The sequence below is a fragment of the Odocoileus virginianus genome, chromosome 1 (genome assembly GCF_023699985.2).
Source record: "Odocoileus virginianus isolate 20LAN1187 ecotype Illinois chromosome 1, Ovbor_1.2, whole genome shotgun sequence".
NCBI lineage: Eukaryota > Metazoa > Chordata > Mammalia > Artiodactyla > Cervidae > Odocoileus > Odocoileus virginianus.
In genome coordinates, this window is record NC_069674.1 from 103,813,836 (window position 1) to 103,880,396 (window position 66,561).

Sequence of the window (66,561 nt, forward strand, 5' to 3'; positions counted from 1 at the left end):
TTATGCTTGAAACTAACACAATTGTAAATTACACATATTTCGATAAAATTTTTTCTTAAGAAAAGATGACTTGGGTTGCTTTGTGAAGAATGAATAGGGAAGGGTATATGAAAGTATTAAAAAAGAAAATCAAACCTATGAATGTGTTTCCAAAATCATAATTCTAATGCAGGTATACTTTCGGGTCTGCTTTTTTCATTCCACATCACAAGGATATAATCATATCATTAAAAGTCATAAGAAACAACTTTTAAGTGAGCTCATGAAATGCTTGGGGCTTCCCCAGTGGCTCAGATGGTAAAGAATCTGCCTGCAATGTGGGAGACCTGGGTTCAATCCCTGAGTCGGGATGATTTCCTGAAGGAGGACACGGCAACCCACTCCAGTATTCTTGCTTGGGAAATCCCACGGACAGAGGAGCCTGGCAGGCTACAGTTTATGAGGTCGTAAAGAGTTGGACATGACTTAGTGATTAAACAACATGAAACTCTTGTCTGTGTCTTACCTTAGTTTATTTCACCATTCTCCTATTTTTGTTTTTGTTCAGTTGCTAAGTAGTGTCCAATCCTATTATTGGGAATTTAACTTATTTCCCATGTTCTCTATTTTACGTGTGGTGACTATAGTTAGTTTTATTTGATCTTTGGCTGCATTTCCCACCTTATTAGGATCCATTCCTATATGGGGAATGAAACTATAGGATCAGAAGATATGAGTGCTGGATTATTCTAATTTCAACTTGGTGGTGCTGGGAACTACAGTCCCCAGAATTCCTTTACCTGCACACTTGGAGGTAGAATTGGCCAAGAGAGGAACTCAGGGTGGGGTTTGGCAGCAGCTTTGCTTCCTCTTTGGAGGTCTTTGTCCTCAGAAGCTGAGCTGCCTGGTGAGTTCCAGGTTGTCCTCACTCTTCTCTTGGCATCAGTCCTTTTTCCTGACGTCTGGCCCTGTGGATGGACAGGGGTCCTAGATTGGCTGCCCAAATCCTGGCTGTGGGTCCCCAAGATAGTGGCCTCCCAGAGATCTCCCAACAGGTCCGAATCCCTGTTTGAATGTCCACAAGTGTCTCGGATCTGCTCCACCGTGTTCACCCCCTCTGTGGACTGGTTAGTGTCTCTGTCAGGGCTTCACTCCCCCAGCTTTCCCCATGGTTGTGGAAGGTCTCTGCATGTGATCAGTCCCACACTCTGTAGCACTCATCGTTCTGACTAGTCCAGTATATGAGTATCCTGACGGTTCTTGTTACACGTCACTGGATTGTGTTCCTGAAAACTCATAACCAGTTATAGGCTCACCAGAAGTCTATGAAAATGCCCATCGAATTGCCATCTCAACAGCATTGCTATTTGGGGTTACTTTTAATTTTATGGGGATAGTTGATATCTAGTTTTAGTTTTCTTCTCTTTGATTAGTAATGATGTAGACCTTTCGGTGTATGTGGTAGTTTCTGCAATACTTTGATACTTCCTCTTTTCTATTCTACTGGGCACAGTTTCCTGTTTGTAAAGACGTTCAAACATTTTGAGGACAGTTAGTAGCTACTTTATTCATCAGTTCAGTTCTGTTCAGTGACTCAGTCGTGTCTGACTGTTTGCAATCCCATGGGCTGCAGCTCGCCAGGCTCCCCTGTCCATCACCAACTTTATTCATACTTCTCCCCTTTTATCCATCCTGACATTCCCTGCCTAAATTCCTTCGTATTATAGGTTATAGGTTGTTGTTGGTGGTGGTATGTGTGTGTGTATGTTCTAGTTTACATCATAGTTCAGTATGGTCAAATTATAAGTCAGTACATAAAAGTGAATCAGTTAGGGCTTATAGATGAAAAACAACAGGGAATCTCCGAGCAGTCCAGTGGTTAAGGCTTCGTCTTCCAATGCGGTGGGTGTGGGTTCGAGCCTTGGTCAGGGAACTAAGATCCCACATGCTTCATGGCGAAAACAAAACAAAGCAAAACATAAAACAGAAGCAATGTTTTAACAAATTCAGTAAAGACTTTAAATTGGTCCACATGAAAAAAAATCTTAAAAAAAGAAAAAGACATCAAATGTACTAGAATAAAGGGAAATGGGAACTTGTGGAACTTATGCAAATCTGTAGTAGCCTAGGCCTCATTTCAGTGATCAGAGTGCTGTTGCAAGAATGAGTAAATTCCACCCATGTCAGTTTCACTAACACTCTAGTCAAGATTTAAATTCCCAGAACTGAGCCTGAAATTGGCCTAGCCTACATGGAGTGCTGGCCTCTAGTTTCATATGGTTACTAAGCGAAAGGATCTGGGTGAAAGAGCATCCAAAACCCCTTTCTTATCCATAGAGGGAGGGAAGGCACTTGAATTTACCATTTTACCAGCAGTATTTCCACAGCAGAGGGAGTCATTTCCCAAGGGAGACTGAAGTATTGTTAAGAAGCACCCCAGTGCTTCTTGAATATTGGGTGGCCAGTGTCTGAATATCCATAGGCAAAATCTAACAGTCTTTAGTGAATTTTCACTGATACTAATTATAGACTGAACGTATTTTGGAATCTCATAATTACTTTTTACAATTAATTTATTTTTAATTGGAGGATAATTGCTTTACAATATTGTGTTGGTTCCTGCCATACATCAACATGAATCAGCCATAGGTACACGTATGTCCCCTCCCTCTTAAACCTCCCTCCCACCTCCCTCCCTATCTCACCCCTCTAGGTTATCACAGAGCACTGGGTCTGAGCTCCCTACACCATACAGCAAGTTCCCACTGGCTATCTGTTTTACATATGGTAATGTATATGCTTACATGCTACTCTCTCTACTCATCCCCCCTCTCCTTTTTGCACTGTGTCTACAAGTCTGTTCTCTCTGTGTCTCCAATGCGGCCAGTACCATCTAGAAAGATTCCATATTATGTATTAATATACAATATTTGTTTTTCTCTTTCTGACTCACTTCATTCTGTATAATAGGCTCTAGGTTCATCCACCTCATTAGAACTGACTCAAATATGTTCCTTTTTATGGCTGAGTAATATTCCACTGTCATTTCTTTTTGGCTACAAGTATTCTACAAATCATTGTTTATAAACCTATCTTGGAAATACATAAGTGAATTTCCCTTTTAAAACTGTATAATATTATCTGAGCTTTATGACTTTCAACAACCACTAGTAGATCAAGACTTTTGATTGGGATGTATTACAGGTATTTGTCATCCCATATAGGAAAGCTTTATTGCTTAAAAAACTATACAATCCTGGAGCAGCAATTTTTTTTTTTCCATTTATTTTTATTAGTTGGAGGCTAATTACTTTACATCATTACAGTAGTTTTTGTTATACATTGAAATGAATTAGCCATAGATTTACATGTATTCCCCATCCCAGTCCCCCCTCCCACCTCCCTCTCCACCCGATCCCTCTGGGTCTTCCCAGTGCACCAGGCCCTAGCACTTGTCTCATGTACCCAACCTGGGCTGGTGATCTGTTTCACCCTAGATAATATACATGTTTCAATGCTGTTCTCTTGAAACATCCCACCCTCGCCTTCTCCCAGAGTCCACAAGTCTGTTCTATACATCTGAGTCTCTTTTTCTGTTTTGCATATAGGGTTATCGTTACCATCTTTCTAAATTCCATATATATGTGTTAGTATACTGTAATGGTCTTTATCTTTCTGGCTTACTTCGCTCTGTATAATGGGCTCCAGTTTCATCCATCTCATTAGAACTGATTCAAATGAATTCTTTTTAATGGCTGAGTAATATTCCATGGTGTATATGTACCACAGCTTCCTCATCCATTCGTCTGGAGCAGCAATTTTTAAGATGGGTGAAACGTTTTCTAAAAGGACAATGTCATTAAAACAATGTTTTACTAAAAAATAGAAGAGTTTAATAGAAAGCCTACCACTAATTTTCAGAATCTTTTATATATGCTTTTTAAAAACTATCCATATCTTCTTTTCTGATTATATATTTTGTGGTTATATATATTAAATCTCGACTAGAGTGGTTATATATATATATATATTTCGTGGTTACTATTACTCAGTTAAAATACCAGTACATATCATCAAGGAATTGTGGAGCTGACTGCTTTCCCATTTCCTATTTTGGCAACTACCCTCCAGTAAGACTAAGCAGTGATACCTAGTTTTCTGAATTGTTGGTTGAAAGTACTTGTTTGGCAGCTAACTGGGCATTGTAAACAGGAAAGCCAGTATGAAAAGAAATTAAAACCTGAATTTACAAGGAAGTTAGGACTAAAAAATAAGAAACAGGGCTTGCCCAGTTGTCTGTGCCGTGGTTAAGAATCCTCTTTGCAATTCAAGGGACAGCAGCTTGATCCCTGGTCCAGGAAGATTCCACATGCTGGGGGGGCAACCAAGTCTGCGCTCCACAGCTACTGAAGTCTGCCTGCCCTGGAGTCCGTGCTCCAAGACAAGAGCGGCCACCACAGTGAGCCTCTGCTTGCCTCTAGAGGAGCCCCGCTCACCGCCACGAGGGAAGACCCTCGCCCCGCAGGGAAGACCCGGCACAGCCACAGAGAAAGTAAACAACCAAATAGATCGTGATTTTTTTTAAAAAATGGACAAAGAATATGGGCAGGCCATTCAGAAGAAAATAAAGCAAATGGCTAGTAAACATGTAATGAATCACTTCCTAGTAATCAGAAAAATGCAAATTAAAATTTTAAAATATAAGGACACAAGAAAGTGTTCCCACAACATAAGGGATGAGAACCAGAATCTCATAAAGCCCTGGGCACCCGGACGACTTCTCATCTGCCCTAGCTGCTCTTTGGTCTCTGGTGTCCACTTTTCTGGACTTCTCTGGCTTTTTCCGTCTCTTTCTTTGTAACAGCCTTTTCTGCTTCTATCCATACTAGCCCTTTCTCGCTTACTATACTCTAGAAAATCATTGCCTGTGTTATCATCTCTGTCCTCAGTAATCGGCTTCTAATACCCATCTGCCCTTTGAACCACAGGAAATCATGTTTAGCTGGACTCTTGACTACTTAGGGGCTTCCCAAGAGGCTCAATGGGTAAAGAATCCACCTGCAATGCTGCAGACGCAGATTTGATCCCTAGGTCAGGAAGACCCCCTGGAGGAGGAAATGGCAACCCCATCCAGTATTCTTGCCTTGGAAACCCCATGGAAAGAGGAGCCTGGCAGGCTACAGGCCATGGGGTCGTAAAAGAGTCAGATACAACTGAAGCGACTGAGCACCCGCGCCTGCATAACCACTTAGATATACACTACATTTTTCAATCTCCTTGCTGCCACCTGTGGATTTCTGACTTTCTTTTGACCAGAAATAGTTAAGTAGAAGCTCGAGGTCAAACTCTTAACAGGAGTGTGCCTCCCCGCCCCCCCCCTCCCCCCGCCGCAGGGCTTAAGAGCCAGGAAGCTGCTCTGTGACCAGAGGGGATGTCAAGTCAAGATGCACAACCGTCTTATGGGCCCCGCTGTCCCACTCAGAACTCCAGTGTGGAGAGAAAGTTCCATCTCTTCCACTCTGGGTCTGTCTGTCACAGAGGCTCACACGGCATTGCAGATAAAATGTACCGTTCAAGACTGGACCTTTACAAGGGTGGGTGGGAAGATTTCGCTTTCTCATAGTCGTCCCCAACCTTTAGAACAGCTTATATTTGGCACTCAAAATATATTGGTTAAATGCTGTTATTAGCTGAATTGTGTCCCCCCAAAATTAGTATGTTGAAGTCCTAGCCCTCAAGTGCTGCAGAAAGTGGCTGTGTTTGAAAACAAGAGTCTTTAAAGAGACTGTTAACGTTAAATGAGGTCATTAGGGTGAGCTTTGATCCAAATGACTGATGGTCATTCTAAAAGGCCATTTGGACACTAGCCCAGTGGAAAGACCATATAAAGACGTAGAGAGAGAACAGCCATCTGTACTACCTACAAGCCAAGGAGACAAGCCTCAGAAAAAACCGACCCCACTGACACCTTGATTTCAGAATTCTAGCCTCCAGAATTTTAAGAAAACATATTTTTGTTGTTTAAGACACCCAGTCTGTGGTTCTTATGGCAGCCCCAGCCAACAAATACAAATATTTAAATAATAGAGAGATTTTCATAAAAGCTTTCTTTTTTTTTTTTTAAATAAGAGAAGACCTGGGGCACTAATCAAGGTTAGCAAAAGACAGGTAGATAGAAAACTTTTCTTTCACTCAAGGACGATTTCAATGTGTGCTAGAATCACTTAAATAAAAAGTAAAAAGAGACCATTAGAACTAAAAAGTAAAGTTCAATAATTTCAAGTTTGCCAAAGATTGGAGTCACTCGTGGACTCAGCAATTGATCAGAAATCTAATTACCACTGAGATATTTAGAGGAAAAAAATCTTTCTTTATTTTAAAATCCTCAAGAACATTGCAAGTTGCACCACTCATATTATTCAGGGTAAAAATGACTGCTCTAAATAGAATTTTCTTATGTAGCAGAGGAGCAAATCCTCATTCAAGTGACAGTAATCGTAGCACTTCAAGATGTGTTGGGACCAAAAAGAGTCACTCTTCAGATTTGCTTTAGAGTTTAATGAGCTAAAAATCCACGACTGTACTCAAGTTAGAAGACAGACTTTTATAAAGTAGGTGTTTGTTAAGAACTTTCACTTAAAGCAGTAAAAACCTAAAGAGTAAACAAAAACATATTTTACTGGAAAGTTACAGGGAGTCTGTCAGAATAAACAGGCGGAAACTAAAGGTGGCTTCTGGTGACCAAGGTCTTCACCGTTACTCTTTCGTGGTGTGTGTGTCCCTCTCTGGACTCTCCTGCTCTCTCATCTCTGTTCCTTTATTCAGCTTTATTCCCACTCCTGTCCCCTTCCTCCTATCTTGCTCTCTGGGGTCAAAGGTGGAAGTGGTAGTGGTAAGGCATGTTGCATATACAGAGCAGACATATCCTCCATCTACAGGAGCAGGGGACCTTGATTCTTGGAGAACTGGAGATGATCTGTGTTTGGGCTAACACCCGCAAAAGGTTATGTTATCATGTTCACTTAAAAAATCCACATGTATGAATTCTCATCCTTGACATTTTTCTTTGTTAGAAAAATCACACACTTCTGGTAGCTGAATATAAATACTTAAAAAAAATTGCATCATTGTCTTCCTATTTTTTTTTTCAACAAACTGTGATTTGAAACAAAATGAACATGAGCTGGGCATTCTAAAAGATGTTGCTTACAAATTAATCATTTTATCATAAACCAAAGAAATATTAAATTGAAGAAAAATGAATTGAGCTTGCAGTTCTGTTAACTTAGATCAAAAACAGAAGGTGAGATAATTAGGGAGTTAGGGATGGATACGTACACACTGCTATATTTAAAACGAATAACCAACAAGGACTTACTGTATAGCACCGGGAACTCTGCTCCATGTTATGTGGCAGCCTGGATGGGAGGGGAGTTTGGGGGAGAATGGATCCATGTGTATGTATGGCTGAGTCCCTCTGCTGTTCACCTAATACTGTCACAACATTGTTAATCAGATATACTCCAATAGAAAATAAAAAGTTTAAAAAAGATATAACCAGAAGAGGGTAAAATCTTACTGACTGTTCTGAGAGTGTTTAAAAAAAGCAAAGAAGGCGGGAGAAGGCAGTCTACATTTACAATGCCTGCAGGCAACACATGGGAAAAATACTGTCTTCATTTTAGAAAAGAAAAAGTGAAGTCCTATTTAGATTCCACTTAAGAATCTATACTTAAGAATTTTACTCAAGGCAATTTTAATTGTATTTATGAGGTGGTTTTATTTTTTAAAATCATCTCATTGTGCATTTTTATGTAATACTGAGTGTGAACTTCTAGACAGTTTCAAGAGTTTATAAGACTTAAGAGACACTGTATTTTTATAACTTCACTGACAAGGCTAATGAAATTTCATACCGATTTATTTGCTCTTTTTTTTTTTTTAGCTTTAATTGTTTAAAGCTAAAGACATTTTACCTTTAAAAAAAAATCACACACTTCATTAGGGGATGATGATGATTAGGGTATGATTTTCTAGAGAACAAAGTCAACTGAAGTTGATAAAGCTCTGTTTTCACGTAGTGTTCCCTGTGACCTCCAGTTAATTTCTGGGATTTAAAGTCTCTGCTGTTGGTGGTGTAGTTGCTAAGTCAGGTCCGACTCTTGCAACCCCATGGACTGTAGTCCACCAAGCTCCTCTGTCCATGGGATTCTCCAGGCAAAAATACTGGAGTGGGTTGCCATTTCCTTCTGCAGGGAATTTTCCCGACCCAGGAGTAGAACCTGGGTCTCCTGCATAGCAGGTGGATTCTTTACCAACTGAGCCACCAAGAAAGCCCTAGGGTACCTGAGCTGAACCTTTATTGATTGGTACTGAAATAAGGCAGACCACTGGCAGTGGGGAATGAGAAGCAAAGTTCTTTCATGTGTGTGTGTCCTCAGCTGCTCAGTCGTGTCTGACTCTTTGCAGCCCTGTGGACTGTAGCCCGCCAGGTCCCTTTGCCCATGGAATTTTCCAGGCAAGACTACTGGAGTGGGGTGCCACTTCCTACTCCAATAGATCTTCCCAACCCAAAGATAGATGTCATGTCTCCTGGGTCTCCTGCACTGGCAGGTGGGTCTTTACACTAATGCCACATTGGAAGTCCTGCACACATATACACATCTTAAACAACAGTTGTCAATAAAGAGAAGAACCAGTTTTCAAAGTAGGTGTATTTCTATCCCACATGTTTAGAGTACTCTTTCTGAAGAAGCTGATGATGAAGAATTGATGCTTTCAAGAATATAGAGTTCATGACATTATTTGAGTCTCTCTCTGACATCTATCACACTATAGCATATTTTCAGTTGGCCCATCTGCTGGGGGTTATAAATTTACAAATACTTTTAAGAATGGCTCATTGTTTGGCAGTTTATAGCTCATTCCCCTTGGAAACTAGGAGGACACATGTAAGAGGCAGGTTGGTACCCAGGCAGAATAGAGCTGACGAAGAGGATTCACACTGGATGTAGAGCCCTGCTCCACCAAGGTGCTCGGGAGGGAGATGGGGCAGCGCTCTCATTTGCAGAGATTGTTGGGATCAAGGTTAATCCACAACCTTAGGAAACGGAGCAGACCAGACATGAGTCATTCACACAATACCATCAAGAAATCTACCAGACATGATTCTTTCAGTCGCAAGTAATAGAAACCTCACTCCAGACTGGTTTGAACAAAACCCAGATGAATTAGCTCATAAACTGGACAGTCCCAGGAGAGTGTAGGTGTGACTTATGCGGAAACTTACATGATATAACCATAATCCGGTTCGCTCCACCTTTTGGTTTGGCTTGGTTCTTCTCTGATATGTAGGATTTTTTTTTAAATTTTTTTGGATGTGGACCATTTTTCAAATGTCTTTATTGAATTTGTTACAATATTCCTTCTCTCATATTTTTTGGCTGTAAGGCATGTAGGCTCTTAGCTCCCCAACCAGGGATTGAACTCATGCCCCCTGCATTAGAAGGCCAAGTCTTAACCACTAGACCACCAGGAAAGTCTCTGATGTGTTGGATTTAAGACACATCCTACCTTTATGGTTGTGAGACAGCTTCCTGAAGCATTGCCATCCTTCAGTCCAAATGAAATGGGACCCACCTCTCTCCCCCACCCCAGCTCATAGGACCCTGTACTCTAGGGAGTTCTTCTCTGGATCTCCTTCAGCCATGCCCTTCCCTATGGGGCAAAGAGCCTCAGCAGCCAAAGGCACACACTCCCCTAGAAGCTTCTCACATCTCTCTAGATCACACTCTGGGTACCACGGACCCAAGGATTCCCTGCCCCAAATCTGCAAGCTAGCTCTCAGTCCTGAGTGGAACTCTGCTTTAGTCCATCCCCCTGGAGGTGAGCGAAGCTGACAACTTGCACATCTTTAGGCTCGAGAGCAAGCTGCTTGCAGATGACGCATATGGAATTTAGATGAGCAGGGTGGGCTTCTCTTGCATGTCTTATGAGGCTCCTGGCACAGAATTGAGGCAAGAGTAAGAAGAGAAGGAGTTAGACCATGGTGTACAGATCTTTTCATCCAACTGTGTTTCAGAGCAGAAATCTGAAGAGTCTGAGGATTTGAACCTTGCCTTCAAGGTCATTATGAAAGTATATTTGTCCAAGAGTCAAAGTGTTAGTCACTCAGTCATGTCCAACTCTTTGCGACCCCAGGGACTGTAGCTCACCAGACTCCTCTGTCTGTGGGATCTCCCAGGCAAGAGTACTGGAGTGGGTTGCCATTCCTTCTTCGGGAGATCTTCCTGACCCAGGGATCGAACCTGGGTCTCCTGCACTGTGAGCGGATTCTTTACTGCTGAGTCACTGGGAAAGCCCAAAATAAAATTATAGTAACTCACATATTGGGCTTCCCTGGTGGCTCAGCTGGTAAAGAATCTGCCTGCAATGCAGGTTACCCTGGTTCAGTTCCTGGGTGGGGAAGATCCCCTGGAGAAGGATAGGCTACCCACTCCAGTATTCATGGACTTCCCTGGTGGCTCAAATGGTAAAGAATCTGCCTGCAATACAGGGGACCTGGATTCAATCCCTGGGTTGGGAAGATGCTCTGGAGGGGGGCATGGCAACTGACTCCAGTATTCTTGCCTGGAGAATCCCCATGGACAGAGGAGCCTGGCAGACTACAGGCGATGGTGTTGCAAAGATTCGGACATGACTGAGCGACTCAGCACAAACACACAACTCGTATATTATGGGGACTAATCAAATATATGATTTATATGGAAGAAAGTAAGATAGACTTTACTGATGTCCTAATTCATATCATACTGACTCATATCAAACTTGAGCCTAGAAAAATATTTGGAAAGCTCTCTTGTCCATCTTTTCTTTACAGAGGAGGAGAACTTTTCAGATAATTAACTGCCTTACACAGGCATTTCAAAGGCAAGTACTAGATAATGGGAATATCCTGAAAGATCTGAAAATCACCACTTCTTTGTCTACATATAAAATTGGCTTGAGATGGGTTAACTTAAAATTTCTATCAATAACTGGGAAATGTTAATAGTTGTTTTCGAAAATAGAAAAAATTCCACTGGAGAAAATGTTTACTTCTCAGGAGCTCTCAACAATGGGACAAGGCCTTGGAGATCAGTTGGCTTAAAACCCAATGTGATGCAAGAATCCTTTTTTATTGCCTTGAAAATTATTGCAAGGTTAGGCACTTTTGAAACATCATTAACAAGAAGAAAATGGCTTAGAAATACTGGATGTAAGTCAACAGGAGCAGCAGCAATACCACAGAAAGCAAAAGAGATAGGCCAGTACTGGAATGCTGGGACTCCCAGTCTAGATTCTGCTGCTTGGCACTTACTCAACTTTCTTACCAATTATTTCTCACATTATATCAACATGAGGCACATATCAACTTTTGAAATGCCTGGAAATCTTTTAATAACTTAGCCCCAGGCAACTTTTAAAACTCATGCTTCTAGAAACTACACTGAAAATCACATTAGAGCTCAATGATGTTTTCATTCTCCGGATTATGTATTTTCACCAGCAAGAGGGACGCAATAACTTCAGTGTCATGGTTAGTGGATTGCAAGAAGCATGGGATGATGATAGAGCAGAACAATCCCAGATGGATGGGTTGAAAAATCATCTTCCTCATCTTATCGTTGAGGAACCTGAGGCCCAGATCCCTTGGCTGGTTAGTAGCAACCCCAAGGTTGGGTAAATGAGTGGCTCAAGGACATCACTGAAGACCTGGGTTCTTTCCAGTTGCCAGGTCTGCCTCCTTCAAGGTATTCACTTTTTTCACCTGCTTATCTCAATGATTGGAGAGTAGATGGAGAAGCTCTGGGAATCACAGCTAGATATAATATTACCCAACTGAAAATGAGGAAGGTGTCTTTAAGAGTAAGAAAGCCTTTCTTAGAGGAGTCCAGCAGATATCTCATTTCTGATTGGTCAGAAGTGGGTCATGTGTCCTTCCTAAACAATGGCAAGTAAAATGAGAGTGCCGTTCAGCCATTAAGATTTACCTTCTTGGGCTGGAATAGGGCCAGCCTCTTACCAGTACGTGGTCACATGGAGGAGGGTAGCTATTTGAACAAAACCTGGGTCATTTTAGCACATGTGTGCAGAGAAATAAATATTGAGTAGGCAACCAAAAAAATCTTTTAAAACCTATTAGGCACCCCAAGCCTCAAGCAACAGCTGAAGATCACTGGAAATGATTTATTTTAGAACCTGCAGAGCATTTCTTCGCTGTCTCTTGCTCTGTTGTACCTAAAGTTTTCCTCTTCGGACTTCACTAGTGGTCCCGTGGTTAAGTATCCACCTGCCGATGTAGGAGACGGGAGTTCGATCCCTGGTCTGGGAGGATCCCACATGCCACGGGGCAGCTCAGCCCGAGCGCCGTGGCTACTGAACCTACGCACCTAGAGCACATGCTCTGCAACGAGAGGAGCCACCGCAGGGAGAAGCCCACACACCACAACAGAGGCGTCCCACGCCACGCAACTAGAGGAAGCCCAACCGAAGCAGTGAAGACCCAGGACAGCCAAAAATAACCAAATAGTTCTTTTTCTTCCCTCCTGTCTGCCTCACCACTTTCTCCTTCCCTACATTTTCCCTAAACTGGTTGTGAACTAAAATTAGTGTATACCACTTTCAGGGTCTACCGTATGCAAAGCATCATACTAATATAACAATCTTTGGGGAGTGTTTATTACAAACACTATACATCATATTCCTTAAGTCAGTTTAATTATTTTATAATATTAATGAAATTGCTATTTGATTCCAAAACTTGTTTTTTGCTTTCTTTCTTTTTTTTTTTTTCCACCCTGGTAATCACAGATCTTCCAAGAGAAAAGATTTACACCGAGTTGCAGCCACCAAAAGACTCAGTGGGTAAAGAATCTGCTTGTAATGCAGGAGATACAGGAGACCTCAGTCCCTGTGTCGGGAAGATCCCTGGAGGAGGAAATGGCAGCCCACTCCAGTTTTCTTGCCTGGAGAACCCCATGGACAGAGGAGCCTGGTGGGCTCCAGCCCAACGGGCCACAAAGAGTCAGACTCGACGGAACACACAGCACACGTGGAGCCACCAAGATACATGATATCCACAGCAGTGCGTGGAGTTTTTCCTTACGTGTTCACTGTATCTCGAAACGCTAGTGAATGTATTATTTTCTCCACTAGTCATTTCATTCTATAATCAGAGTTACATTCTCCACTAGTAGGGAGGTCTCATTTCCTTAAAATCCTTTCAAATTACAGTTCCCTGTCTTGACAACCATATCGGTACTGTTGTACTAACTGACAAGGGTCATTGCTTTGTGTTCCAAACCCTGCTATAAAAATTGAAATGAATATTATTCTTCAGCTCTGAAGGAATATAATGTAAATCATCAAGCATTATGACATAAATGTATATAAGTAGTGACTATAAAAAAATAAGGCTAACTATTATTTAACATAACAAACCTTCATTAAAGATAAGCCGGTTCTTTCACTGGGCTGAAAGACACAGGAAAGTACCTAGATTTTTCAGGAAACAAAAACCTAGCTGAAGTCTACACTGAAATATTGACTATTTCTGTGGCTTTTTGAAAGCTGTTCCTAAATCTTACTTTTCTTTTCTCTACAGTAGAAAAAATAAAAATACAAAGAATCTCTCTCTCTCTCTCTTTAGTTGCTAAGTGGTGTCCAACTCTTGCGACCCCATGGACTGTAGCCTGCCAGGCTCCTCTGTCCGTGGAATTCTCTAGGCCAGAATACTGGAGTGGGTTGCCATTTCCTTCTCCAGACAAAGGATAGTGTCGGCCTATAACTTATTGTCCAGCTGGGACACTTTCTGCATGTTTCTCGCAGAAATTCTTTCAGGTCCTTTTATGGGGGAAGTTTTGCTTGAAGTTTAATACATACGTAGAAAAGTGTACATATCATAAGTGGATTTTTAAAAACAGAATATATCTATGAAATAGATTTATTATGAGACAAGCAGATTAAAAAATCTATAAAATCAGTACCCAGACTAAGGAATAGAGTATAACCAACATTTAAGCTCAGGTATTTTCTTTTTTTTCAAATGTACTTGGCACAGCACCTGGGATCAAACTGGGGCTCCAGCAGTGAGGGTGTCAAATCCTAAGCTCTGGACTACCGGTGAATTCCCTAAGCTGAAATATTTTTGAGAATGAAAGGTGGCATTATTTTTCAACAGCCAGTTGAGGTGTATTGATATGCAATAAACTGTGCATATTTAAATTTACAGTTTGTGATCCTTTCAGCAGCACATACACTAAAATTGGAACAATACAGAGAGGATTAGCATGAGCCCTGTGCAGGCATGACACGAATTTGTGGAGCACTCCATATTTTAAAAATAATAAAATAATAATAATAAAACAAATGTACAGTTTGATGAGTTTTGGCATATACCTGTAAAACTACTCACCATAAAATAACAAAAATATTCACCATCTCAAAAAGTTCCCTTGTATCTCTTTGTAACTTCTCCTTTCACCCCTACCTTCCCTATCTTCAGACAACCACTCATCTGGTTTCTGTCACATTTGTATTTTATAGAATTTTATATTGACAGAATCTTAGTAGAAAAACTTTTAGTTTTTCACCACTGAACATTTTAGCTATGGGCTTGTTATATATGGCCTTTATTATGTTGAATATGTTTCCTCTATAAACTGTTTGTTGAGAGTTTTATCATGAATGGATGTTGGATTTTGTCAACTGTCTTTTCTGCATCTATTGAGATGATCATATGCTTTTAAAATTCATTTTGTTAATGTGTTGTTTCACGAATCATACATTACATTCTTTTTCGTTGGATTTTTTTCCACATAGTGATTCTTAAACATTGTACCTTATGTATCAACATTTTTTTCATATGGATTTCTGAGTAATATTCCATTGTATGGCTAAATCATGATTGTTTATTCATTCTCCTATTGTTGGATGTTTGGGTTTCCAGTTTGGAGTTATCATAAATAAAGCTGCTATGAACATTCATGCAAAAGTTTTGGTACAAACATATGTATTCATTCTTACATAAGCATCTACATGTGGAATGGCTGGGTGATATGGTAGATGCATTTCAGTTTTTAAGAAACTATTGGGAATCCCCTAGAGGTCCAGTGGTAAGGAGAGTTTTCCAGGTTGTGCTAGTGGTAAAGAACCTGGCTGCCAATGCAGGAGACTTAAGAGATGCTGGTTTGATCCCTGAGTCAGGAAGACGCCCTGGAGGAGTGCATGGCAGCCCACTCCAGTATTCTTGCCAGAATCCCATGGACAGAGGAGCCTGAGGGCTACAGTCGCAGAGAGTCAGACAGAACTGAAGCGACTACCCACACACCACACCGGTGGTTAAGACTTCGAGGTCTCAAAAGTGATGGTTTAGTCATTCAGCCGTGTCTAACTCTTGCAATTCCATGGACTTTAGCCTGTGAGGCTTCTCTGTGCACGGGATTCTCCAGGCAACAATACTGGAGTGAGTTTCCATTCCCTTCTCCAGGGGATCTTCCTGACCCAGGGATAGAACCTGGGTCTCCTGCATATCAGGAGGATTTTTTCCTGACCGAGCTACAGGGGAATGCCCCCATGATTTCAATACCATAGTTCAATCTCTGGTTGGGGAACTAAGACCCTGCAAGCCGTGTGGTGTGGCCAAAAACAAACAAACTGTTAAATGTTGTCTGAAGTGGCGGCACTATGTAACATTCTTTATTGGGCTTCGGTGGTGGCTCAAATGGTGAAGAATCTGCCTGCAGTGCAGGACATCTGGGTTTGATCCCTGGGTCAGGAAGACCTGCTGAAGAAGGGAATGGCTTCCCCACTCCAGTATTCTTGCCTGGGAAATGCCATGGAAAGAGGAGCCTGGTGGGCTACAGTCCCAAGGGTTGCAGAGAGTCAGATGGACATGACTGAGTGACTTACACTTTCATGTCACATAGCACTGTATTAAAATTATACTTTCCCCATATGCTCACCAACAATTGTTATGATCAATGTTTGTTACGTTAGCCATTCTAGTGACTGTGTATCTTATTTTGGTTTTAATTTGCATTTTCCTAATGACTAATGATGTTGCACATGTTTTCATGAGCTTATCTGAGCGGCACTATTTTTAATTACACTAAGAAAACAAGCATAAAGTAAAAATGTCCCAGGCAAACAGGGACATATGATGGCCTAAACAAAGGTAAATGAAGGTCTGCTTTGTGGATGCTGAAACATCCTTATACCCCTGGAATAAAGCCCACTTGAACATGGTGTATGTGATACAACATATATGACAAGCCCATAGCTAAGATGTGCAATGGTGAAAAACTGAAAGATCTTCTACTAAGATTTGAAACTTTTGCCACTTTTATTCAACATAGTACCAGAAGTCCAAGCCACAGCAGTTAGTCAAAAAAAAAAAAAGAAAGAAAAAAAGGCAGAATTGTCTCTATTTGCAGATGACATGATGTTATATAAAGAAAACTCTAAAGACTCTATCAAAAACTGTTAGAAATAATAAATGCATTCAGTAAAGTTTCAGGATACAAAATAAATATTAAAAAATCAGTTACATGTTTATACACTAGTAACAAACTATAAGAAAGAGAAATTAAGAAGACAATTCCATTTCTAATTGCATCAAAAAGAATAAAATAGTTGATATGTAACAGAAACAAACACAATAATGTAAATCAATTATCCTCCAATTATAAAAAGAAATAAATTTAATTTTAAAAAAGAATAAAATACATAGGAATAAATTTAACAATAGAGGTGGAAGACCTATACACTGAAAATTATGACATTGATGAAAGAAACTTAAGAAGACATGAATTAGTGGAAAGATATTTTGTGTTCATTGACTGGAAGAATTAATACTGTTAAAAATATCCATACTACCCAAAATACTGAATCTAGACTCAGTGCAACCCTTGTCAAAATTCCAATGGTATCTTTCACGGCAGTAGAACAAACAATCCTAAAATTTGTATGGAACCACAAAAGACCATGAGTAGTCAAAGCAATCTTGAGAAAGAAAAACAAAGCTGGAGGCACCAGGCTCTCTGATTTCAAACTATATTACAAATCCACAGTAATCAAAGCTGTATGGTATTGGCATGAAGACAGACACATAATCCCATCAAACAGGATAGAGAGAGCCCAGAAAATAACCCATACACATAGGGTGAATTAATTTACAAGAAAGGAGCCAAGAATATACAATGAGGAAAAGACAGTCTCTTCAATAAGTGGTATTGGGAAAATTCAACAGGCTGTATACAAAAGAATAAAACTGGACACTTATCTTAAACCATATTCAAAAATCAACTCAAGATGGATTAAAGACTTGAATGCAAGATTTGAACCATAAAATTTCTAGAAGAAAACATAGGCAGAAAGCTCCTTGATATCAGTCTTGGTAATGATTTTTTTTTTATTTGACACAAAAAACAAAGATAACAAAAGCAAAAGTAAGTGAGACTACATGAAAAGAAAAAGCTTCTGAACAGCAAAGGAAACCATTAACAAAGTGAAAAGGCAACCTGTGGAATGAGAGAAAATATTCACAAATCATAGGTCTGATAAAGTGTTAGTATTCAAAAAATATAAAAAACTCTTACAACTTTATAGCAAAAAAACAAAAATTATAGTCATGTGGTCACCATTTTGCTATATATATACATATATATATACACATATATATCAAATAATTATATAGAATGTCTAAAACTATGTTACATGTTAATTAAATGTCAAAAAACCGGGGGAGTGGAGGAAGGAAGAATGAAGGAGAGAAAGGGAGAGTGATGTAGGGAAAGAAGAAAAAAAGCCCTTCATTGGTAATGCTTTGTTAACATAAAGTTGCATAAAATTTTATTTTGTTATTATATAAGCTAATAATAATAATTCAAGTTGATTTTTTTTTCCAAAGAAAAAATACGGTAAATGTTACATTCTTGATTAAGGGATCCCAGATTCAAAATTTTTATAAAAGTTAGCAGACTGCTATGTTTAAAATTTACACACACACACACATACAGTATATATCAAATGGTTTAGATAGTGTATAGGGCTCCCCTGGTGGCTTAGTGGTAAGGAATCTGCCTGCCAAACAGGAGATGCAGGTTTAACCCCTGAGAAGGTCCCCTGGAGAAGGAAATGGCAACCCACTCCAGCATTCTTACCTGGGAAATCCCATGCACAGAGGAGCCTGGTGGGCTACAGTCCATGGGGTCACAAAGAGCTGGACACAACGTAATGACTAAGCACCAACAACACAGAATATACGAAATAGTAAAGTGTACCATCTCATAATGCTGTACTTGAAACTCAAAGCTGGAAGCTCAATTTCATAGAACATCGTAAATAGCTCTTCTTCCTGAAACAATTCTAGTCTTTCTTTTCTCCACAGTTCAACAAGCCAGGATGTGTAAGATTACAGAATGCTGAGTACTCTTTGGAGAAAGTCTGCCAGTCACCTTTGAGACAACTAAAGAGACTAAAAGATACTTAATTACGCATTTTGAAGTATGGATTTTTTGTTTTTTCTGTCCTCTTCTTCTAAAAGACAAAACAAATATTGGATTTTTAAAAAATCATTTGTCCCCTTACTTAAAAAAAAAATTGAAGTAGAGTTGATTTACCATGTTATGTTAGTTTCAGGTGTATAGCAAAGTGGTTCAGTTATATACACATATACATATATATTCTTTTTCAGATTCTTTCCCATTACAGGTTATAATATACATACTTATATATACATTATAGGTTATAATATATAATAGGTTATAAGATACTGAATATAGTTCCCAGTGCTAATAGAGTAGGTCCTTGCTGCTACCTATTTTATATATGATAGTGAGTATCTGTTTTTAAAAATCTCGTTAAACTCACATTTCTCAACATAAAAGATTGATACAAGATTAGAAAAAAAGCATTCTAGCTGTGAAGACTGAGACGAGCCACAGTCCTTATTTGTTGTTTTCTTTTTTAATGAAAATGTTAGAAGAATTTTCAAGTAAGAAGAATCAAGTCAAGAAGATTTTGGAACAAAAAAGGGAGATATACGTGATAATATATCTTTATTACTGACTAAAAAAATACATAGACTTAGGAAAAATATTGGCAACTGCTGAGGTTTATGTATATTAAACTGATTTTTTTTCTATTGTAATTATGTTTTAAGATTAAATAACCTGTCTATTGGCTAGAGCATGAAGTTTAGAGCATGCAAGCAAACATGAAAACATCCTATTAGCTAGAATCTGTATCTATACTGAATGATGTCTGGGGCATTATGTCATATTTTTATATGCTGCACTGTTATTGCAATTATTATGAACAACCTATAATGCTTTGTACAGAATAGGGCCTCAAATGTTGTTAGGATTAAACATTGGGCACAAAACTATTGCCCAAAATGGAACCTGTTTCACTAAGGTTTTAGTACATGATTTCCAGATGACTAGAAGACTGTCTTTAATATAATCTTTTGAAATTTAGGATTTTTACCATGATGAACAAAGTAAACATTTGAGCTGTAAGTCAGTGGAAGTGTTTGAACCAACTAAAAGGGTAAAAAAAGCATACCAATCCTTCACTTCAAAACCAAGCATGGATTTTTCTGGTTTACTCTTGTATAGCTGAAAAAGCATTTTCCTCCAGAATTGTTCAGTTTCACTGAGAAGGATGTCTTTTCTATTTAATGGCAAAATAACTTCTTTTTTGCACGATTTTAGAAAAATGGAAAGAAATTTTTTGCGTTATTATCTCACTGAGAAGCAGCTTTTTATGAGACAAAAACTGTGTCCTTCCAAGCCTACTTCCACATCTTAAACCCATTATGATCTTGGACAATTCATTTTGCTGTGGCTGGCTTGTTTAAGGGGCTTCCCTGGTAACCCAGACACAATGCAAGTGCAATTCAGGAGACGCAGGTTTGATCCCTAGCTTGGGAAGATCCCCTGGAGCAGGGAATGGCTACCCACTCTAATATTCTTGCCTGGGGAATCCCATGGACAGAAGAGCCTTGCTTGTTTAAATACCTTATTTATAAAACAGAGGCACTAGTACCTGTCTAGTTCAAAATACCCATTTAGAAAACAAGAAAAACACCATTTTCTTGAATTAATTTGTCTTGATCACAAATAATTTGGGGTCTAGATTAAAATTAGGGGGTCACATGAGGGGAGGAGAGGGAGGCTTAAGAGGGAGGTGATATATGTATAATTATGGCTGATTTGTGTTGTGTTACAGAAAACAACAAAACACTGTAAAGAAATTTTCCTCCAACTAAAAAAAAATTGAAATTAGGACCAGGTGTCCTGAATATAAAATCTGAATGCCTCTTCCAAGCATACCACCCAATCTCATGAGGTTAAGACAGAGAAAGTTGAATAATCAGTGTGAAATTTCAGTTAGCAGCTTGTATCAAAATGCTCATTTTTGATATCTCTGCAGATTATATCTTTCTAAGGTGAAAACCATGGGTTTCCCTGGTGACTCATTTGGTTAAGAATCCACCTGCAAGCAGGAGACCCTGGGTCTTTGGTCCCTGGGTCAGGAAGATCCCCTGGAGAAGGGAATGGCAACGCACTCCAGTATTCTTGTCTGGAAAATTCCATGGACCGAGGAGCCTGGTGAGCTACAGTCCATGGGGTCGCAAAGAGTCAGACATGAGTGAGCAACTAGCATTTTCACTCTTTAAGGTAAACCAAAGTTCTGATGTGGAATGGAGACTCTCTCTCTCTAAATCTAAATCCCTCTCCTCCTTTATAAAATTACTTTGCTTCCTCTCTTCACAGCTGATGTTTTCTGGAGTCACCTTGATTCAGCATCATCTACGCAACTCAAGTTGGTGATGGACAGGGAAGCCTGGCGTGCTGCAGTCCCTGGGGCTGCCAAGAGTCAGACACGACTGAGTGACTGAACTGAACGGCACTGCCCTGATGCAGCTCAAGAGCTTTCAGAAACTCAACAAGGCTAAGATGTCTTCCTAGTAAAAATCAAACAGGCTGGTACAAGCTGGAGAATGAGGCTTTTGTCCAGATTGATGCCAGGCGAATGGAAGAGCCTTGGGAAGAATTAATCAGATTCAGTTTTGATTTATATGCTGTTTACTCTGAGTCCCAATATGGATATGAACCCAGAAATACAAATTAAAATCATATAAAACTTTAGCACTTCATGCGCCACCACTACTTCCGAATGTTTGCATCCTTTCAAAACAGTCACCATAGAAAATTCAAAGTGTTTTTGACAACTGCTGAAATTGATTTGAATTTTTCTTTTCAAATTGCTATCCTACCATAATCAATTTCAGCCCCTCCCTTCCCTCCCTGCCTTTTCATTTTTCCAACTTTTTCATAGCCTATCCTTGACTTGAACCAAAAATGGATTTTCTGAAGCAATCAGTTACCTGTTCTTATCACATATGGGTATGAATGCCTGTCTGCTATTTCAAAAACAAATTCTTTGTTCCCATCTCTCATCCATCCTTAAAATATGATGGCTTGCCACCACTGAGGATGTTTTTCATATGTTCTACAGGTTCTTAAAGACATTTCAAATAACATCAGAAGTGAAACACGTGAATAATTTCAAATAGTGAATATCCTCAAGGGAGAAAATTAATTTTGGTTAATTTTAGTGTTAAAAGATGAGACAGATTAAATTATAGCTATACTTTATATATATATATGTACACACACATATACACACTGCATGTTCATGTACCTCATCTTGAAATCTCTTGTATATATTTAAAAGGAAAGTTAAAATTGAAAGGCAGCAAGAGAAGAAAACCAGCAGGTAAAATGCCACAGGAGGAAACACCTGCTGGGAAAGCATAAATGTAAAAAAGATCTGACAGCCCTCCTTCATAATTTCACCCCGGAAAGCAGTAATATTTAGAAACAAAATGTTGTGGAGAATCAGTAACATTTCACATTTTATTTTAACACATTTAAAGGCTCTGGTTCCATTGTCAAGTTGTCAGGAATCTAAAAGCCTTTAAGAAAACCTTCTGTTTTTCCAATAAATCAATTTCAATGTGCACTTTACTCCATTATTTTACTCATTTAAATTAATGAACTTTTAGGAATAAGTTTTTAAACTCTATAAGAATTTTTTGTCTTACTGATAAACATGTGAAGATTACATTTACATTTTATCTAGGTATTTCATTTTTTTACACACTACTGAAAATCCAGTAATCATAAATGCACCATAAATGCACTTTTACTCCTGAAGCACACACATAGGGTCTCTTTAATAATTCAAAGAGCTTTCTATAATGATGAAGTCATACTGACGAACTCAATAGGAAAATTCTAATACTATTAAACATAATTTAAATAATTCACTGTAGAAACCAGGCCTAATAGAGCAAGAAAAGTAAATTCTAAGTGCTCAAAATATTTTGCTTTTTCTTACACCAATGCATATTTCGTAAATCACAGTGACACTTCTCCTCTCTTTTGATGGAGTACATGACAGCTATTCACATACTGGAGCAGGTGCAAAAGATAAAAGCCTTCCTATTAAAGTCAAGAACGCCAGCACTCCGTGTGCTGTGATGGGCAGGTCTCCATCATTTTTGCATAAGATGTCTCCTGGGAAAACTATCACCAGAGCATGACTACACTATCAACTTACTCTCATCTCAGATTATTATTCTTCAAAGACAGCCAGCTGAGTTGCACTTTACTTTTTTAGATTCCCTGATAGGTGATGAAATGAAAATGCCAAACAAAGCACAGAGAACAGGGTTATTCATATTTTCACTTAACACCAAACAACTCCAAAGTCCTTAACCCTTTAAATATAGTATTGTTAAAAAATATATAGTATTGTTCAATTTGGAATTATGATATATTGATAATTATTCAATCTGACTATATAAAGTAAGTGATTGAGAAAAAACTACTAAAAATATTTAGCAAATCATTTTTATAAATATAGAATTATAGTGAATTTTTTAAATGAATTAATTAGGAACTGTCATGAAAAAATTAATTGAAAAAGTCTATTAAAATAAAATAAGTATGGCTTAATATTTTATTATTTTCTTTGGTATTTACTTATAGAAGCCCTCTTTTATTTTTTTTATTTATTTTTTTTTAGATGCCCTCTTTTAGATGACTGATAATCAAGAGCCACACTCAGATTATATAACTAAAATATGATTTTTTTTCACAATTTATTAGAGATGAAATGACATTCTACAGAAGATGATATAGCCTATACTGAGTTATTTTGAACTAAGAACCTAAATTGGAATTATCTTGGTGAAACAAAACAAAACAAAAAAGAAACTCTCTCCAAATATTAATTAATGAGATTTTGAAAGATTTGAAAATGGTCATATGTATAACACAAAATGAATGTATTTTTAACATTCTGAAAGCTAGCATGCTATTGAGATATTAATTCCTCTAATAAAAAAGATATATTTAAATCTGGCAATGGTAATTATATAAATAGTCAATATATGTTGCTGTTGCTAAGTCACTTCAGTCATGTCCAACTCTGTGCGACCCCAAGGACGGCAGCCCACCAGGCTCCCCCGTCCCTGGGATTCTCCGGGCAAGAATACTGGAGTGGGTTGCCATTTCCTTCTCCAATGCATGAAAGTGAAAAGTGAAAGTTAAGTCAGTCAGTCATGTCTGACTTTTAGCCAACCCATGGACTGCAGCCTACCAGGCTCCTCCGTCCATGGGATTTTCCAGGCAAGAGTACTGGAGTGGGGTGCCATTGCCTTCTGCCAATGCATGCATGCATGCTAACTAAGTCGCTTCAGTCGGGTCCAACTCTGTGTGACCCTATGGACAGCAGCCCATAGGGTTGCTCCTCTGTCCACAGGATTCTCTAGGCAAGAATACCGGAGTGGGTTGCCATTTCCTTCTCCATCCAGTATGTATACATAACAGCAAAATATTATTCAGTCATGAGAGAGAAGGAAATCCTGCCATTTGTGACAACATAGATGAGCCCGGAAGATATTATCCTACATAAAACAAGCCAGGCAAAGACAAACATTATATTGTGTTATCTCACTTGCAAGCAGAATCTTAAAAAAAAGGTCGAACTCATAGAAACAGAGTAGAATAGTGGTTACCAGAGGCTGGGGGTAGAGGAAACAGGGAGACCCTCAAGAAATGATACAACCCTTCAGTCATAAGATGAATAAATTCTGCAGGTATAATGTACAGTATGGTGACTGTAGTTAGTAATGCTGTACCTTACACTTGAAATTAAAGCATAGTCTTAAACTTTCCCATCACATATACATGTTCACAGATCCATAGGCGAAGTGATGGATGTAGGAATTAACTTGGTTATGGTACTCATTTCACAATATATACGCATATCAATCATCATGCTGTACTGTTTTATATATGTGATTTGCTTTTTCACCACACCATGTGGCTTGTGGGACCTTGGTTCCCCAACCAGGGACTGAACCTGGGCCCTCATCAGTGAAAGTGCAGAGTCTTAACCGCTGGACCAGCAGGGAATTCCCTATATATGTAAGTTTATTTGTCGACTGTACCTCAGCAAAGCTTTAACAAAGTGAGGACAAACATCAGGGAGCAAGCAAAAGCAGAAAGAGAGAGGAGCAAGATTAGGTTTGTTACCGCATGAGGAAAAAGACAGGAGGTTCGCATATGCTGGGCTTCCCTAGTAGCTCAGCTGGTAAAGAATCTGCCTGCAAGGCAAGAGGCCTCGGTTTGATCCCTGGGTCAGGAAGATCCCCTGAAGAAGGGAAAGGCTACCCACTCCAATATTCTTGGGCTTCCTGGTGACTCAGCTGGTAAAGAATCTGTCCACAAAGAGGTAGACCTGGGTTCGATCCCTGGGGTGTAAAGATGCCCTGGAGAAGGGAATGGCCACCCACTCCAGTATTCTGGAGAATTCCGTGGACTGTAGAATCCTTGGGGTCACAAAGAGCCGAACGCGACTCAGTGACTTTCACTTCTCAGATTTTGGTGGAACAAAGAGTTACTTATTTCTGCATTGCTGTTACAGTTCACTGCATGCTCAGCTGCTTCAGTGGTGTCCAACTCTTCGCGACCACAGGAACTGTAACCCACCAGGCTCCCCTGTCCAAGGGATTCTCCAGGCAAGAATACTGGAGTTGTAGCATGCCCTCCTCCAGGGGATCTTCCCAACCTAGGTATCAAACCCCCCAGCGATTGCAGATGGACTCTCTCTGCCTAGCATAGAAATCAATCTTTGATCCAATGAAAGATCTGTTTTGCTGGAGTTACAGCCACTTCAACTTAAATTTGTTTTTCCCTAGCTCAAGTTATTCCAGCCTTGATAGCTTCGAGAAGCGCTTCTAAATATATACAGAATCATTTTATTCCCTCTATTATGATAATTGTTTCCTTCACAATTCTTTATATCATACCCAGTTTGACTAGAAGCCATGTTAGTTTACATGAAAGTACTACAAGTAGCAAAAATATCAAATATAAGTTCATGCCTCCTTTTTTCCAAATTCTGCCTAATAAGTAAAGTTTTAAAAAAATGTTGGTGAAACACACTTAATGAATGTTTCAGAACATTACTGAATTTTAGGGAAGAAACTAGTATTGAAACAAGACTGGCATAATTTTGTTCTATTAAAAAAATCCTCTAGTATTTTTCCTACATTGTTAAGAGTCATTATCTCTTTTTTAAAAAAAACACATGTCATTTTGTATTTGGGTATAGCCAATTAACAGTGTTGTAATAGTTTCAGGTGAGCAGTGAAGGGACTCAGCCATACATACACATGTATCCATTCTCCCAAACTACCACCCCCATCCAAGCTGCCACATAACATTGAGCACAGTTCCATGTGTTAGACAGTAGGTCCTTGTTGGTTATCCACTTTAAATATAGCAGAGTGCACATGTCCACCCCAAACTCCCTAATTATCCCCTCCCTGCATCTTTCCCCTGGCAATCACATCATCTCTTTTATTTTTAAACCATCTATAGCATTAAAAATATATTATCACTGATATATATTCATCAACACAGATTCTAACAATATCGATCATTACTTAAAATTTACTACTGTAGGGAAGATCTGAATAGTGGAGCATTTTTGTAATAATAAATGTAAGCAAGACCAGAATCTTTATTGTCTGGTCATCACAGCAACGTCAGACACAAACACAGGTGCTGCGTGCACAGTCATATTTGACTCTTTGCGATCCCATGAACCATAGCCCACCAGGCTCCTTTGTCCATGAATTTTCCCAGCAAGGATACTGGAGTGGATTGTCATTTCCTCCTCCAGGAGGTCTTGACCCAGGGATGGAACTCACATCTTCTGCATTGCAGGTGGATTCTTTATTGCTGAGCCACTGGGGAAGTCCATATAAACAGAGTGTAGCTACTAATCTTTCTGCCATGCATAAATTTATATGTCAGGTGCTTGTACATTCTATATTTATTCCATGTTATACACAAAGGGAAGAATATTAAGATTATAAAGCTAGTTAGGAAGATTATTCAAAAGTTAAAAAAAATTTTTTTAAACTAACCATAAAATCTTGTTTCAAGAGTTTTCTCAACCCTTAGAGTCACAAATTACTTCACAAGTCATAATGTAAAAGTAATGAAATACTCTACAAAAGTGTTCAATAGAATTTAAACTTTTAACTTAAGGGAATTTGGAAGTTCAATCATTCTCATGAAGGCTGTAAGGAAGATTAAAATCCTAAAGGAAGCCTGAAAGAAAAAGGACACAATCATTACTGGAAATGTAATACAATGTTAACTCTCAGGTTTCACGTTAGACTAGAAAGCTTAAGTTAAAGGCCATTACACCAATTTTCATAGAAATGTAATGTTCTCCAGCTCATGGTCCTTCCCTTGAAAAGCTGTGTGTGGGTAATGGTGATTATCAACTCAAATTAGTCACACACACCAGGGTAAATTGGAAATGAAAAGCTTCTTCAATTACTCAAACTAACATAAGTGATTTATTTCCTTCTGCTGACATGAAAGGAAAAGGGCTGAATGTTCGTGAAGGATAGCATTTATCCACCCTACTCCAAGGTCAGGGAGCTCACTCAGCACAAATATTCCCAGAAAAGGTTCAACTTGGCAGAAAAGAAACCATCCATTCCAAAAGGTTACCACGTCAGCTAGACTTTTCATCTGCGGCGATAAAAACCCTGTCCAGTCCATTATTGAAGGCGGCAGCTGCTCTATAGACTGATAGCCTCCAAAAGAGAATAGCTTCTCATAAGCCCCAGTGCAGCTCCCCCACTTCAGACTATTTCATCTCCTCTGACACCATTCTTCCTCACAACCCATGGCTTTGCTTGTCCATCTCAAATGCCTAATCCCAAGTATTTCTCTACATTTTACATAGCCTGAAAGACAGCTGACTGGAGGAGGAACTGGCAGCCCACTCCAGTATTCCTGTCTGGAAAGCCCCATGGACAGAGGAGGCAGGCTACAGTCCATGGGGCTGCAGGGTTGGACACAACTGAGTGACTAAACAACAACCAAGTCAGCTGAAAACCTGACCCTCTCAGTCACGTCTAACACAACCCAAACTCCTCTCAACGACCTAAGCTGCTGCTGCTGCTAAGTCGCTTCAGCTGTGTCCTCCTCTTTGCAACCTCATGGACTGTAGCCAGCCAGGCTCCTGGGTCCATGGGATTTTTCAGGTAGGAATACTGGAGTGAGTTGCCATGCACTCCTCCAGGGGATCTTCCGGACCTAGGGATTCAACCTGTGTCTCTAATGTCTCCTGCATTGGCAGACAGGTTCTTTACTAGTAATGCCACCTGGGAAGCTCTTCAGTTCAGTTCAGTTCAGTTCAGTCTTTCAGTCGTGTCTGACTCTTTGCGACCTCATGGACTGCAGCACGCCAGGCCTCCCTGTCCATCACCAACTCCCAGAGTTTACTCAAACTCATGTCCATCGAGTCGGTAATGCTATCCAACCATCTCATCCTCTGTTGTCCCCTTCTCCTCCTGCCTTCAATCTTTCCCAGCACCAGGGTCTTTCCCAAATTAGTCAGTTCTTCGCATCAGGTGGCCAGAGTATTGGAATTTCAGCTTCAGCATCAGTCCTTCCAAAGAATATTCAGGACTGATTTCCTTTAGGATGGACTGGCTGGATCTCCTTGCAATCCAAGGGTCTCCAACACCACAGTTCAAAAGCATCCATTTTTCAGCGCTCAGCTTACTTCATAGTCCAACTCTTATGTCTGTACATGACTGCTGGAAAAACCATAGCTTTCACTAGATGGACCTTTGTTGGCAAAGTAATGTCTCTGTGTTTTAATATGCTGTCTAGGTTGGTCATAACTTTTCTTCCAAGGAGCAAGTGTCGTTTAATTTCATGGCTGCAGTCACCATCTGCAGTGATTTGGGAGCCCCCCAAAATAAAGTCTGTCACTGTTTCCATTGTTCCCCATCTATTTGCCATGAAGTGATAGGACCAGATGCCATGATCTTAGATTTCTGAATGTTGAGTTTTAAGCCAACTTTTTCACTCTCCTCTTTCACTTTCATCAAGAGGCTCTTTGGTTATTTTTCACTTTCTGCCATAAGGGTGGTGCATCTCCATATCTGAGGTTACTGATATTTCTCCTGGCAAAATTGATTCCAGCTTGTGCTTCATCCAGCCCAGCATTTCTCATTATGTACTCTGCATATAAATTAAATAAGTAGGCTGACAATATACAGCCTTGATGTATTCCTTCCCGATTTGGAATCAGTCTATTGTTACATGTCTAGTTCTAACTGTTGCTTCCTGACCTGAATACAGATTTCTCAGGAGGCAGGTCAGGTGATCCAGTATGCCCATCTCTTTTAGAATTTTCCAGTTTGTTGTGATCCACACAGTCAAAGGCTTTGGCATAGTCAATAAAGCAGAAGTAGATGTTTTTCTGGAACTCTCTTTTTTGATGATTCAACAGAGGTTGGAATTTTGATCTCTGTTTCCTCTGCCTCTTCTAAATCCAGCTTGAACATCTGGAAGTTCATGGTTAAAGCCTGGCTTGGAGAATTCTGAGCATCACTTTGACAGCCTGTGCTACTGCTGCTGCTGCTAAGTCGCTTCAGTCGTGTCCAACTCTGTGTGACCCCATGGACTGCAGCCTACCAGGCTCCTTTGTCCATGGGATTTTCCGGGCAAGAGTACCGGAGTGGGGTGCCATTGCCTTCTCTGCTTGCTAGCCTGTGAGATGAGTGCAATTGTGCAGTAGTTTGAGCATTCTTTGGCATTGCTTTTCTTTGGGATTGGAATGAAAACTGACCTTTTCCAGTCCTGTGGCCACTGTTGAGTTTTCCAAATTTGCTGGCATATTGAGTGCAGCACTTTCACAGCCTCATCTTTTATGATTTGAAATAGCTCAACTGGAATTCCATCACCTCCACTAGCTTTGTTCGTAGTGATGCTTCCTAAGACCCACTTGACTTCGCATTCCAGAATGTTTGGTTCTAGGTGAGCAATCACACCATCATGGTTATCTAGATCATGAAAATTTTCTTTGTATAGTTCTTCTGTGTATTCTTGCCACCTCTTCTTAATATCTTCTGCTTCTGTTAGGTCCATACCCTATAAATCCCACATAATCTGATCCCTGCCTATGTTTCCAGCTTAACCCTTGCTCATTCCAACCACACTGAACTTCAGTTTCTCCAAAACCCCAAGCTCTGGCTCACTCTGGAGTCTCCACCCGGGATGTTCCTCCTATGCACACTGCTCCTCATCATGTCTGGGTCCCTGTTTAAACTCCACTCCTCTGGCACCTTTGCTATTTATCTCAAGTACATTCACCACCTTAATTTCCCCCAATTTCAGTCCTTTTGTTCTTTCCAGCAGTGTCACAATTTTTAAATTATTTTCCTTTGCTGCTCACTTCTTTTGTACTTATCCTGGGACCATGGTTTTTTTCCCCCTGCTTTATTGAGATATTATTGATATAAAACATTGCATAAGTTTAAGGTATACAATGCATTGATTTGATACTCTTACATATTGCAAAATGATGACCCTAGCTATTACATCCATCACCTCACATAAACATCATTTCTTTTCTTGGGGCAAGAACATTGCAGATTTACTCTCTTTGTAACCTTCCAGTATATAATGTGATATTATTAACTATAATCACCACACTGTACATTAGATCATCAGAACTTACTGTTGTAACTGGAAGTTTGTACCCTTTAACCAACAGCCCCGCTTTTCCCTGATGTTGTCTGTCTTGTTTACATGGTATGCCCAGTGACCGGCCACAAAGAAAAATGCAATAAATGCTTATTTGATCAAATCCATCCTCTCCTGATCTTCTTCTAACTCCCTTTGTTCTTATTGGACTCAGAGCAAAATTAACTCATGATTTACTCAAATATCATTATTATTCAAGGCAACACAGATACCTATTATTAATATATGCCAGGAACTGTAAGGTGCAGCCATAGAGCCATTATTTACTGAATATTCATTACATGCTAGAAGTATTTTACCTGTGATATCACATTATATCCCCATAACTATGTAAAACACAACTAGTTTTATCCCTATTTGAAAGATGAGGCAGTTGGGACAGAGAGAAGTTAACATGTGCTCCAGATGTCACAAACTGTGATAAAGCTGAAATTCCATATTCTATCCAACAAAACACAGAGAGGGGAAAGGAAAGTGACCTGCAAATGCAAAGGGAAGAGGTTACAGTTGCTTAAGGGAGGCCAGGAAACTGTGTCTCAAGGTGGCATTTAAGACAAGATTTGAAAAAAAAGCATTTTGACAAATGAATATGAGGACATGGTGTAAGAGGTCCACATCAGAAAAAAAATTTTAGTGAGAACAAAAATACAGGGAAAGAGACAGCAAATTGGCACAGGACGTAGTAATAGGAGAGTTACTACATGTTGTCCCATCTTTTGGACCCAGTCATGTAAGTCTTTGCCTACATCATTGAGAATTTGAAAGTGAAAGTGAAGTTGCTCAGTCCTGTCTGACTCTTTGCGACCACATGGACTGTAGCCCACCAGGCTCCTCCATCCATGGGATTTTCCAGGCAAGAGTACTGGAGTGGGTTGCCATTTCCTTCTCCAGGGGATCTTCCAGACCCAGGCATTGAACACAGGTCTCCCGCACTGCAGGTGGATTCTTCACCATCTGGGCCAGCGGGGAAGCCCAAAATGATCAAGGAGGTTTGTGAATTCTAATCTAAAATGTCATTCAAGTCTCCTCCCAATTTCGCGCTGTCAGCTGTGCCCACCGGAATGACTGGCACTCTCCTAAACGGTCCTCCTGCCTCAATCTCCCCTCTCTAACCACTGAACCGCCAGGGGAGTCAAATCAACCTCCCCTCTCTAAATCATCCATTCATCCCATCTCCTGTCCTGCTCCCCTCAATGATACTATCAAGATACATTTCCTTACAAATGTGATTGCTATTCTTCACCTTTGCCAAAGCGTGCTTCTACATTTCTTCAAAAGAAAGTCAGTATCTCCTTTTACTTTAAAAATAAAGCTTAAATTCCTCAGTGGGGATTTCACGGTTCTCCAGGAAAAAGGACCAGATGCCTTTCTCATTGCGTATTATCGTGATTAAAAGCTCAGCCCCTAGCTCCGGAGCGCGCCGCCTTGGGGCACCAGGCAGGAAGCCGCGCGCACCGCTCTAGGCTGAGGCCGCGCGCCGCTCTAGGCTGAGGCCGCGCGCCGCTCTAGGCTGAGGCCGCGCACTGGTTTAGGCTGAGGCCGCGCGCCGCTCTAGGCTGAGGCCGCGCACCGCTCTAGGCTGAGGCCGCGCACTGGTTTAGGCTGAGGCCGCGCACCGCTCTAGGCTGAGGCCGCGCACTGGTTTAGGCTGAGGCCGCGCACCGCTCTAGGCTGAGGCCGCGCACTGCTCTAGGCTGAGGCCGCGCACTGCTCTAGGCTGAGGCCGCGCACCGCTCTAGGCTGAGGCGTCCTGAGACCCTGAGCGTGAGGCGTGAGCAGGGCAGAGGTGCGGCCCACCACCCGCCGAGCTGCGTCTCAGAACAGGGCTTCCACGGGCTCAGGAGGAGGGACACCGTTTTCTGTTTCACGCGGAGGCACTGCTAAGCTTCTATCCCCTTATACACTCAGTGGAGCAAGCACTAAGACTTTTCTCGTGGGGCTGTTGTGAGAATTGAGTGAATCACAGCCCTCAGGGCAGTGTCGGCAACGAGTGCCCAGCAACCGGCAGCGGTTAATCACGCCTCTTCCCTGTTGCTTATACCTTAAAGAAACAGTAGAATTTGCTTACTGTTGTACTCATATATAATTGTGCTTTTCCACCTCCATGGCTTTCATCAATCCTTTTGCTTTCTTTCCCCCAAACTGTCTCCCCTAGCAGCTCTAATCTCTGCCTGTCGATAAATTCCGGCCACTCTTCAAACTCGGCGGAGCTGCCATGATTGCTGCCGTGAAGGACGGACTGACCCGACCCCCGCAGATATGAGCTACTAGACTTTAACTCAGCTCGGGGGCACCTGTGGACCCCTGTTGTGGAACTTGACTATGCTACTATTTGTGCTACCTAACTTAAACTTGTCTATCTTAAGACCTTGTCCTCCTCAAAAGATTTTAAGTGTCTAAAGGGAACCTGTAAGTTTCCTCCATATGTTTCTACAGAACCTACAGACCTACAGAGTCATAATAGGCAATAACAGAACCATCTACTGAATATCTGCTATATGCCAGGCACAACAGAAATTACTTGTCACAACAATTTTAGGATGGCTATTTCCCTTTCCTGTAGAATGACGTAGTATTGAAATAATTTGCTTAACAAGCAAGCAAAGAATCTAATTCAACTTTAAAATTCATAAATTTAAATGAGAGTTTCATTACAATTTTTGAAGTATACTTCATTTTTTATTATGAAATAATAAATATTTTTTGAGGAAGTTTAGAAAATGTAAAAAAGTAAAATTGTTCTGAATCCCACCACTGCAAAGCAAGCACTGTAAACATTTGGGTGTTAGAATTGTTTTTAGTTACTACTACTAATATTTCATCATTTAATTGGGGTTTTACCTATGGCTGATTCATGTTGGGTTTTTAATCATATATTAAAATCTTTATAATCAGTCTCTCTAATTATCCAATTTTTATTACTCTATAGTAAAATCTACAATAAAGACCAAAGAAACACCAAAAAATTAATAAATAATTTGCTTAGCAATAAACAGCTCAAAAGGCTTCTCCAGTGGCTCAGTGGGTAAAGAACCTGCCTTCAGGGCAGGAGACACAGGAGACAGGAGATGTGGGTTCAATTCCTGGGTCAGGAAGATCCCCTGGAGGACAAAATGGCAACCCACTCCAGTATTCCTGCCTGAAAATCCCACGGAGAGAAGAGCCTGGTGAGCTACAGTCCAAAGGGTCACAAAGAGTCGGACATGACGGAGCATGCAAGCAAATAGCCCAAAAGTGTTGGGCCGAGATGAGAACCTAGGATCTTGCTGGTTCAGGGACTAGACTCTACTTCATGGTAGTATCTTGCCAGGCTCCTTCCCTTGCCCAGGAGCTACCACTTACTGACTATATATTATATTCTAAGAACTTCTCCTACATTTTCCCTCAATTTCCTTGCAAAGTAATCATTACTGTTCTTATCCTAAAGGAAATCAGCCCTGAATATGCATTGGAAGGACTGATGCTGAAGCTGAAACTCCAGTACTTTGGCCACCTGATGTGAAGAACAGATTCATTTGAAAAGCATCCCTGATGCTGGGAATGATTGAAGGCAGGAGAAGGGGACAACAGAGGATGACATCACCAACTCGATGGACATGAGTTTGAGCAAGCTCCAGGTATTGGTGATGGACAGGAAAAGCCTGGAGTGCTGCAGTCCATGGGGCCACAAAGAGTTGGACACGACTAAGCAGCTTCAGTTGCTTCAGTCGTATCCAGCTCTTTGCGATCCTGTGGACTGTAGCCCGCCAGGCGCCTCTGTCCATTGGACTCTCTAGGCAAGAACACTGGAGTGGATTGCCATGCACTCCCTCAGGGAATCTTCCCGACCCAGGGATCGAATCTGCATCTCCTGCATTGCAGGCAGATTCTTTACTGCTGAGTCACTGGGGAGCCCTTTATTCCTATATGCATGAAGAAATCAAGGCTCAGAGATATTAAGCAATTTACCTGGGATCTTACAGTGAATAAATTCCAGACACATCTTGTAAATCTGACCCCTGAACTCGCCCATCTTCCCAAAAGGCCTGTCACATTTTAGGAAGATCCCTTTAGAAAAATGTTACTGCCTTCACTAATTTTAAAAAATTCCTCACAGAGTCTCATTTAGGTTGTTCTGTTTCATTTAGATACCCTTTTGACAGAAAGTATCTCTATATACATTTATATTGAATAGAAAAAAGTTAATCCCTGCATTATATTTTATCAACTTTTACCTTTATCTATCAACAATTAATCCTGCCTATTATAAATAACTTGGCAGAAAAATGCTTGTTCCCCAAAGAATTTGATAGAAATTTACATGAAAATGACCTTGATGTCAGAAAAAGTTATTGATATAAAATGATTTAGACACCCTTTTGACAGAAAGTATCACTATATACTCATATCGATAGAAAAAATAGTAAGTAAATACCAGGTCAGGAGTATGTTCAGAGATTTACACTTAGTACTTGTCATTATTAATTTCACCAGATCATTAGGTTGTGCTGTATTTCTATTATATTCAAGTTATTGGAAGGTCAAGATAAAATGCTAAACCTAAACAATAGGCACTGACAATGAATACCAAAATAGATCTTGAACTAAATGCCAAGCACAGAGAGAAGAAGGGGGAAAGGAAAGATGCAGGATCAGAGTCAACCACTAGATTTATTTAAGAGTTTATAAGAATGCAATGTTAAAAAGGAAAAACTTGAGGGGAGGGTGATTTTACTGGAAATTAGTCTGACTTATTTATGGGAAAGCAACAATACCAAGTTAATATGCAGCAACTTCCAAGTTAATTAAAAGATACTTAGAAGATATTATTTAAAGTTACATGACTTGAATATCATTATTCACTTTTGCCAGTGCTCACTATTTGACTGGAAATATCCTATTGGCTTTGGGGGTAAACAGTGGGCAAGTGAAAGTAGAAGAAAATCAATGGAACCAAGATCTTCCCAAGCCAAAGAATAACTCCAAAAGAGTGGAGTTATAGTAAACTTCATTATGAAAGCACTAGTTTCCAGAGCTTCTAGAGGATTCTGAGGAAAACTGGACATATTTGCAATGCATTATAAGTGTATAATTATCATTTAAATGGTGAGAGAAAGCTGGGGAGTGAAATGAGAAAAAGGCATTTTCTTAAAGCCAACCAGATGTTTGCATTTCAGGCAATGATCATCTAATCTACAGAGTCAGGTTAACAAAGCTACTTTTGTCTGCCACTCACCCTCAGCCCTAACTGTGTGCTTTCCTCTACCAAGAGAAACAGAAAGTTAAATCTACCTCCATGATTTTCAGTCACAAATTTGCTCATGAGGCCCTGGCATGCTCGATAGGTAATTCAACAGCATATGCTCACCAAAAAAACAGAAGAGACATAAAGGCATCTCTTTTTATTCTCCCTTTTTATTATTTGAGGACCCAATTTATAAGTGAAAGTTTGGAGTAAATTTCAATTGGTTGTACAGTCGTGATGATTAGGGTCATCTCATCTCACCTACAATCCAACGAAGACTTTCTTTAATAACATTCCTGTTGGTGGATTTGGCCAGGTAGCAACTTGAATGTGGAAAATACTGCCTTATTCCAAAAAGGCATTGAACATCCTTTTCAAAGGAGTTTAAAATTTGTCATGTAGATTTCAAAACTCTGGAAAAGTATCAAAGGTGTTTTTATTGGACAGTTGAATAATAAAGTACAGAAGGTAAAAGATTTGTCAAGAATCACATGAATTAAGTGGAAAGACACCTGTCACATGTATATTTCAGAAGTCTAATCTATTACTTTTGTATTACTGCTACATTTCTTATGAGATTAGCTACTTTTTAAGATGTGTTTGCCAAAACCTGGCTGAATTTATCAGGGTGGCATATATTGACTGGATTTTTATTCCATCTCAGAAAACTCAATATTTAGAAGTAAGAATATAAAAATGGAAGATATCATGAAATGAAAGCCTGTGTATACAATATTAACCATGTAACAAAATTGATGGGATTATTAGTTACATATTGGCTACCCTATTTGGGCTTTCCTTTTGTGTCTTGACTATTTTATTTGGAATCTTTGGAAATATTTGTTACAAGACAATGTAATGAGATAGGCAAACACCAGTTAGCTATTCAATGGTCTTTTTCATCATCTAAACCAGAAATCCATGAACTATGGCTGGCAAACCAAATCTGGCCCTCTTGTGTTTTTGCAAATAAAATATTATTGGAGCACTGTTACATACATTCAATTATGTATTGTCTGTAGCTGATTTAGCAGAATGATAGTGAAGTTGAGTAGACCAGAAAACACCAAAAGCCTAAAGTATTTGCTATCTGGCCCTTTATGGAAAAAGTTTGTTAATTCCTAAACTGTTCCATCTCTTAGTGTTCTAGAAGACATTTTAATCCCTGATGATAAACCTTCTACTTCTCCACTCTCTGTCCCATTAGATCTGCTTTTATTTATACTTCTTCAAGACAACCATTTTTCAATTGCCTTCTTTTCCTAGTAAATCTACCATCTTCTGCTTACATATTTTTCCCTTCTCAGTGTCAAAATTAATTCTATTCCAAAATTTATTTAAATATAGTCACATGTGGCCCAATCTCTGCATAAGGTCAATCAAAATAATAACAGTGGAAAGATATAATTGAAAGAAATGTTAATATTCCTTTGGGTTGTAAAGAAAATGTAAAAGTTGAAGTGGAGGAGTATGCTTTTAAAGAGTAATAGAACTCTTGAGAGTCCCTTGGACAGCAAGGAGAACAAACCAGTCAATCCTAAAGGAAATCAACCCTGAGTATTCTTTGGAAGGACTGATGCTGAAGCCCCAATACTTTGGCCACCTGATGTGAAAAGCAGACTCACTGAAAAAGATCCTGATACTGAGAAAGGTTGAAGGCAGAAGAAGGGGGCCACAGACGATGAGATGGTTAGAGAGCATCACTGGCTCAATGGACATGATCCTGAGCAAACTCCAGGAGATAGTGGAGGACAGAGGAGCCTGGCATGCTGCAGTCCATGGGGTTGCAAAGAGTCGGACATGACTTAGTGACTGAACAACAACATTTCAAATCCTATCTTCCCAGCATTGCTAATCTCAATATTCCCCCAAATCAATGACAGCTGCTGTGGTAGATGCCTGGACCTCCCTTTCCAGAAGAGGGTACTCATTCCACCAGCAGCCAGGCTCTCTTTGATAATTGCCCTTAGTCAAAGGGAGCTGCCCCACTCAAAGTTAAGTCTGCTTTTGAAGAGCATTCCACATTTAATAATAGTTGATACAGAGGTTTGGGCACCTTTGTCTCAATTAGAGAGGCCTACCAGGTTCCAGAACTCTCCATAAAATTGACTGAGGTCTCTATTGTGATTCTATGACTATTTCCCCCTGCCCAAGTCTGCTTCTCTCTCTCCTGCACAGGAGTTATTCCTAAGAGCATGCTCCAATAAATTCTTATAGGAAAAACTCTGCCTTGGAGCCTATCTCCCGATATAAGATAGCTCCTCTTCTAATACTCTTTCTCTCATTCCGTTCTCATCACTCAAAGGCTCCCCTGAATCTCAGTCTTTCTAGTTCTTTATTCCTCTCTGCTCAAAAGTCCTGTTTGCTCACAATCCTTCGTCAATTCTTTTCCTCCCAATAGAATTCATTACCTTTTCTTCAAATTTACTGATTAGATATGAACAAGAATTGAAAAGTAGTTCTATAATTTGTGCTAGTACATTTTTATGTCTTATTTTAAGATTTCAAAATATTGCCTTATAGAGGACATTTTGGGGCTGGAATATCTTTTGGGGGCTGGAATGTATTTTTTAAATGTTTCAACTGTTTTATTTTTAACCTAATATCTAACCAAAAAGCACTAAAAATTGTAACTTTTACATTATGCATTTGAAAGTATTTCTATGATGATTATATGGTCAAATACATAGTAAAAGCTCTTCTGAAACAACATTTTCCCTCTGCAATAGCATTTTATTAAAAACAAACTGCTCTGCTACAAAAGTTGGACAGCAAGGCAGCATAAGAAGAACTAAATTTAAAAGATATACTAATATCATCAAATTTTTCTTTGGTAAGTCTGCTCTGCAAGGAAGAAATGAAGGTTGGAGGAAAAAGAAAAGAGAGCAAGAAGAAAGAGAAGAGAAAAAGAGGAAGAAGAGGAAAGACAGGACAGGAAAGGACAACCAAACAAATCAAGAGAAAATAACTAAAAACATGAGTTACTTTACGTGCAGAACCTCTGAAGTTCGAGAAAGATTATCTTATTTATTTATTTATTTATTTATTTATTTTTTGAGAAAGATTATCTTTTCCAGATACCAAATGTTTAACTTTTTGAAATCTCCAGCATTGGTGCAAGTTAGAATAAACAACTCATCTTTATTATGCTTGAACTTAAAATTAAGAAAAAAAAAGGAAACAAAAAGTTATATGAGGTGGAAAGAAGCTTAATACCATCTCCAGATATTAAAACAATTTACATATCCTCCCTAATTAATTAAGGTGTTAGGGAATGAATAGCCAGACAAACCAAGGGCAGTCAATAGATATACAAAAATATACTCAAATATGTATGGGAATTTAATGTATGAAAAAGATTCCACCTCATCAGTGATGTAAAGATGGACTTTTAAAATAAATTGTGTCGGATAGCCATTTGGAAAAAGTACAAAACTGAGACTGAATCTCACATCATATATTACGCCTAATTCCAAATGGATCATAGAGTTAATGTTAAAAACTGAAACTATTTCAGATTGTTTTCATAGGATAAATTCCCAAAAGTGCCATTATTTGGCTTTAAAGAGTAAAAAAGAAAATAAATAAATAAAGAGTAAAAAAGATTAAGGTTCTTGATTTGTATTAGCAAACTGATTTTTAGAACTCTTCTACTAATTTATATCCCCAAATGTAGTATATGTCAGTTCCATTCTTATTCAAGCCTGGACAAGAACTGTGTCCTATTTTTTTAAAAACATTTAATAAAATATGTGTGTGGTAGAGCATAAGCTTTAGGAGCCCTTGGTTGCCCTAGGCATTTCATGACCCTGGGGATGTGTGTTATCAGAGTCAAATAGTTTTGTAAAATTAAGAACAGGATGCTATAAAAACAATTTTTAGGAAGGTCTCAAAATTCCACAAGTTTCAGACCCCACAACACCAAGATTAACTCCTGATCATTTTATTAAACTATATGCAATTTCTCCTTTAATATGTCACAAATGGACAAATCTAGAAATTTCAAATGATTCAACTAATACACGTAATTTTGGTGATTCATAAGGGGAAAAATCTCCAATAACGAATAACAGAATTACCAAGTCAAAGAGTAACTCAAAAAAGGTTTTGATAGATATTGTCCGATTTCCTTTTTTAAAGTTTGTAGAGATACCCAGTCCCTCCAACAGCAAACAAACATACATGTGTCCCTCACAACAGTGGGTATTAACCAGCACGGCTGCATATTCTCACTTGTGCACGAGACTCCTGGTTTATGCCTGTTCTCCCAGCATACTTGTTAACAGTACCCACTTTACTTTCAAGAATGGTTTGGATGACAGATGGTCATCCAGGTGTCACTGGTCTTTTAAACTCTAATGTTCCTCCTGGAGATCGTTCTGGCTTCTGGGGGCCTACAGGCTCCTGGGAGTTACCTGCATTCTCTTTTCCCTCCTCCCTTATTCATCAGCACTGACAACTGCAGAGTCATACAGTGACGGAGCACGCCTCTAGTTAGGGGCTCGCTTTCTCTGTACGCAGATGCTGGACATAGGAGGTAGCAACAAAGTATGCCTGTGTGTCGGTCCCGTTCAAAGCCAAGCACCTGTGTGTGCACACAATGTATATGCACGCACACCACACAAAGCCAAATTAGTAACTGTTTAAATCCATGTGACAGTCCCCACACGTTCACCATCCAACATGCCAGAGGTGTCGGCAAGAGGGTCCTAGCACTGGAGCAGTAGCTGAGCAGGGTGACCTTTATTTGCCTCCAAGGGCTGAGATTCTATGACTCCCCTAGACACAATGAACATTTATTAAGGGCTTACTGAGCATGAGGGAAATTCTAAAACTTTTGCCCATAAAATCTCATTTTGTCTTCAGACAAAATGACTGATTTAGTCACTGTTACTAGAGAGTTTTAATAAATAAGTAAACTAAGACACAGACAGGTCAACCTAGTGGCCTAGTATGACATACTTTGTAAATGAAGCCCAGATCTCAACTAAGGCAGCCTGCCTGTTATAGCTCCATTTTCTGTTTCATGTTTCAGGCACTGAAAATCACGTTGCATTTCACAGATTTTATTTCCATTTACTTTCTGAACCTCTCTGATTACATTTCTGAAAAGCTTCATTATAGAAGGGAGGGAAGTCATGCAGAAAATTCATGTAATATAATTTGAAAGCTTACCATTGAAGAAACTTCCTTCTTCTCTATCTGGGCAATCCAGCTTTTCAGTTATCTATTCATTATACACTGTGAGAAGAGACAACCAATTTACCTTTTCAAAGTCTTCCTAAGAAAAGTCAATGATGACTTACCTAATTTTCAAAAAAATGCTAAACATAAAATATTTATGAATATCATATGATTTCTGTTCTGAGATTTTTATATTGTTGTTGTTGTTTAGTTACAACGTTGTGTCCAACTCTTTGCAACCCCACAGACTACAGCCCACCAGGCTCCTCTGTCCATGGAATTCTCCAGGCAAGTTTACTGGAGTGGGTTGCCATTTCCTCCTCCAGGGGATCTTCCCCGACCCAGGGATCAAACCCACGTCCCCTGCATTGCAGGAGGATTATTTACTGCTGAGCCACCCAACTGCTATTTTAATATTTAAGGTTGAAATGACATAAGGTATTATCAAATTGGGTGTGAGTCAAACAAAGAAAAAAAGGCCAAATATTTGGTGGTGACCACAAGATGACTTGTCTCTGATGAGAGAAAGCCTGTGGATGCTCAATGAATTTCTTTTGAAGAATCTAGTTTCCTTTACTCAACCTTTCAATATAGGCAGCCCCTTAAGCCTGAGATGTTTCTTCTGGGTAAAAGTAAAGTTGCTTTGTGAATTTGATTACATTATATTCCTACAATGAATCTTGTGTAATTAACTGTTCCCAATCTGTGAATAGATAAATGCTTCTACCTAAAATGAATATCCAACCTTGTGCTCCTTTTTAAAAAAATACCAACCTTTTATTTTGTATTGGAGTATTGCCAATTAACAATGTGACAGTTTTAGGTACACAGCAAAGCAACTCATCCACATACATACAACCCCCCTGTGCTCTTTTCAAAGCATTTCTCCAGGCCCAGTTAGCTATGGGATTGAACATGGAGGGACACAAGTTGAAATGCCACATCGTTCTCTGCAGTTCTCTGGTTTGATTTCAATCCTAGGAAGCAGCACAAAAGCTGCACTTCAGCTCCTCTCCTCAAAAAGTTTTTTTTTTTTTTTAAACTGGGAGATAATTGCTTTACAATATTGTGTTGGTTTCTGCCATATATCAAGATGAATCAGCCATAGGTATACATATATCCCCTCCCTCTTAAATCTCCCTCCCACTTCCCGCCCCATCCTACCCCTCTAGGTCGTCACAGAGCACCGGCTTTGAGCTCCCTGCATCATCCAGTACATTTCCACTAGCTATCTGTTTTACATATGGTAATGTATATGTTTTAATGCCACTCTCTCAAATAGCTTTTCCAAATAGTTCATGATCCTGTTACCATCAAAACAATTTCTATGTGACAAGAGCTAGGGGTTAGCAATGGAGTCTATACATGCTTGACAGTTGATCCTTAAACCATACAAATTTTACCCTGCTTCTCATTCAGATATAGTATCATGTCCCAGAGGCCCAAAACAACACAATAACCTGGATATCCCCTGACATTTTTAATAGAAATTATAAAGGACCTTGCAGTACCCTTTCATCAGTCAATATTTTATGGTTCAGTCATCCAGGTGAACAAGGGTACAATGGTTCTGACTTTAGTTGGGCTTCCAGGATCTAGGGGCTTTCCTGATAACTCAGTTAGTAAAGAATCCTCCTGCAATGCAGGAAACGCTGGTTCGATTCCTGGGTCATGAAGATCCCCTGGAGAAGGGATAGGCTACCCACTACAGTATTCTTGCTTCTCTTGTGGCTCAGCTGGTAAAGAATCTGCCTGCAATGCAGGAGACCTGGTTTCAATCCCTGGGTTGGGAAGATCCCCTGGAGAAGGGAAAGGCTCCCCACAATATTCTGGCCCAGAGAATTCCATGGACAGTTGATGGGGTCGCAAAGATTTGGACACAACTGAGCGACTTTCACTTTAACTTTCCAGGGTCCAGGCATGGGTGCAAGCATGTGAGAACCTACCCAGAGCTGTCCATGTTTAGTTGAAGGAAGCTAAGATTTGAGTTCTGGGTAAGGAGGAATCTTGTAAGTAGGGGAATGTTTAAAGAATCAAGCTGGAAAAAAGTAGAGAGGGTCAGTCAACTAAATAAGGCAAAATGATTTGGGAAGAGTCTTCAAGGATTTCTTAAAACAAAGTTAATTTTTCGTTGAGTTCTTTTTGTGGAGTGGGAGTAGGGGGAACTGGGAAAGCTATTAATATCCAACTCTGACTGGAAATTTTAGTCTTCTCTATCAATATTATGGTTTTTACCCATCTTAGATTAGCTATTGAGGTTACAAGAATATGTTTTAGAAATGAGAAGAGTATTTCTTTAATTTTGATGCCTGGAATAAGTAAAGGAAAGAATTCCAATTGTGAGTTACTGAAAGAGTATGGGGCATCTCATCAAGTAAATTAAAATACTTGCCAGGATCACCCCCATGAGGAAGGTAAACTGTGTGTGGTCTTCCACCAATATAGACTTGAGTTCTGTTCAAAAGGATGGTAAATTTAGAATTAATGAAGCTTATTTTGAAAATAAATTTATCATTGGAGTAATTTTATTTCATTAGACTACATTTATGTAATGTTCTATTACCATTGCTTTATTACATATTAAGTTCTCCTTATATTTATCCATCAGGAGACTTAAAGTGTTTGATTAAGAATATGGTAATAAAATTAAAATAAATGAAATGTCATTTAAAATTTCAATAAGTTAGCAATAGAATTAACAACTGCTAATTTACTTGTCCACATCTTCTCTCAGTAGGATGTGAACTACATGAAGGCAAGGATTTATCTTTTCTTGCTATAATTATGTCCCTAGTGACAACCACATTACATAAGGCATAATAAATAGTAAATATCTACTGAAATAGACGAGAGTCAAGGAGGCATTGAGTACATGAATAGTTAAATATTTATGTTATCTGACATTTGGAACTTTAAAAAGTGCTTTAACTTAGAATCACATCTGCTAGATAACAAGACCATTAGATCAGATGTAGTAATCAATATTTTAATGCCCCATTACTCATTCATTTTTTAATTGAAATATGGATGTTTCTGGAACCCAAGAACAATCTTTGTATTTTGAAACATAATAAGTCCTTAACACAAATTCCCTTAACAGAATGCAGTTCTCATGGAATTAATAAGATTTCCAAAATTAAAAGACACTTGGAAGAAAAGCTGTGACAAACCTAGACAGTGTATTAAAAAGCTGAGATATCACTTTGCTGACAAAGGTTGTGTAGTTAAAGCTATTGTTTTTCCAGTAGTCATGTATGGATGTGAAAGTTGGACCATAAATAAGACTGAGCACCGAAGAATGATGCTTTTGAAGTGTAGTACTGGAGAAGACTCTGGAGAGTCCCTTGGACAGAATGGAAATCAATCCTGAATATTCATTGGAAGGATTGATGCTAAAACAGAAACTCCAATACTTTGGCCACCTGCTGCAAAGAGCCAACTCATTGATAAGGTCCCTGAAACTGGGAAAGATTAAGGACAAGAGGAGAAGGGGGAGACAGAGGATGAGATGGTTGGATGGCATCACCAACTCAATGGATCTGAGTTTGAGCAAGCTCCGGGAGATGGTGAAGGATAGGAAAGCCTGATGTGCTGCAGTCCATGGGCTCGCAAAGAGTCAGACATGACTTAGCGACTGTACAACAACAAATCTCTAAATGAAAACAATAAAAGAAGAGATAGATAGCAGGTGAATAGTAGAGCAAAACCAGAATGAGGGTAGTTGTTGGCCCATATTTGCAGAGGTTTCAGAGCTTTCCTTTCAAACTGTAGAAGCTTCAGTGATGGATATTTGCTCAGGCCCCTATTCTCTTGTGGGAATAATTAGCCACTTTACTGATAAGCAGCTATGCAAAAAAGTGATGACATTTATAAAAGACCAGGGCCCTAGGGGAAAATATATATATATATATTTTAAAGCAACATGTTAGTTACAGCCTCTTGGCACACATGTAGTGTACACTTTTTGGTTCTTCCTTCTGGGTATATGGGACTTCCCTGGTGGCTCAGATGGTAAAGCGTCTGTCTATAATGCGGAAGACCCAGGTTTGACCCCTGGGTTGGGAAGATCCCCCAGAGAAGGAAATGGCAACCCACTCCAGTACTCTTGCCTGGAAAATCCCATGGACAGAGGAGCCTGGCAGGTTGCAGTCCATGCAGTCGTGAAGAGTCAGACATGACTGATCGACTTCACTTTTGGGTATGTACTTGTAATGAGATGTAAAGAATAAGGAATTATCTTCTATCTTACTGTTTCTTTTATCCTAATATGTTAATAGGAAGAGGATATAAAGTCTCACAGCCAGAAAAATACAAAGGCCTGGACAAACTAGTGGTCTTAAGTAAGCAAACAGAACATTTGGCCAACACTTATTTTTTCACACAGGCACATTTTACTTACAGATGGGCCTATTAATGTGCCTCTGCCATATCTATGGGTCTTTCTATCTTGTCTATGGGTTCTTCTTGAAAAAGGCACACAAACTGAAGAAAGAAAATAATATTGTGTTGGCTTGAAGGAGAATGGAGAAAAGCTTCTCAAAGTGTATGGACGATGAAAATATTTTCCATACCTTTTGTGAACTCCTTTTGAAAAAGTTACTTGAAAATACACTCCAGAAAAAGAAAAAAAGAATGAATTCTAAAAAAATGAAGATATGGGATCCAAAAAGTTCTTCTAACTCAGTAGAGCAGTAAAATTAGTGAAGAAACTAATTTTGTAAATTATAACAGGAAGTCAGAGGACTTTTTAAAGAATATTTATAAGAAGAAAATGACTATATTTTACCAAATACTAGATGAATAATCACAGTGTTAGGAATAAAGATACATGTGTCCTGTGTCCTTTTTGTCAAGAAATAATGAAGGTAGCTAAAACTCTAGGAAATCCAAAAGCTGTATAAGAAAGTTACAATGTAAACATGAAACAAGCTGAAATGTATCATGATTTTGAGAAATGGAGAGTAAAGAAAGAGACTATTTGGTTGGAACACTAGGTAGTTCTTTGTTAAGCAATACAGGTTTGTGACATAGAATTACCTTTCCTATTTCCACTTCAGTTATTTCCTAAACATTATTTACACAATCATAATATGTTTTATTCTTTTTATAGTTAAAAAAATTTAGATTCAAATTATAGAGTATTTCAAGATATAAATAAATATAAATTTCAAGATATAAATAAAGAACAGAATGCAAATATTATACACTGAAAAAAGACAAATTAGTGAGAAAGCTTACTGAATTTAGGAGCTAGAGAGAGAGAAGACAAACAGAAGGAAACAGGTTTCCAGATTTTCTTATCTTAATTAATAGGAAAAGTATTGATAGGTAGAGAAATAGAGGGCTAAATAGATTACTCAAAGTAAAAAAGATAGCCAACAGAAGAAATATTAGGCATCTTAACAGCTTGTAGTGAACAAGGATAGTCACAATTCTAAAATAACAAAATAATAATATCCTGTAACACTGAAAAACAAAAAGAAATATGGATCATATAAGATACATTTTTCAGTTTTCATGATGGGTAGCAGATAGATAATATCTAAGTCAATAAATCATGAAAAAGAGAAAAAGCCATATTGTTCAAAGACCTGGAGTTAACCAAAAGAAGAACTACAAATAGAATCATACTAAAAGGATCACTTTTGGAGAGGAGGTGTCAGAGGTGGAGTGGGGAGTGGGAAAATTAAACTTTTATTTTTTGAAAATTAAACTTTTTATTTGGCAATTTTCTGTAATTTTCAAAAAAGTGATGTATCCTTATCATATGGATACATGTATTATTTTTATTACATGAAAAAGGTAAACCCTTCCTTTATTACTAGCTCATTCTCTTCAGTGATATTATCCCAAAGCACATTCTTACTAAGGATAAATGAACATACCTCTGTAGGTAATGTTGATAAATGCAGCATTGACAAATGAACGCTATAACCATGACTGCAAGGAGTAGAAGCATCAGGAATCCAAACATGTCAACTGAAATGAATGAAAAGAACTATATTTTAAGCCAACAGAAGGTTAATTTCTCATAGTTTCATCATTTCTACTACCATGCAGTCTGATTCTTAAATACAAATTCACAGGGCATTATTAAAAATTATACAGTAATATACATTATACACTCCAATAAAACCATCTTTAACGCAATAATCACTAACATCTGAAAATAATCTGGGTTGCTAAAAAATGTTCTTTATCTCACTGGTGGCTCAGACAGTAAAGAATCTGCCTGCAATGTAGGAGACCTGGTTCGATCCCGGGGTTGGGAAGATTCCCTGGAGAAGAGAATGGCAGCCCATTCCAGTATTCTTGCCTGGAGAATTCCATGGACAGAAGAGGCTGGAAGGCTACAGTCCATCATGTCAGAAAGAGTCAGACACGACTGAATGACTAACACTACTTTCATCTCTAGATTGGTAAACTATTAGGCCACTAGCTTATTTTTTTCCTTTATTTTATCTCTAAATTCATTCCCAGGCAATATCTCAACAGAAAAAAAAAAGAAAAAGATCCTCCAGGCTACTGTTTCTGTACAAATACAAATAGCAGGTAGTGGGGGATGGTTTATTGTTTGAGTTTCAAGAGTTCCTTATCAAAAAGACAATGAGCGTTTGCTGGGGAATCAGCTCTCCAGCACTTGGAAACTTTATCTCCTCTCGATACTATTTAACTTATCAGCCTGGTGTACCTGTAAAATGAAACCAGAGGGCAGAAGATGAAGTAGGAGACTAGGGGTTCCCCATTCATACTAAATAGACAAAGTGTCACCCACTCATATCAGCTCTTTGCAACAATTATGAAGTCAATTTACCTGGTGGTATCTGAAGAAAACATGGGTTTGTGAGAAAAATTTGTAATCTTTCACTTTAATTAAAAAAAAATACAATATTACAGATATAATTTAAAGATTCTTTGATGACTGAGATGATTTTAGTCGGAGGGAATCATTCTTTTTGATTGGCAATTCTCAGTATTGAACACAGTAGCTGAGACAATATAAATTATAATAACACTACTGGGCTCAGTATGTCCTCATCCCCAGGATTAGCTTATAAGAAACTCCTGGAGTTCCTAAAGCAACTTAAGAACACAAACCTCCTTTCACTGGGTTATAGTCATTGTATATAGGAGTATTTTAGAGATGAAAATTGAAGTATTTAACAATCGGTAAGGTAAGGCACCCACCAATCAGAATAAAGCTTGACCTAGTTTGAACCAACACTGGCTGGAAGCAACCAGGAGAAACAGAAATGAATGAATTTGCTGTATTTTAATAAAGTAAATATAATAATTCTTTAACTGTAGCAAATCACTAGTGTTTGCAAGTCTATTACAAAAAGTACATAAAAATTCAAATATGGACAACTCACCTTGACAGTTTAACCAAAATGAACAACTGACAGGACACTCAGAATTTGGAAAACAAATTTTTTTGCAAGCATTTTCTTTACTGCACCAAAAACACTGCGTTTGGAAAGAAAAAAAAGTATAATAATTGCAATTTCAGTAAATTTCTGGTACAGGTTTGGTAAGTATTCGACTTATAACAGCCACCATCATCATCACCATATTATTATTTGTAGTTGATGCTGCTGGTGGGCTGCTCAGATCTGCTTTACCAGACCCACGCACACAAACCCAGCTGCAGCGTGTGGTGACAGACAGTGGCTCAAGCTGCCCTTTTTCCTGCATTGTCCTCAAGGATAGGTAGCAACGTGCCTATGAGGTTACTTCCACCTCCATCAGTAACTGACAGGTATGTTGTGTTGTTGCATGTGTGTGCTCAATCGTATAGAACTCTGTGACCCCATGGACTATAGCCCGCCAGGCTCCTCAGTCCATGGGATTCTTAGGGCAAGAATACTGGAGTGGGTCGCACACCCAGAGGGAGGCAGAGCTGGGAGATGAAAAGGAAGAGAGGAAACGGGAATAACAGCTTTTAAGACTCAGCTGTGCATGAAGTCAAGGCCACCCTGGACTTTCCAGTTTTGTGAGTCAATATATTCTCTTTTGATTAAATCAGTTTGAGCTGGGTGTCTGTCACTTACCACAAAGAGATCTAATTCCTTAACTGAGGCTAAAACGTCTTCAAAGAACAGAACTTCAAATTACCCAGAAAAACAGTAGAATATATTTAACCTCTCTAAATTAGTAGTGCATAATTTATTTTGGGGGGCTTCAAAATCACTGCAGATGGTGATTGCAGCCATGAAATTAAAAGACACTTACTCCTTGGAAGGAGAGTTATGACCAACCTAGAGAGCATATTAAAAAGCAGAGACATTACTTTGCCAACAAAAGTCAAGTCTATGGTTTTTCTAGTCAAGGCTATGGTTTTTCTAGTGGTCATGTATGGATGTGAGAGTTGGACTGTGAAGAAAGCTGAGCACCGAAAGTTTATGCTTTTGAACTGTGGTGTTGGAGAAGACTCTTGAGAGCCCCTTGGACTGCAAGGAGATTCAACCAGTCCATCCTAAAGAGGATCAGTCCTGGGTGTTCATTGGAAGGACTGATGCTGAAGCTGAAACTCCAGTACTTTGGCTACCTCATGCGAAGAGCTGACTCATTGAAAAAGACCCTGATGCTGGGAGGGATTGGGGGCAGGAGGAGGAGAAGGGGACGACAGAGGATGAGATGGCTGGATGGCATCACCGACTCGATGGACATGAGTTTGGGTAAACTCCGGGAGCTGGTGATGGACAGGGAGGCCTGGCATGCTGCAATTCATGGGGTCGCAAAGAGTCGGACATGACTGAGCGACTGAACTGAACTGAATTTAAGACAAATTACAGGATTTTTTTTTCTTGTAGCTAAGGAAGATGACCTGTATAAATACAAAGCCATGCCAACCAGAGACCCTTCAGAGAGTGACAAGTGAGAAGTCAGCTAACAGACTTTAGACTGATGGATAATATCATTAAAATGGAAAAAAAATGCAGAGAGGAGGAAGGTACTTATTGTGCAAAGAGGGATTTTATAGTAGTGGACATAAGATAAAAAGAGTCTTTACTAATTATTTAAGGGCAAATGTTAGAGATAACAGAGGTTAGATTACACTGATATATATATATATAATTTCACTCATTCATTTACTTTTGACCGCACTGGGTCTTTATTCCTGCAGAGGCTTTTCTCCAGTTTTGGCGAACGGGAGCTACTCCAGGTGCAGTGCTCAGGTTTCTCACTGTGGTGACTTTTCATGGTCTCTGGGACGCGTGGGCTCAGTAACTGTGGTTCCCAGGCTCTAGAGCACAGGCTCAGTAGTCCATGGCATGTGGGATCTTCCTGGATCAGGGATCAGACCTAGGTGTTTCCTGCATAGGCAGGCAGATTCTTTACCACTGGGGGCCAGCACGGAAGCCCTAAAGCATTGTTTTCTAGAGGCTGAAAATTTAACCAGCAGATATAATCTGTCCACTCTATTAAAATAAAAGTCTCTAAGTGGAAAAATATGATAATTTTGAAAGGAGTGGAACAGATAATAAATGTGATAGTAGTTCATAAGAGAAAGTACTCTCTCCCAGTTGACTAACTATATGATTTCTTTCAGAGAATAGGAAGAATTTGTCTGACTTTTGAAGAATAGGTAAAAATCTATATAGGAAGAGAGGGCTTTAGACACAGAAGCTATGGTAGAATAAAGAACAGGTTTCAGCAATAAATGCTGAAGAGGGTGTGGAGAATGTTGGTGGGAATGCAAACTAGTACAGCCACTATGGAGAACAGTGTGGAGATTCCTTAAAAAACTGGAAAGAGAACTGCCAGATGACCCAGCAATCCCACTGCTGGGCATACACACCGAGGAAACCAGAATTAAGAGAGACACATGTACCCCAATGTTCATCGCAGCACTGTTTACAATAGCCAGGACATGGAAGCAACCTAGATGTCCATCAGCAGACAAATGGATAAGAAAACTGTGGTACATATACACCATGGAATATTACTCAGCCATTAAAAAGAATGCATTTGAATCAGTTCTAATGAGGTGGATGAAACTGGAGCCTATTATACAGAATGAAGTAAGCCAGAAAGAAAAACACCAATACAGTATACTAACACATATATATGGAATTTAGAAAGATGGTAACGATGACCCTATATGCGAGACAGCAAAAGAGACACAGATGTAAAGAGCAGTCTTTTGGACTCTGTGGGGAAGGCGAGGGTGGGATGATTTGAGAGGGTAGTGTTGAAACATGTATATTACCATATGTGAGGTGGATCGCCAGTCCAGGTTCAATGACAGGGTGCTCAGGGCTGGTGCACTGGGATGACCCAGAGGGATGGGATGGGGAGGGAGGTGGGAGGGGGGTTCAGGATGTACACCCATGGCTGATTCATGTCAATGTTTGGCAAAAAGCACTACAGTATTGTAAAGTAATTAGCCTCCAATTGAAATAAAATTTTAAAAAAGAACAGATTTCAGGCTTCCCTGGTGGTTCAGTGGTAAAGAATTTGCCTGCCTGTTCAGGAAACACAGGTTCGATCCCGGATCCAGGAAGATCCCACATGCCTGAGAGCAGCTAAGCCCTTGCGCCACAACTCCTGAGCCCGGGAGCCTGGCGCTCCCAGCGTCAGGGGCTCTGCAGGGCCCACGTGCCACAGATGCTGAGTGCCCCGATGCCCCGGAGCCTGTGCTCCCCAACAGGAGGAGCCGGCGCAGGTGAAGCCTGAGCGCCACCACGAGACGCTGGCCCCTGCTCTCCACAGCTAGAGAAGCCCAAGCGGCAACAGAGACCCAGCACGGCCAAAGATAAATCAGTAAAATTATGAAATATGAAAAATACGAAAGAACATGCTTCCACAGCGGTAGAAGTGAAGTTTGTCATCATGGGATTTTGTGGAATTATTTGGAAAGATAAACTTTTCTCAAATGGAGATGGACTTTGAACCAGACTAAAGAGTGTGTTTTTTCTTTTCTTTTTAAAAATTGAATTATAATTTTTTTCAAACAAAAAATTATTTTGTTTTTGAAGTATAATTTTCTAGAAGGAAGTACATGTTCACACTAAGTTTTTCCTTTGTTTTATTTTTAGGTTCTCAAGGAAAGGTTTAATGCAGAAATACATCTTAATAACTGTGACCAGTCATTCCTATTACTAAAAAACTGTGTAAAACGAAGTTTGGCATACCTTTTAGACTACAACTGTAAATTACATGACTTTATAATACTCCCAAGACAATTTCTTCATATAAAAGTTAACTTACTTTCTTTCTGCTTATACATGATTGACAATTATTCACTGCAGTACATTCTGAAAAAAAAAATTAAGTACAAAAATATAAATATTTTTATCACTCAATTTTAGATAAAATGCATTTTGTTAAGTCATTTCTGTTTCAAGGCAAATGTATCCATACCTGGAGCATTTTCCTTTATTATTTTCATAAGTCTAGACACTTTCTCATTGATACTATTTAAATCCTAACTCCTTCTTACTTTCTCCTCTTAAACTCAAAAAATGAGAGAGCATCATCCAACTTTGATGAGACAAGTAAAGTTATAAAAAATAACCTCCCTCTCCTACACTAACTCCCTGGTCCCACCAGACACCGAAGGCTACACCTCTGAAGCAAATTGGACTAATCCCACAGTGCACTCATTGATCCAGGGAGAAGGAATCTGACCAAGTCAGACTAATCAGAAGCCTCCTTCCATGATTTACAGATTGGAACTTGAGGGTTAGGGGTCTCTAATTTTTCAAAAACTTAAATATGATTTTTATCTTTGTGTAATTATAAACGTGATACATATTCAATATAAGAAATAAGTATACATAAAAATCAAAAGTCAGCTGAAATTCCACCATCCAGAGAAATTCTGATGCTTCATCTTACTTTAAACAAATTATTACCATGAAATTTGAATTTTTCCATCATTGCAGAGGACTGCAACCATGGAATCTTAAATACCAATATTCTAGTCTCTGACTAGAATCTTCTCTCCTTTCGTCTAGTCTGCATTTTGACATGACGCAGACCTTTACTTTTCTTGACGTTGCAATCGTTTTCCAAATCTATTTGCTCCTTATGGCTTCATTCCTTTCTCTCCAGCCTGAACTTCAGGTCAGGGAATGACCTGATCTGGGTCCATCTCAGAGATTGAGACTAAGTATTTGTAGAACTAACCAGTAATCCTTCTTGTAGTCTTTCTTCCTATTACTGAAAAACCAGTGAAGGACAGCTGACCTGTATGACCGTCTGCTACCTGAAGCAATATGTTCTTTCCTTCTTTTACTCTGTGCCTGAAGAAAGACGCATTAGCTACTTCCACAGCATCCTCAGGGCCAGATTCTCCCTGCACTCTGAAGACAGACTTTTTCGTGTGTATTTGTCTTCTATCTAGCCACTTCCATCCTCCTGAATACATTTCCCTAATACCTGCAGCATCGCTCTCTCCTAGTTCTCTTGGAATGTTACTGGCCATCCTTTTTGAGTTTTTGGTTGGTTCCATTTCCTCTATTAATGCCTAAAATGTTGTTATTCCATAAAGTTCCATCCTAGGTCTTCTCTTCTTCCATGAGGGATCACAATTTCAAATACCTGGAGACTCCAGGCATCAGCATATATTATACTCAATATCAAAACAAAAACTTTCTTTTTGATTGGTGTTGCAAATAATAATTTAAAAATTGAACAACTGAATCTGACAAGTTGATTACAAAGTTTATCTAGGATGAGTAAAAATATTTTTGGTATCAAAATTTTTTGACAAACAGGTAAGAGAAAAATTTAGGCAATGGATAACAAGATTTCATATATTACTATTAATATCCTCTATACCACCTTCTTATATTTTATTTACTTTATTGATTTCTGATATAGGCATGTAAAGTGAGTCCATGGGGTTTTTAATCTGTTAAGTGCTTTTTAAAATTTCTATCAGCTTTGGCTAGAAAGTAGTTCTATTTCATAGTTTATATTTCAAAATTATATTGTTAAGTGAATAAAGAATCATAATATGTCATCTCCATATATTGTGCTATATGTCAGTATGGAATATTGCTTATTATCCTCCTTAAATATTTTTTATTTAAATTCTGTTTTATCTATGTTGCTACACTTGTTTTATTTTTCATTAGCATTTGCAATGTATATATTATTTCATCAATTTATTGCTTGTTCCTTTATTTCCTCTAGTCACACCCTGCAGTCACACCTGTTTCTGTTTCCTTAAAATTTTTTGAGATATGTTTTATATTCTTCTTTCTATCATTGATTCATCAAGATCTACATTCTCCACCTATACAAGGATCTTAATGTGCTTTAACTTTCTTCCTTTCCCTTCCCACACCACTCCCCAGGAAGAAATCATCTTGAATTTCAATTATTATTAAATAGTTATCAATTATTATTAGACTATCAATGCAGTTACATGGCTATCGACTTGTAATCAATCATTTATATTTGATTCTGGTGCACTGGCTTCTTTGCTTCCTACTCTTTTTTGAATCCCACCTGTCCCCTCAGTTTATTTTCATTTTGCTGAACATATCCCGGAGCACACCTTTCTCAGAGAGGGTCTGTGGGGTGACAGAAGTCACTCTGACTATATATAATATAGGGAGTGTAGTCCTGGGAATCAGGTGATAAGATAAGGTGATAAATAGATAAATAAAATTAATTAATTAATTATTTAAATAAAAGACAAGGTGATAAAATAGATAAGATTGAGGAAACTACCAGGAGGAAGATAGTGAAGACCCAGCTCACCCCAGATATCAGCACAAGCTAGGCCAGAGGGCAGAGGAAGGAGGCAGCTGCCAGAATCCAGTATAATAAGTGTATGTAGAGTCTGCATGACACATATTCTCGGTGCATTCAGCATTAGCAGAAATAAACAAATATATACTATAGAAATAAAGAGAAAACCTGCAAGCCTTGCCTCATTTTCAAATAGGAAGCCTTCATTTTATTTCCTTGGAGAGACCTGACTTTTCATCTCATTCTGACTTTGAGATACGTTTCACTGAATCTGTTTCTCCTTTGGTGGTTTCCTAGCTCAGCCCTTGTGGGGGAGATTTTCATCTGTTCCTTGAGTTATGCTTTCTTCTAGGATAATTTATCTGTTTTTCTGCATGTGACCATATGTGTGTGCTCAGTCACCCATTTGTGTCTGACTGTTTGCGACCTCATGGACTGTACCCCACCAGGCTCCTCTGTCCATGGAATTTTCCAGGCAAGAATGCTAGAGAACAGGTTACCATTTCCTCTTCCAGGGGACCTTCCCAACCGAGGAATCAAGCCCACATCCCCTGCATCTCCTGCGTTGGGAAGTGGGTTCTTTACTGTTAAGCCACCTGGGAAGCCCATGTGATCATATACTCCTGCATTATTTACTGTTAGCTGTGCAGTGTTTGCCTAGGTTCTGTATTGTCTAGTTTCATCTTACTGATGCTTTGACAGCCTTTTTCAGACCTTCCATGTGTGCTGACATAGTATAAGTGACATCTTGGCCACCTTACCACGGTCCTTGAAAATTTTTTTCTGACAAACTACAGTCTTACCATATTTTATGGTGGCACTAGTGGTAAAGAATCCACCGGCGAATGCAGGAGAGGCAAGGGACACAGCTTTGATTCCAGGGTCAGGAAGATCCCCTGGAGGAGGAAATGGCAACCTGTTTGGGTGTTCTTGCCTGAAAAATTCCATGGACAGAGGAGCCTGGTGGGGTACAGTCCACGGGGTTGCCAAGAGTTAGACACGGCTGAGTGACTGAGCACACACACAGCACATTCTTTTCACTTGCTGTTCCAAGCATTTGACAAAGGGAGAGAACGCACGTGAGTCGTTGCCACCAGACTTCTTTACAATATCCGGACTCGGTCCTCTCTTCTGAGCTTTTGTCATTTTTCCACTGCCAGGGTTCACTCTGGCTAATTGCTAACATTGCTAATTTCCAAACAGCGGATATCTTTGAATTGTAGATCTGCCCCCTAAAGCCAGTTTGTAGCCCAGGAACTAGTGTTTCCATCAGAGTCAGATCCATTGTTCAGTTTCTCTGTTTTCCTTATGTCTTCTCTGTAACTATTCCTCTGTTCTTCAGAACAGGGTGAAAAATAGGACACCCACTCAGTTTGCATCTCTCTAGATCTGGGAGTACTAATGAAAATTTTTGGAACTTAGCGACTCAGTCATTTCTAAGGGGTGATGGCGGCGTTTGAAGTGTTGCACGCTGTGCTGTTCTAGTCTGATCCAGAGCCTTCTATTTCTTCCCATGCTCACCCTTTGTTGTCTGGTTGCTCCCAGTAAGAGAACTTCTCTACAGTATTTGGTATTTTTTGTTCATTCATTAGTATTGGAGAAGAAGATTCTTAATTCAAAGTACCAAGAGCAAACTAGAACTTCTTCTGATATTGCTTACCAAACTCTCAAATGTAAGTGAACATCAGGGTTAAAAGCTCTGGGGATCAAAGTAATCCACTTAGTAGGAGATCTCACTTGATGTGGGGTCATTCACTGAGGCCTGTGGGTTGCCTGTGGGAAGGTCTGTCACTCAGAGTGTTAGAAATGATGGAGGTGGAAATCTCGGTGAGAGGTTAGAGGAGGTTTTGGAAGTGAAAGAATCATGTCTAAGAAACCATATGCTTGTAAAAGGGGAAGGTTGAATGTGAGCTCAAAGATGAAATTACCCCATGCTAAGAAGCCAACACTGAGGACAGGGTCAGAAATAGGCTGAACCAGGTCTTCCCTCCAAAAGGGAAGTTGTTTTCTTAGAAACACTGATCAAGATTGGTCAGCCTCAGAACCAAGCTGGCTAGAAGACCAGACTCTGTCATCTATTTGTTGTTCAATCACTCAGTCATTTCCAACTATTTGTGACCCCATGGACTGCAGTATGCTAGATTTCCCTGTCCTTCACCATCTCGTGGAGCTTATTCCAACTCCTGTCCATTGAGTTGGTGATGCCACCCAACCATCTCATCCTCTGTTATCCCCTTCTCCTGCCCCCAATCCCTCCCAGCATCAGGGTCTTTTCCAATGAGTCAGCTCTTTGCATGAGGTGGCCAAAGTATTGGAGCTTCAGCTTCAGCGTCAGTCCTTCCAATGAACACCCAGGACTGATCTCCTTTAGGATTGACTGGTTTGATCTCCTTGCAGACCAAGGGACTCTCAAGAGTCTTCTCCAACACCACAGTTCAAAAGCATCAATTCTTCAGTGCTCAGCTTTCTTTATAGTCCAACTCTCATCCATACATGACTACTGGAAAAACCCATAGCTTTGACTAGACGGACCTTTGTTGGCAAAGTAATGTCTCTGCTTCTTAATATGCTGTCTAGGTTTGTCATAGCTTTTCTTCCAAGGAGCATTCTTTTAATTTCATGGCTGCCATCTATGATTCTTGATTTACTTTTGTTTCCTTCCTTTTTGTTCTTCCTCAGTATTTTAACAAGGTTTTCTGAAAAATTCTAGTGTGACTCCAGTTTGCTAGGGGGCAGAGGGAAAGGTGTGTTTCCACATTCAGCCTATGTTTTGGGGGCACTGTTCATGGGGAGAAGGTGGCAGGTGTGGTAAGAGAACACTGTTTCCCCTAAGGTCTGTATGGGAATGATTGCAAAGTTAAGTGAGAGGAAAATATACAGGAGAGAGACCAACGGAATAAGCCAGGACTTCTGGCTCAGCCGCCCCCACTCCCCACCCTCTCAAAGGAACTTCTCATTTCAAGGCAAAGCTAAGAGCTTTGGGTTCGGTTTTAGGAAGGAAGACAAACTTGGTTATAGATACTATCTTATTGACTCTGAAAACCAGAAATCAGTAATTATTCTGTCTCAGAATCTTCATAAAAATGGCAACCTTGGCTTTACCCAGCATTTTCCAAGTAGTTCAAATCCCATCTTTATTCTATCTATACAATTTCATTTTAGGATACTGGAAACTTCATCTCACGGTTCATAAATTTAACTCAGTAAGGCTTTTAACATTTCAACATTTCTTCTGTTGGGGAGGGGAAACAACGGAAGTCTCTAAACCAAAATAATGACTTAATAAGACCCAAACTAAGTAATTTATTAGTTAAGACCTTAAAACACTAAAAAAGACTGTGTGCATGCTTAGTCATGTCTGACTCTGTGACCCCATGGACTGCAGCCCTCCAGGCTCCTCTGTCCATGGGGATTCTCCAGGCAAGAATACCTTGAGTGGGTTGCCATGCCCTCCTCCAGGGGATCTTCCCAACCCAGGGATGGAATCCAGGTCTCTTATATTACAGGCAGATTCTTTACTGTCTGAGGGCTAGCTATGGCCACTGGGTGGGGTCTGATTAGAACAAAAGCCAAGACCTTATTCATAGCACAAAGCTTTTGCAGTGCAGGGCTTGCAAATCATGTGGGTGGGGTGGCGGGGGGGGGGGAACATGCTTTTCACACTGAAAAGTTTTAATCCACTTTTCACATTTCAAATAAAGCAAATGAATTTGAATCCAATTAAACTGTGTGCTCAGTCAGACTTTCAGTCATGTTCAACTCTTTGCGACTCCATGGACTATAGCCTGCCGGACTCCTCTGTCCTTAGAATTTTCCAGGCAAGAATACTGGAGTGGGTTCCGATTTTCTGCTGTAGGGGATCTTCCCAATCCAAAGATTGTCTCCTGCATTACAGGTGGATTCTTAACCATTAGAGCCACCTGGGAAGACCCCAATTTAACTGGATTTCACCAAAAACGTGAAGATCTTTTAAAAACGTCTTCCCATTGTCAACGACAAATTGGCACTTGCCCAGGGCGTTTGCCGTCTGCCCTGTGGAGACTGAACACTGTGCTGCTGTAGCTCTTGACCTTCAACACCCACTGAAGGAGTTCAGGGTGGAGTGAGGCACTCTGTGCTCCAGGGAAACTGGTGGGACAGGTCTTTAGAAAGTTAGATATTTTCAGGAACTGATTTCATAATCCCAATCCTTGCATCTCTTCATATATAAAAAAATCACTAAGTCCCTTCATGAGGACATCAGCTCCTGGTGACTGGCAGAAAATCTCTTGTAAAGTAAGCGTTTGATTGCCTTGAGCTCTCCCTTCACCAAAACCTTACATATTGACCTTCCCCCACTGCCTCTTTGGAGCAGTCTCTCAGAGCTATTTGAGGTGCTGTCTCTCAGGCTGCAGTCCTTATTTTGCCCCCCCAAAACTTAATTGGTATCTCACACATTGTGCATCTTTTTAGTCAACACCGTCAACACCCAAAAGCAACTTTAGAGATGAAACTTTTAGCCTTCCAGGAAGGCTCAAATATAAAAGCAGTGCCTCTGGGCTCAGGATGGCTTACCTACCGTCATTCACAGCTTTTGGTCTGAGCTTGCTCTTGTATCTGGAGATTTGGGAAGAGCTATTTTCTGAGAAGCTGATAAACAGTTGGATGAGAAAGAGAGAGATAAAAACTGGCAGGAGGATTTGGCTCCACGACCGCAGCCAGCACATAGCTCCTCAGACCTGGGTGCCGCCAGATGCTGGCCAGAGGGACTGTGGTAGGCATCAGGTACTTATTTGGACCTGCGGACCCACTCACGGACCATGAGCCAGCCTAGCGGTCCCTTCCGAGGCAGCTTTCAGAGCCTTGGACTCCAGCATAATTTGCAGAATTTTAGTACCACTAATGTTCTAGCCAGAATGCAGAATGTTTGTCATGCAACGCTGGCCTGCCATGGTCACCACCTACACTTTGTCCACTGCTTTCGATCAAAGTCTATTACCCTCGAAACCCACAGCGTTTCCCTGCTGGATTGTTGCTTTTGAAGAAGGCCTGAATTCTAAGTTCCACCATTCAATAGCTAGAAAACAGTAGCAGCTTTCTTCGCCTGGTTATTAGTTTTTATTTTTAAAGTGATGCGGAAAATACAACTAGTAGTTAAGACCCTGATGCTGGGAAAGATTAAAGGCAAAAGGAGAAGGGGACAGCAGAGGATGAGATGGTTAGATCGCATCACCAGCTCAATGGATACAAATCTGAGCAAGCTCTGAGAGACGGCAGAGTCAGAGGAGCCTGTCTGGCGTGCTGCAGTCCGTGGGGTAGCAAAGAGTCGGACACCACTGAGCGACTGAACAACAAAGTCATAATGATATATTGGCAACAATATATGCTATTCTTTTAAAATAATCTAGGTAAAAATGTCACGTTTCAGAAATATAAATAGTATGATTTAAAGGATAAGGCAAAATTGTGAAGGTGGTTCCAGAATGACTGAAACTTGAGCAATATTGCCCCAGTGCCCAGGGGTATGGTGGGGAGGAACAGGGCATAGAGGCCTCTCCTTGATCAGGGTCTATTTTGTTGTTTTTTAAGTGTTTATTGAATTTGTTACAATATTGCTTCTTTTTTTTTGTTTTGGTTTCATGGCCCCAAGGCATGTGGGATCTTGGCTCCTTATCCAGGGATCAAACCCGAAACCCCTGCTTTGGAATGTGAAGTCTTAACTGCTGGCCCACCAGGAAGTCTCTATCTTGTTCTATTTTTTAAAGCTGAATGATGGAGCTGTCCCATGGCCTTGACACATTGATCTAGACTTCATGCTGAGGACAATGGATCCAGTACTGACAATAAAGACGGTGAAAGGGACAAGGCACGGAGTCTCTTTTCCTCACCTCTTTGTAAAGCAGAGGACAGATAGAGCTGTTAATATAATATGAAAAGTACTCATAAACTGACAAGGTAAGGACAGAAAGAAAAACAATAGCTATTTCAGAAGAAGAAATAAGTCCCTGCCGATCCTTTTGGACACTGAATCAGACAGTGCCTGGAATCAAATTGTTCGATCATCTGACTCAATAAGTCTCCTTTTGCTTAAACCAATTTGAGTTATGTTTTCTGTCTTTTTGAGCATTCCTCAACAGTAACATATCAAGACTCCTCCTAGGAAGGAAAAGCAGTGATTACAGATTTGTGACACTGTTCTTAAGCAAAGTCCCTGTGCTCCTTCCTGGAGTCGATGTGAATATCTGCAACGAGGAAAGGGAATCTGTAACTCGACAGATCCCATGTATGAAGCTCCTTTTGTTCATAAACGAGGCTTGCTCTCTTGCTCTATCTACATATACATTTCCATATGTACATATGCATATACTCATATGCATATGTACATACACATTAAAAATTACCTATCCTAATAAGCAAAATTATCTATCCAAATACAAAAAGATAAGGTACCACTTCTATATAGTCCCACATTCAGAACAGAGCATTGTGATTGTCTGTCACAGGAGAACCCTAATTTCTAGCGCAGAACCATAGAGCCTGGTCAGGATACTCTCCCACGGCATCTCTCTACTGTGCCTACTTAATGCCTTCCCTGGTCCTGATGTGGACCTCAGCAGCTCTGAGTCCCTGAATCTATTCAGAAAACTGCAACATCCCACTTCAGGCAGAGGGATGAGAATGTGATGTGATCACCCACCATGCCTGCAACTCATGGACTGACCTCAGTCTCTTGACACTTCACGAGTTAGGTTTTATCGCCTCATCACAAGCACCATCATGCCCAGAGAGGTTGCCCCAATTCTGGCTGACCTGAAACCAGCCTCATATACTCCGACATAACAATTGCCACTTACTCATCACCCTCCCAAACCAGTTGTAGCTGATGGCGTTGTTTACTACACCAGAGAAAATGGAACCAGCCCAAAGGAAATTTACCTAGATTCCACTTCCACACTTAGTCCAGCATCTGCACTCACATTCTCTGCTTTCCTGTTTGTAACCACAGAGAAATTTTTCATGCTCCTCTTCAAAGGCAAAGTTGCTCCATGGGCGCTGGATCTCACCCTCCGTGTCTCTCCAATAGCCTTGCTCCATCCTGAATATTCATTGGAAGGACTGATGCTGAAGCTGAAACTCCAATACTCTGGCCACCTGATATGAATAGCTGACTCAATGGAAAAGACTCTGATGCTGGGAGAGATTGAGGGCAGGAGGAGGAGGGGACGACAGAGGATGAGATGGCTGGATGGCATCACCGACTCAATGGACATAGGTTTAGGTGAACTCTGGGAGTCGGTGATGGACAGGGAGGCCTGGCGTGCTGAGGTTCATGGGGTCACAGAGAGTCGGACACGACTGAGCAACTAAACTGAAACTGATCAACTCTCTTGTTCTTCTTCTGCATTATTTGTTTTTCAGTCTCTGTTGGTTCATTCTCAATAGTATACAACATGCTCTTATTGATTCTGTCTTTAAAATCACATACAAACTTTGTCCTTACTCTACTTCTTTTATTGGGTATCACCTCATTTCTCAGGAGGAGCCTATACTAAGCGACTTCAATGTTCATCCATTATTGTCTCTTGTTGTTGTTCAGTCACCAATTCATGTTTGCAACCCCCTGGACGGCAGCACGCCGGGCCTCCCTGTCCCTCACCATGTCCTGGAGTTTGCCCAAGTTCAGGTCCATTGAATCAGGGATGCCATTCAACCATCTCATCCTCTGTCACCCTCTTCTCCTTCTGCATTCAATTCAGGTCCATTGAATCAGGGATGCCATTCAACCATCTCATCCTCTGTCACCCTCTTCTCCTTCTGCATTCAATCTTTCCCGGTATCAGGGTCTTTTCCTAAAAGAGTCCGAATTGTCTCTTAAACCCTCTCTAATCATACTCCCCAACCCCAACTCCACCAAAAAGCTTCTTGTCAAGGACACTAATGATTTCCATGTACTAAATCCAGTGATCAAAGCTCAACCGTCCTTTGCCTTGACTTATGGCCAACAATTGGCATTGCTGCTCACATCATCTTCCTTGATACCCCCTCATACTTTGTTTCCGGGTCACCAAGCTCTCTTGAATGTTATACCCCTCAGGTTATTCCTGCTTAGTTTTTTTTTTTTTTTTTTTGATGCTACTTTTCTCCAAGACCTGTTCATATTTGAGTAGTCTAGAGTGAATCCTTGGTTTTCTTTTCTAAATACATTTATTCATCTAGTGATACAGTTTTAAATATCATGGAAAATACCATCCAATGTGCTGCTGACTCCTAAATTTCTATTTTCAACTTGGACTTCTCTCCTAAACTCCAGACAAATATATCAAAATGCCTATTCATCAGCTTCAAACAACATCTTATCTCTATACAGTCAAAAATTATGATCTTCCATCCATGTTCCTATCCTTCTGATTTTTCAGTCCCCAAACCTTAAACAACCTTGTTGTTTTATTTTCTGAAACTCTGCACCCAAATTCATTAGCAGATCACCTCTTGTCTTCAAATGAATAGACCGCTCCCTCCTCTTCGGTTATTCTTTGCTCACAACCTTGTGCTGCCCTGTCGGTAACACAGCAGCTAGTAACTCTGTTAAGAGTCAGACTGGGTAACATCTCTACTTGGAAACTTCCATCTGAGAGTAATACTCAAGCTCCTTAGAAAAAGCTGATGACTGTGTGATCTGACACTTCCCTACCTGGCCTCTCTGGCATCATCTACTCTCTTTCTCTCCTCGTGTGACTGGGCAACTGCCATGCTGGCATCTCTGCTGTTTCTCGAATATACTCAGTTTGCTGTCACCACAGGGTTTTACAATGGACGTTTCCTCTGCCTAGAACACACTTCCTTTAGATAGCCCCTTGGTTAACTCCCTCAGCTCCTTCAAGTCTCTGCTTAAACAGCATCTTCTGAGTGAGGCCTCAGCTGAACCCCCTTGGAGAATATTGCAAGCCACACCCCCTTATAACGGTCCTCCCAATCCCCTTAGCACGCTCTGTTGTCTTTAGTCTTTGTATTAACTTCTAAAATACTATAAAATTTGCTTCTTATGTTACTGCTTTTTTCCTTTTTCCTGTCCACTTGAAATATAAACTCCACAGAGAGAGGATTTTCGTCTCATTTGTTTACTGATACAACGCAAACATTAGAAGAATGCCTAGCACATAGTACATGCTCAATTTTTCAAATTGAATCTATATCCCGAAGCATTCATCACCGTAGCTCTGGTCTTATATTCCAAGAAATCTCTACCTGAATATCCTTCACATGCCTCAAACCCAGTATGCCCGAGGTCAGTCACATTTTTCCCATCAGATTTGTTCTTCCTTCTGTCTTCCCACAGTTTGATTGACAGCACCAATATCCATCCAGTCATCTAAGAGGAAAGCCTCTTAGGGGAACAAATGCCTAGCCCTTTCCAAAGGCTAACAGTCATTTGATATCAATTACAGCCCTTTAGCCACATACACAAACATTTTTTAATTGCTTTAGTCACTTGTCCTAGTCTCTTGTGGATTATTTTCCATTGGTTAGTGCATAAGTCTGGAGAAGGAAATGCAGCCCACTCCAGTACTCTTGCCTGGAAAATCCCATGGACAGAGGAGCCTGGTAGGCTGCAGTCCATGGGGTCGCTAAGAGTCGGACACGACTAAGCGACTTCACATTCACTTTTCACTTTCATGCATTGGAGAAGGGAATGGCAACCCATTCCAGTGTTCTTGCCTGGAGAACCCCAGGGACAGGGAAGCCTGGTGGACTGCCGTCTGTGGGGTCGCACAGAGTTGGACACGACTGAAGTGACTTAGCAGCAGCAACAGTGCATAAGTCTGCTTGGGCTGCCATAACAATATACCAGACTGGTGGCTTACATAGTTAATTTCTCACAGTCCTGGAGGCTGGCAGTCCAAGTTCCAGGTGCCGGCAGCGTTCGTTTCCCCTGAGGCCCTCATGCTGTGCTCTCATGTGGCCTTTCCTCTAGGCGTGCGTGGGCTTCCCCGGCGGCTCAGTGGTAGAGAATCCGCCTGCCAATGCAGGTTCAATCCCTGGGTCGGGAAGATCCCCAGAAGAGGGCATGGCAACCCGCTCCGGTATTCTTGCCTGAGAAATCCCACAGACATATGAATTCGAGGGGCATATTCTGTCCCTAACAGTCAGATGTAGCACTTCCCCCTCATCCTGAGATTCACTCTTTGTCCTTTAGAATTATTCCTGTCAAAAAAATTCATTCCTTGTGCACATGCAAACTTTGTTTTCTCTCTAGTTTGCATGTTTTCCAGCTCATCTTTATTCTTGCCTCTATCAAAAGCAAATGTGTGCCTGTGAAAATAGTTTTTCAGCATATTCCCTGCTTTTGTGTTTATTGGGTGGAGAGAATTGTTTGTAAAACATTTTAAAAAATAGGGGAAAAAACACAACTCTTTTAGGCTTTGGGCACCAGTTTCAACATGTTGGGGGATATTCCCCCCACAATGCTCTGGACGACAGCTGGGTGTCCTACAATTCAACTAAATTCCAATGCTGTCTACCTAGAGATGGCCTCAGATTCTTCAGGGAAGGGTTCAGTCACACAAGACTGCACCCCTATCCCAACACACTTCAGACACCAGTCAGAAGTTCATGTTATCACCTGTGCTTTCGAGGTCCCACAACATCCTGCTCTGGTTTCAATTAATTTACTAGAGTGGCTCACAGAACACAGAGAAACATCGTACTTATAAAATCATCAGTTTATTATACAGGGACACAACTCCGGGGCAGCCAGATGGAAGAGATACATTAGACAAGGTACGGGAAAAGGGTGAGGGGCTTCCATGAGCGCACCAGCCCCACCACTCTCCCATTTCCCCGTGTCACCAGCTGGGAAGCTCTTCACACCCACTCCTCTGTGGTTTTCATGGAGGCTTCATTACATAGGTGTGTTTCATTAAGTCACTGGCCACAGGCAACTGATTCAACCTCTAGCCTCTCTTGAGTGGAGGGGATTGGGGGTGCGGTGGTGGAAAAGGAGGGAAGAGGGGATGATTGGCAATCAGCTCCCTTACTTAGGTGAGGCTCCAAAAGTCACCCCATTTACATTAAAAAGGCACCTTTATCATGGTCCTGGGGCTTTCCTGGTGGCTTGGCAGTAAGGAACCCTCTCCAGTATTCCTGCCTGGAGAATTCCCTGGACAGAGTAGCCTGGCAGGTTACAGTCCATAGGGTCGCAAAGAGCGGACACAACTGCAGTGACTGAGCATGCACGCACGCAGCCATCACGGTCCTTACTTAGAAATTCCAAGGGATTGTTTGGTTGACGTATAGTTGATTTATAATAGTATACTAGTTTCAGGAGTACCGCACAGTGAGTCAATAATTTTACAGGCTGTCCTCCACTGAAACTTATCACAAAATAATGGCTGTAGGAAATTCCAAGAGTTTTAGGAGCTCTGTGCCAGAAATGGGATGAAGAACAAATTTGTGTATATATATCTTACATATCAATAGCTGGATATGTAAGATATCACTTGCTGGGAGAAGTATCAATAACCTCAGATATGCAGATGACACCACACTTATGGCAGAAAGTGAAGAAGAATTAAAGAGCCTCTTGATGAAAGTGAAACAGGAGAGTGAAAAAGTTGGCTTAAAGCTCAACATTCAGTAAATTAAGATCTTGGCATCTGGTCCCATCACTTCATGGCAAATAGGTGGGGAAACAGTGGAAAGAGTGGCTGACTTTATTTTTCTGGGCTCCAAAATAACTGCAGATGGTAACTGCAGATGAAATTAAAAGACGCTTACTCCTTGGAAGGAAAGTTATGACCAACCTAGACAGCATATTAAAAAGCAGAGACATTACTTTGCCAACAAAGGTCCGTCTAGTCAAGGCTAAGGTTTTTCCAGTAGTCATGTATAGGTGTGAGTTGGACTATAAAGAAAGCTGAGCACCAAAGAATTGATGCTTTTGGACTGTGGTGTTGGAGAAGACTCTTGAGAGTCCCTTGGACTGCAAGGAGATCCAACCAGTCCATCCTAAAGGAGGTCAGTCCTGGGTGTTCATTGGAAGGACTGATGCTGAAGCTGAAACTCCAATACTTTGGCCACCTCATGTGAAGACTTGACTCATTGGAAAAGACTCTGATGCTGGGAGGGATTGGGGGCAGGATGAGAAGGGGACGACAGAGGATGAAATGGTTGGATGGCATCACTGACTCAATGGACATGAGTTTAAGCAAACTCCAGGAGATGGTGAAGGACAGGAAAGCCTGTCATGCTATAGTCCATGGGGTAGCAAAGAGTAGG

General features: G+C 40.1%; 1 protein-coding gene and 1 non-coding gene across 2 annotated transcripts; one reads left to right on the forward strand and one right to left on the reverse strand.

Annotated features, from left to right (window-relative positions):
- Positions 1 to 14,254: 14,254 nt before the first annotated feature.
- On the forward strand, positions 14,255 to 14,359 carry LOC139036607 (U6 spliceosomal RNA). The gene has a single exon (XR_011489427.1). It is a non-coding gene; the product is annotated as a U6 spliceosomal RNA (small nuclear RNA).
- Positions 14,360 to 35,556: 21,197 nt separating this feature from the next.
- On the reverse strand, positions 35,557 to 59,164 carry PTTG1IP2 (PTTG1IP family member 2). Its single transcript, XM_020913750.2, has 7 exons — positions 58,865 to 59,164; positions 51,811 to 51,857; positions 47,970 to 48,063; positions 46,482 to 46,575; positions 42,989 to 43,050; positions 40,588 to 40,653; positions 35,557 to 35,825 (listed from the first exon to the last, which is right to left on the reverse strand). Exons 1-6 carry the CDS (start codon positions 59,010 to 59,012, stop codon positions 40,640 to 40,642), a joined length of 459 nt encoding a protein of 152 aa, XP_020769409.1. The 5' UTR covers positions 59,013 to 59,164; the 3' UTR covers positions 35,557 to 35,825; positions 40,588 to 40,639.
- Between the last annotated feature and the right edge of the window lie 7,397 nt (positions 59,165 to 66,561).

Coding starts and splice junctions, on each gene's coding strand:
- PTTG1IP2 (XM_020913750.2), bottom strand. CDS start 59,012: ATGTGCTGGCTGCGGTCGTGGAGCCAAATCCTCCTGCCAGTTTTTATC. Junction 46,576..47,969: donor ATTTTGGTTAAACTGTCAAG/GTGAGTTGTCCA, acceptor CATTCATTTCAG/TTGACATGTTTGGATTCCTG. Junction 43,051..46,481: donor TATCAACATTACCTACAGAG/GTATGTTCATTT, acceptor CCTTTTGAACAG/AACTCAAGTCTATATTGGTG.